General features: G+C 43.0%; 1 protein-coding gene and 1 non-coding gene across 4 annotated transcripts; both read right to left on the bottom strand.

Moving 5' to 3' along the window:
* Positions 1-11437: 11437 nt before the first annotated feature.
* On the bottom strand, positions 11438-39811 carry CLSPN (claspin). 3 transcript variants are annotated; one of them, XR_011256260.1, is made up of 25 exons: positions 39622-39811; positions 36812-36920; positions 35826-36274; positions 35060-35221; positions 33743-33820; positions 33343-33415; positions 32607-32715; positions 31839-32419; positions 26687-26878; positions 24746-24987; positions 23640-23818; positions 23466-23530; positions 22547-22746; positions 22062-22216; positions 20709-20935; positions 20021-20132; positions 18986-19061; positions 18660-18763; positions 15565-15729; positions 15336-15457; positions 14961-15088; positions 14513-14618; positions 13455-13732; positions 13148-13309; positions 11438-12815 (listed from the first exon to the last, which is right to left on the bottom strand). XR_011256260.1 is itself a non-coding variant. In XM_069586321.1 (25 exons), the coding sequence occupies exons 1-25, from the start codon at positions 39643-39645 to the stop codon at positions 12705-12707; spliced, it is 3975 nt and encodes a 1324-aa protein (XP_069442422.1). In that variant the 5' UTR covers positions 39646-39811; the 3' UTR covers positions 11438-12704. The 3 variants fall into 3 exon arrangements, 2 of the variants coding, with proteins under 2 accessions (XP_069442422.1, XP_069442417.1); XM_069586321.1 differs by having other exon boundaries at positions 13650-13732; positions 24785-24987; XM_069586316.1 differs by having other exon boundaries at positions 13650-13732.
* Positions 23216-23288, bottom strand: TRNAE-UUC (transfer RNA glutamic acid (anticodon UUC)). The gene has a single exon. It is a non-coding gene; the product is annotated as a tRNA-Glu (tRNA).
* Positions 39812-57489: the final 17678 nt, after the last annotated feature.

Below are 57489 nucleotides of genomic sequence, written 5' to 3' on the forward strand. Positions count from 1 at the left end.
AACATTCCTCCCTAGATGCTAAAACCTCCTGAACTGCAGGATGTAGAATGTCAAGAGACAGGAGGCAGACTCTGAGAAAGTCATTAGGTACAATCGCATAACACGCTACACCTGCCTCTACCCCTTCCTGTGTATTCTGGCTACAAAAAATAATAATAACTATAAATCGATTGTTTATTTAAAACCTCTATTACACTCGGTGTGCAATAACCTGACAGAGCTGAGTCATCGGTTGGTCACTCCACTGTTCTATAAAGTTGGTTATTTCTAAATAACAATACCTGACGAGTGAATTCCAAGGGCATCTCTTTCCTTAGCCAAGGATCATGTTGGGTGGGGTACTCTAACACCATATAATTAATGAAGTAAGTGCTCTGACAGTGGTCCTGGCAATTCCGGATTTTCAGACAGCTGGAAGCCTAGAGGATAAAAATCCCTCCAGGAGGGAAGGGGAGTCCATGACTACAGAAAAGCAGAAACGTAGATGTCTGATATGGGCTTCCCTGGTCGCTTAGTAGTAAAGAATCCGCCTGAAATGCAGGAGATGTGGGTTCAATCCCTGGGTGGGGAGGATGCCCCGGAGAAGGAAATGGCAACCCACTCCAGTATTCTTGCCTGGGAAATCCCATGGACAGAGGAGACTGGTGGGCTACAGTCCATTAAGTTGCAAGAGTCGGACACGACTGAGCGTCTGAACTACCACCACCAGTTGTCTGTTCTTCAGCCACCAGAGGCTTCCTTACTCAGGTTGCCAGGCAATCAGTCTCCCCAGGTGAAGGGGGGTCTGTGGCTGTGTCCACCCAGCTACAAAGGGACTTAACTGGCAAGGACACAGAAATCACCCGAGATGGACAGAACCAGCCTGAACAGGGCTCTATAGCAGGCCAGCCCATCATGTGGCAGTGAACTGATATCTTGGTGAGCAGACAGATATCAGAGCTAAGATTGGCTAGCAAGGAGTAACCAGATCCAGGTCCAACGGGCTGGGGATGTCAGACAAGGAGACAAGGGAACATGAGAGAAATTTCTACTTCAGGTAATAGAATCAACATGAGCTCCTCTCTAGGTGGATAATTTCTCAGTGTCAGTACTCCTGGGAGAAAGAGATGGGTAGGATCAAAGTGTTTCGGTCTCAAGGACCTTGCCCCTTCCCATCCATTCATTCACATTCAGCACCCGATTACCTGCTTTGTGCCAGGGAATGAATCAGCACAGAATCAGGACTGGTGGACAGTGCTGTGTTTAGAAAGGGAAATAGAAAAGAGTGGGCTATACAAGGTGACAGATTCTGCAACAGAGCTTGAAGACAAAATTAATGAGCCCAAAAGAGGGTAAGGAAAGGCTTCACAGAGGGAATATTTGAAGGCCTTGAAGAATGACTCAAAGCTCACCGAGAGAAAGCAAGTGAAGGCAGAGGAAACCGAATGCAGAGTGTGTGTTCAGATAACACAGAGGAGGCCAGTGTGGCTGGAGCTTGAGGGGCAAATGGAGATGGGAGACCAGGCTGCAGGATAAATCTGGCCCATTTGTGAAAGGCTTTGACCACCATTCCAGGGACCTTGGGCTTCATCTTGTGGATGGCAGGAAGGTAGATGAGGAAGCTCCCAAAGATTCCACAGCAAAGCAAAGCACTGGCATCTGATCTTGGGGGACAAGCTATTAGGCTGGCCAAAGAGTTTGTCCAGGGTTTTCTATTACACTATGTGGAAAAGCCTGAACGAACTTTTTGGCCAACGCAATATACTGTGACCTGTTTTCTTCTTTTTTCTGAGCTCATATTCTCTGTTAGCTTTCCATATGGCTTTGGGAACTTGGGCAAATCAAAGCATTTTAACCTTTTTAGGGTAAATAAAGATAAGATGCCTTGAACATTGTTAAATAACATTAAGGTTATGAACATTGTTACTTGGGCTCCTAAGGCCAGGCACAGTCCTGAAGGACCTCTGAAGTACGAAAGAGCACTTAAGGCAGGAAGAAAAACCGTTCCTCAGAATTAGCTCATCTCAGGAAAGAGAGGCCTAGGAAGCCGGTGACCTAGTTGTTTTATTCATTCATTTCTCCACCACCTCTTAAAGGCAAAGTGCCATTCTAGTCTAGCCAAAAACTGCTGTGTGATCACCTTAGGTAAGACATGTCCAGAGGCTTCCCTGGTGCCTCAGTCAGTAAAGAAGACACAGGAGACATGGGTTTGATCCCAGGTTTGGGAAGATCCCCTGAAGGAGGAAATGGCAACCCATTCCAGTATTGTTGCCTGGAGAATTCCACGCACAGAGGAGGTCCATGAGGTCCCTGGGGTCGCAAAGAGCTGGGCACGACTGAATAACTGAGCATACGGCACAAGGCAAGTCCAGTCTCCAGCCCCGCATGGCTGTTTTCTCAGCTGTAACATGAGGAGGTAGTACTTCAAATACGAAGTTTTGAGGCTTTTTAAAAAAAGTCTTAGAATCATCCTTTTCCAACAAAATCTTTGTTGTATACCCAGTTCCAGATCTCTCCTACCCTGAACCCTCTACCCTGCGCAGCTCCTGAGAGGCCTCCCAGGAAGCTTTTAAAGCTCAGCATTGTTGTTGTTGTTGTTGCTCAGTTGCCCAGTTGTATCCGGCTCTTTACAACCCCATGGACTGCAGCACGCCAGGCCTCCCTGTCCCCCACTGTCTCCCAGAGTCTGCCCAAGTTCATGTTCATTGCATTGGTGATGCCATCCAGCTGTCCTATCCTCTGAAGCCCTCTTCTTCTGCCCTTGATCTTTGCCAGTATCAGGGACTTTTCCAATGAGTTGTCTGTTCACATTAGATGACCAAAATACGGGAGTTTCAGCTTCAGCATCAGTCCTTCAAGTGAATATTCAGAGTTGATCTCAGCGGGGCAATTCCAAATCCAGCGCTCCCCAGAAAGGTAGCAGATGGATTTGTCGACCATCCCAACCACCCACATCCTCTCTTCTGACCCTGAAGGGACAAAGGAGAAACTTAGGGGTGTTTTGGAGGTGCTGGAAGCATGAAAGGTAGTATAGATGCTTTCTCCCCTATCCACCCAAGTGGTAAGTGGCCTCTTTTCCACCAGGAGCCCAGAGAGGCCAAACCCAAGGTCCCAGAGCCCACAGCAGAGAGAGCGAGGAAGAGAAGCTGATCTGAAGGGGGAATGAGAGACGGGAGTGTCTGTTCCACCTCCTTCCTAGCAGCTGCCTCCATAATCCCCAGCCCTCTCCCCCACCCCAGCCTCTGGCCGCCCACCTCTCCTCCACCCACCCATTCATCAGTAGGAGGGCAGAGTATCAGCACAGCCTTTCAGGGCCTGACAGGTCCTTTCTGGGTGTTCCCCACATGTAACCACTTAACCTCCAGCACAAAGGGCTAGGCTGAATGGGCCTGGAGCCGGTGGCTCGTGCAAAGGGGGGAGGCCTCAATAGGATTTGGGGAGCTGGGTGTATAAAGCGCTCTGCCCCAGCAGCCCTCAATGGAGAGGCTGGAGTCGGGGCATGTGCCGAGGGGAGGAGCCCGGCAGCTGCATCCCGCCCTTGAACAATGATTTATTCATTCTCCTGGCACACACAGAGAAAACAGGCTAGGGGAAACGTGGCCCCACAAATCGCCCTTGGCCTCAGCTGACTCCCGCAGCACTCAGGCAAGCACTGTGCCCCTCCCACTTGTAGTCTAAAGTCTGGAAGTAGCCTGGATGGGCCATTAGTAGCCTGAAGGTCAGGCAGATGTGTTTTTGGAATAGGTTCCACTCAAACTCACTCTCTGATAACTTCCTTGTCAGGTTTTCTTCATAGCTTGACCTGTCTCAGAACTGCCCCAGGGGAAGGGCTGAGAAAGAAGCAGGAAGTTGGGGAGCTCAGCCTGGGAAATAACTGCCCAATAATGGGAATGCAATAAAAGCTTGCTGGTATATAATGGCACCCTCTAGCCACATCTGGCTCCAATTCCTGGAAGAATCTTTGGAAGAACTTTGGGGAATAGGGAACTGAATGAAGGCAGGTAAGCAAAGATGCTAAAACTAGCAGATTTTTTTAAAAAATGTCAAGTGGGTGGTTTCAAGAAGCTAAATTGTGACGAGAATAAATTTGCTTTTGCCCTCTCACCTCCATAGCTCATGTCCCCAGAGCCAGTTCACACAGAAAAATCATCATAATAAATAAAACAAAAAAAATCAATAATGTTAGCAGAACAGGGAGAACCAGATTGAAGTGACCATCTTCAGACTGGCCCCTGGGCCCCCTGGCCCCAAGCTCATAATTACCTTGTCACACAGAAAATGAATCTATTGTGGATGGTGAGTGTGGAGAGGTGGGAAATCTTGGACAAGGCGGTTGTCAGCTGCAGGGGAGGGTCCACACTATGAAGACAAATTTGCCTTGGCACCGGGGTGGGAGGGGCTCGTGCTGAGACTGACAAAAGTAAGGCTTAGACAGTTTCCCAAAGTTGTCTTCCCTTAGCAAGGTGGGCATATGGAGGGAGGTCATCCTGCCTTATACTGAATGGGGGGTGGGGAGGGGGTGTAGTTGGAGGGAGATGGGGGGAAGACCCCAAGCCCACTTCACTGAGCCTCAGGAGGACAGGTTGCTATGCTGCTGCTGCCCTCTGGTGGATATATTCATAAAAAGGCTGCAGGGACACCTCCAACGGTGGAAATAGATGCTGGAAACTGCAATGGAGTCTGTCTTTTCCTGTCCTAAACCCTTGGCTTTAGATGGGGAAACAGTGGAAACAGTGTCAGACTTTATTTTGGGGGGCTCCAAAATCACTGTAGATGGTGATTGCAGCCATGAAATTAAAAGACGCTTACTCCTTGGAGGGAAGGTTAGGACCAACCTAGATAGCATATTCAAAAGCAGAGACATTACTTTGCCAACTAAGGTCCGTCTAGTCAAGGCTATTTTTCCAGTGGTCATGTATGGATGTGAGAGTTGGACTGTGAAGAAAGCTGAGCGCCAAAGAATTGATGCTTTTGAACTGTGGTGTTGGAGAAGACTCTTGAGAGTCCCTTGGACTGCAAGGAGATCCAACCAGTCCATTCTAAAGGAGATCAGTCCTGGGTGTTCTTTGGAAGGAATGATGCTAAAGCTGAAACTCCAGTACTTTGGCCACCTCATGCGAAGAGTTGACTCATTGGAAAAGACTCTGATGCTGGCAGGGATTGGGAGCAGGAGGAGAAGGGAACAGAGGATGAGATGGCTGGATGACATCACCAACTCAATGGACATGAATTTGAGTGAACTCCAGGAGTTGGTAATGGACAGGGAGGCCTGGCGTGCTGCGATTCATGGGGTTGCAAAGTCGGACACGACTGAGCGACTGAAATGAACTGAACTGAAAGCCTTGGCCACAGGACTAGCACAGTCATAGGCTGGATTCCTCAGAAGACGGACTTGGACAGTTTAGGATACAGATAGTTACTAAGAAGTGCCCTTGGGATCAAGGTCTGTGGAAGGGAGGGGCCAGCAGCTGAGCTACCATACAGGTGCATGATAGAGGCTCATGCACCTGAGGTAGACCCTTCAGGGAGCTCTGAAGCAAGAATGGGCCCTTTAGAATTGTCCTGAAATGAGCCAGCGTGGCCAGGGCTTTACACTTCTGTCATCGCTGGATGTGGGCTGTGCGGGAGAGGGATGTGAGTGTTGGGTGAGGTGTCCTCTGAAACTCTGAGGCGTTCTTCTGACTAAAGGCTGTCTGCAGCCAGGCCAGCAAGGCCTTCACTAAAGGGGATGGGATGGTACATCACGGGGTCTACTCCACATATTACAGAAACTCAGTAAATACGTGTTGAATGAATGGCAGGGTTAGATCATGCCTCAGGCTCCAGGCTCCACAGGACAGCCCCCCAAGCCTGTTATTCAAGCTCTTACACACTGACCTTTGGAAATGGTCAAGGGAGCCTTAATGCTCTGCTTCATGGATTCAAGCACTCATTGAGGATTCCTAGGTGCCGGGCTTGGAGGCAGACGCTTTATAAATTTCTCAAATTTTAATCCTCACAACTGCAGAGCTAGTATTAACTCAGATTATACAGATCAAGTTGTTAAGTGGCTTTCACAGTCCAGTGACGCTTTGAAAAATGACCCTCACAATGGGACAAGTGCTCTTGCTGCTGCCAAAGGTTCTTCAGGCCAGAAAGGATCTTGGCTGTTGTGTGTGCACGTGTGCATGCAGAGAGAGGACTCTGTGCTTTCAGACAGGACATTTCCTCTGTTGTAGCCTGGAGTCATGCCTCCAGAGCCTCCTACTTCAGCTCCTTCCTGATAATACTGCCCTATACTGTTGCTTGTAACAGAAAAAAGCTTTAAAAATTCCTAGCTGCAGCTACAGAACTAGTTCCATCCCGGGACATTTAATGGACAGACAAGCCTCAACTCCTAGTGTCCTTTATATATATATATATATATATATATATATATATATATATATATATATTGCTGAAGCAAGGAATACAACTTTATTTGGAAAGCTAGGTGTCCTAGAAGATGGCAGGCTAGTGCCCCAGCGTATCATCTTATCTAGGTCTGAATGCCAGTTTCTTTTATAGACAGAAGAGTAGGAAGTGAGGAAAGTGAAAGCGAAAGTGACATCACTCAGTCGTGTCCTACTCTGCGACTCCATGGACTGTAGCCTACCAGGCTCCTCTGTCCATGGGATTCTCCAGGCAAGGGTACTGGAGTGGGCTGCCATTTCCTTCTCCATATATTTTTTAAATATTTATTTATTTGGCTGCTTTGGGTCTTAGTTGTGGCACGCAGGGTCTTCATTGCGTCATGCAGGCTCTCTCGTTGCAGCCCATGGACTCTCTAATTTTGGCACTGGGCTCTTAGTTCCATGATCAGAGAGGAAACCCACATCCCCTGCATTGCAAGGCGGATTCTTTTTTAAAAAAATATTTATTTATTTGGCTGCACTGGGTCCTTAGTTGTGGCATGCTTTTAGTCTGGACATGTGGGATCTAGCTCCCTGAACAGGAATCAAACCCAGGCCCCCTGAATTGGGAGCGCCGAGTCTTAGCCACTGGACCATCAGGGAAGTCCCCCTCTAGTGTTCTTATCATCGTCAGAAAGTTATGAAAGGGTAAGCTCTTCCTCTAATGTCTAACTTCCATCCCTGCTATGATTGTTTTGGGATGCTAACACTGAAGGGACAAGAGGTAGACCAGGTTTCCGCTCCAGAAACCTCTCTGTACCTGAAACTCTGACTAACCCAGTGGATCTGTGGGAGGAGGCGAGGGCAGGAGAGCAGAAAGCTGTCAGCCGCTGTTCTGCTCCAAGCCCTGACATGTTCTCATCCTTGGCCAATTAAACCTTTCCACACTCCCAGCCACCAACGTCAAGATTTCAGTTTTCTCATTTAATTTGTAATCATAAAGAACTTGAAGAAAAAAGAGGGAGGAGGAGAGCTTGGATGTGATGGAGCAATTTCTAGGTCTGACTGCACAGACATAAAGTACTCTCAATACTCCTCACCCCCTCCCAAACACACACACACATACACACACATACATTCATACGCCTTTCCTCCTGGGCCCCCAGAACCTAATTTTTCACGTTTGGAAAACCCAGATGATTTTTGCCTGGGTCCATCTGGTTTTCCAAATAACCTGTCTTTTTGATAAATAACATAAGTTAAATTAGACAAGACAAAGAGAGGGGTGGGCAGTCAGTTATTTTCCTTCCTTCAGTCACTGAGGAAAAAAAGAGATGAGGACTGAAAAAGCCACAGGACTCTCTCAGTCCTGCTGCCGCACCTTCCACCCCTCGGACTGGGCCCAGTGACTCTCCAGCCAGGAGCTCAGAGCTGCCTCTTCACCCCCACCTCTACCCCACCAGCCATCAAGAATACCAGATTGTGGTTCCTTCTAAAGCGAAGGGAAAGAACCCCAGTGTCCAGCCCCACAGCTTCCTCCAATCACCCTTAGGCTGAAGCTGCTTCAAACCCCATTTTCCCATTATGTATCCCACCCCAGGGAAGAACTGGATCAATAAACTGAAAATGAAAAACCTTTCAGGTGAGAGAAGAGCAGAGAGAATGAGGGGATGGAAGGACATGGGTAGTACAGACCAGGATGATACAACCAGGTCTCAAAAGGCAGACCCTGAGGTGGCACGGGCTGTACACAAAGCTGCGCCTGTTTCCCCAGCTCACGGAGACTCCAGGCACACAAGCAGACCTCCAGCCCGACCCCTCTCAGGAGCCCCAGCGCAGAGCGAGGCACCACTGGGCCCCGGGCGAGGCCCGTGGGCTGGCAGCTACAGAGCTTTGGCAAGACTTGGCTTCTCCTTCCCACTCAGCTGGACGGTAATGAGCCCCACCTTCCCCTCAGCAGTGGGTCAGTCAGCATGAGCACAGCCTCTTAAACGTGCTCACTCATCTCACATTAATTGTACCTATGATCCCAACCATAACCCTGGGAGCTAAACCAGGCCAGTTCACTTTAGCTTCATTTTCCAGCTGAGGAAAATTCAGAATGACTTATTCCAGGGTCAGGCCATGTGTAAGCTGCAGAGGAAGGGCTTAAGATCTCACATAGCAACCACCTCTATCTGTTCTACCCCACATTAGAAAACAACCTTGCAGGCCATTCAGCTCCTGGCTCTTCACCACGAGCTCTTCCAGCCTTCAGATCATTCATTGCTCAATACATTTTTATGCTATGTGCCAGGCATGGTGCTACCTGAAACATACATTTTTTAAAAACACAATATATATGATCTCAGATTTCACAGAATTTAGTCTAATGCAGAAAGCAGATCTAAACAAACATTAAAGTGGTAAACTATGATAAAAGACCCAAAAGAAAAAAAACAAAACAGGAAACAGAGGTATTAAGAAAGAGGTGGTAATGGAAGCATCTCTGAAGAAGTTAGATTTAAGCTAACAGTGGACAAAGGAGGGTGGAAGCAAGGACCTATTGTACAGCACATGGACTTCTGCTCAATGCTATGTGGCAGCCTGGATGGGAAGGGGGTGTGGGGGAGAATGGATACATGTATGTTTGGCTGAGTCCCTTTGCATGCGTGCATGCTCAGTCACTTCAGTGATGTCCAGCTCTTTGCAACCCCATGGATCGTAGCTGCCAGGCTCCTCTGTCCATGGGGATTCTCCAGGCAAGAATACTGGAGTGGGTTGCCATGTCCTCCTTCCCAACCCAGGGATCGAACTGGTGTCTCAAGTCTCCTGCATTGGCAGGTGGGTTCTTTACTAGTGACACCTGAGTCCATTTGCTGTTCACCTGAAACTACCACATTGTTCATCAGCTATACCCCAATGCAAGATAAAAAGTAAAAAAAAAGACAGTGGAGAAAAGATCATTCCAGGAAAAGGGAAGGATACTTGGGAAGCCCCTGAAGCTGAGTGTAATGTGACTGGAGGGTGGGAGGCATGGTTATGTCATGGAGGGTCTTGTAGGCTATGGGGAACTTGAACTTAATTCTGAATGCATTGGAAGACACACGAAGGTTTTGAGTGAGGGATTGGCATCCTCTAATTTAATTATATATATGTTGCCCTTTGGCTGCTGTGCAGATTGGATGGAAAGGAGGCAAAAATATGAGTGGGGAGATCAGGAGGCTGCTGCCAACAGCTGGTAAGAAATTATGGAATCTTGGATCGGGGCATTGGCTATAGAGGTGACTCAAGATGTAGTGTGAAAGTAGAAATAACGGGACTTATAGTTTGATTATGGGAGTAAGGAAGCAGGGGTTGAGAATGACCTTCAGCCTGAGTGACTGGATATGTGGAGGTCTCCTTCACTGAAATGGAAAACATAGGAGGAAGAGCAGGTTTTTAGGAGATCACATTTTTAAAGATGTTAAGTTTGAGATGCTTATGAGACCACAGGCCTATGAGTGGTCCACAAAACATGATGCAGCTGATACTGGCAAATCTATATGCTTGAAGAGTAGCACCAGACACAATGCATCCACATACATCTTCCAACAAGCCTCACAGCAACTCTGAGACAGGCGTGAATGACTATTTTCATTTGACAGACATAAATGGCGGCTCTGGAAGGGGTAGTCTTTTTCATTCAACATTTACTGAGCAATACCGCATTCCAGGCCCCATGCCAGGCAGTGAGCAGGTAGAAGATATAGTCCGTCTCAGGAATGCTACAGTCAGAGTATCACAGTGAACTGAAAGTCGCTCAGTCGTGTCCAGCTCTTTGCGACACCATGGACTGTACAGTCCGTGGAATTCTCCAGGCCAGAATACTGGAGTGGGTAATCATTCCTTTCTCCTGGGGATCTTCCCAACTCAGGGATTGAACCCAGGTCTGCTGCATTGTAGGCGGATTTACCAGCTGAGCTGAGATCACAAAATTCCTCCCTCCCCAATATCCCCCCCCAAATACTTACCCTGTTCTTCAGTGTACAGACCTCAGGAGAGGAAGCCCCAAAAGTTATTAGATAGACCTCTGGGAGATAAAACCCTGAGACACCTGCTCTGAGCCATTAGAGATTCTTAAAGCAGGGTGAAGTTTGTAGAGAGGCAGTTGAGGATTTGCACAAAAAATTCTGAACACTTTGTCTCCACAGCACTCACGTGAGTATAACCTGATGCTTTATGGAAGAGACTCAAGAATGGTTTGTGCGGCTGTGGACTGAATTAATATTAGAATTAATGCTGTTTAAATCAAGTAAGTACCATGTGTTCCTACCCTAGTGTGTGGAACACGAAGTAAGACACTGAGCATCCCAATCTCCCAGACTCACAGGCTCTCATCTCTCCAAGCATGTAATCTCCAAGCTAGTGAAGCCGAGTCCTAGCAGGAGCACAGCACAGGCCCTGGGCTGTGCGGTTTCGTTAGAAGAGAGCTGAAGCTGATGGCTCAGTGCTCTGGGCACAGGGCATGTGGTCAGGTCACCACTCTCTACTTTACTCATACCAGGGTCAAAGCTTAGCTTGCCTTCTGACAGCTGTACTGGCAAGGAGAAAAGCAACGCAGAACTGAAGCTTCAACTTTCTGTCTCCAAAGAGTGCTTTCTTTTTGGAGCTTAGAATAGAAACCCTTTGCTCCCTAGATTTCTCAGGCACTGATTTTCTTATCCTTAGTGGTCAACTCCAAAATCCTCTTCTCCATCTCTCCCCCTCAAAAAAGGATATGGGAAAGGAAGAGGGGAGAAATATCCAGCCCTTTCCCCTAGTTCTGTGTTGCCCAGCAAGGGCTGCCAAGCCTTGGGCACTGTTTGGCGCACTCAAAGGGAGGGGCAATGATGATCACCTTGGACCCACAGTTGTCAATCAAAGGACTATAATATACATGTAAACTCTTCTCCCTGCACACCCAGACCACTTGGTAAGTTTACGTGATCAATCCACTGGAGTTGAGACGACACTGAGGGGACAACAGCAGTGCCTCTCACACCAGGCCCAGAGAGGCCTCCCCTGGGAGAGAGACACCCTAAAACACAATGCTCAACATTAGACAGGTTCTGACCCAAGCATGAGCGTTTAGTCTGGACACCAAATCGTGCCTTCAAGGCACTGGATTTATTGAAAAACTACATACATATTAAAACATCTTTATGTACATTTTCTGTTACAAGATTACAAATATACAAATGCAAATTCCATCAAAGTCAGCATCTTGTACATTAGAAACAACTGCAGAAAACCTATATCCTAATTCCATCAGTTAAGCTGGTATTCCTCAATCGCCAGTTAAAAAAAACTGGCATAGCTCACCCAGCTTCCCAAGTCCAGCTCACAACAGTGAAAGCAGAGTGTTTACATGGTACGCTTTTCCAAAGAAGCAGTGACGTTTGGTTCCGAGGGAGGAAAAAAATGTCTGTTTAAAATTCTGAGAGCCTCATGGTGGTTCAGCGAAAACTGGGACTGGTGGCAATCCTCTTAACAACATCTTGATGAAACTCCTCTCAAAATAATGACGATATTACTTCATTGTCCTCTGACAGGTCAGGGCAACATACTCAACCCAGCTGAATGCAATAAATAATGATTATATATAATTCTTCGGTCAGAATGAGAAGGAAGGTCCTTGAACGACAGTGTTTCAAATCGAAAATTGAAGTCCTAGAAGAGAGGTCTCTGCTCCACGGAATATCTAATGTGGGTGGCCACCGGGTGTAAACTTCTATCTTCATCCTCATACTCCAGAAAATTTGCTCTTTCTGACTTGGGTACCAGTTTGAGTCCTCATTATACAGGAAGCAAAGGTGATCTGGAGATTTGAGACTGTCTTGGGAAGGGCCAGAAAGGAAAACGGAAGGGGCATGACTTATGAAATAGCCCATCTGTTGATCCTTAGCTCCTCTAAGAAGTCTCTCTTTCATTGAGTCCTGGTCACCATCCTGCACATCGTAGGGGTGTGAAGGCATCATCTCAGTTTCAATATTCACTGCTTTCTGTAATTTTCTGTCCTGTCACACTTTTTCTTCCTCCAACTACCCCTTTCACCAAAAGGAATCAATCCAGGAAGTTGCTAGGGTAAAATGTCAAATATTTAATGGAGGACACCCAGGTATCCCATACGTTGCTGTTGTAAACACTACAGAATTGTTAGTGGCCAACCCAGGAAGTAATACTAAGAAAGAGATGTCCAGAGCCACACAGTGGAAAGAACTGGAATCTCCGTCCTCAATCTTAATGCACTGATCGTGAAGGAGGAGGGGATCATCCGCGTGAGCATCAATTCCAGCCTTCAGTGCCAGATACTCTCAACGGAGTCCCCACAGAAGGGCTGGCGCCCTCACAGAGCTAGCTTTCCAAGTAACGGAAGATGCTTTGCTTCGATTCTGAAGTGCTATCATCTGTTTTGAGGCGCTTAGGTGAAGTCGATGTCATTAAAGACGGACCCCTTCTTCGTACCTACAGAGCAGAGAAAAGAGACAAGAATCAACTCAAGACCTTTGTGCAGGCTGTGGTTCACTCATACTTAAGCTTCAATTAGCTCTTAAGCAGCTCATAGTTAAATCATGGATAATTAGGAAAAAAAGAAACTGAAAATTTCCAGGCAAGTCTCACAGCTGATTATACTTACTGGGGGTAGCAATCTCCTTGTACCTTACTGGGAATGCAAGATTAACACTATAGCATAAATCTTTAAGCCAGAAATACATATATATCTTCAATTCAATTCAATTCACTCATTCATTCACTCCGCTTTGGAGAGTCACCAAATCAGTTCTCAAGTTCCCTACCCGAGGCTTAGATGATTCCTTTGCTGCCTCAGCCTTGACAGGAGAAAGTGTATGGAAGACAAAGTTTCTAGAATTTCGGGGAGCACTGGGGTTGAGGTCAGAGAGGGCAGCCAGTTTCTGAAGCACAGCTTTGGGCTGGTTGAGCAGGGAGCCTGTCTTCAGCTGAGGAAAGAAAAGTCATCTGGTATCAAATTCCAAGTTCCAAGAAAGGAGAAGCCAGCTCCTCCCTGCACCCGCCAGGTATGGAGGGGACACATTTCCACCCTGCTCAAATACAAAAGAGATAGCAGGCTCCTTTGACACCTACTTCCATTTCCCACAGCCACCTCCCTCCCCGACGACGACGACGACGACGACGCGACGACGACGGGGACGGAGCATCCCCTTAGCCTGACTGAGACGACGACGATGCCGACGAGGACCACGGAGCATCCCCTCAGCCTGACTGAGGCCGGCTAACACTGCGAACCATGGCTTCAGGCAAACAAGGCCCCCAACCAACCTGGCTGTCGCTGCCCGGTCTGATGGCTTCGAAAGGGTTTCTGAATAGAGACTTTGATTCTTGAATGACCGCAGTGTGACTGACTGAAAAGAGAAGACAGAAAGAGGCCTGCTCTGGGCAAAACTGGGTAGAATTACTTTTAAATCTAGACAAACTAACAGGCCCTTAACTAAACTAATAAACTGAGGCCAGAGGAACTCTGATTATTTTATAATCATGATTTGAAAGTATAGTAAGTGGTTAAGACAGACAATTCAGCTAAACTTATTGTCTAATTATCAGTAATAATAAGAAAAAACAACAGTGGTAAGACAAATTCCAGCTGTAACACTTAGGTATGTAATCCTGAGCGACTAAACAAAGAAGCCAGAATTCACTCCTCTGAGCTGCCTTACAGGGCTTCCCAGGTGGTGCTAGTGGTAAAGAACCCGCCTGCCCATGCAGGAGACTTAAGAGATGCGGGTTTGATCCCTGCATTGGGAAGATCCTCTGGAGGAGGGTATGGGAACCCACTCCAGTATTCTTGCCTGGAGAATACCATGGACAGAGGAGCCTGGCAGGCTACAGTCAATGGGGTCACAAAGAGCTAGACACGAATGAAGCAACTTAGCATGCACACATGCACAAGCTGCCTTAGAACATAAAGCAAAACCAGCTATATACACTCTCTACTACAATATCTACTGTCCAATAGAATTAGATTGAAAGAACATTGTCTCTCCCCATCCAAGGGGCCCCTTTAAGATAATATTAGACACAGGTCCATGACTAAGCTGCAACAGCCTCTGAAGGCTGGAGTCACCTCCAAGGCTCCAGCACCAACAATCCAGGGGGACAGCCCCTGTGAAGGGCTAAGAGCTCACCATTCTTCTGCAGAGCTTTGGCTGTAACCTTCTTGGCCAGCATCATAAACTGACTGTCTTCCCCAATTTCTTCTTCATCTTCAGCTGCAATTTTCCCCTGCTGTGCCTGAAAATAAAAATCAGACAGCATTAACAGAAGCCCATGCTTCCACCAAAGACCCAAAGAATTAGCATAGCCTGGAAGCTAGAGTACTTGGGATAACATTTGTTTTCCTTTTTGCTACCCTCTGTTGCTTCAGACAAATAATTTAAAAAAAAAAGTATTTTGGACAAAAACATGAATACAACTGCCCGTGGTAATCTTTTCAAAGCACAAAAGAAAATTCAAGGATTAAAAGAGACAGCAATACACTGCCCAAGGTTTTGACAACTATCATGACAAGCTGGGTGACTGAGATGACCCTCCTATCTAGGGTTGGAATAGGCGAATCTCTTGCAGGCTTCCTACATGGTCCCGAAGCCACTGCTCTCGTTCAATTCGCTCCTTTCTCCATCTGGCTTCCGTCTCGTCAAGCTGTTCTTCAATCTGATCATCATCAGAGTCTCTGTGGAACAAGTCCATCTGGGAAGCATCATCTAAAGCAAAGAGTTAAGGCAATTAGCATTTTGCAATCCCCACAAGAGAGGGTGTCTGGACAGACACTAGTGAACCCTGTTCATTTACAGTATACTGACACAGCTTTTCCCATCCACTAATGGAAAATAAAGGTCAAGGCCAGGTCCTCCACAACTGTCTGCTATAGTTTTGACCTCCTCTTGCCGGCTTAAATTGGACAAACGTGGACCTTGTACCATTTGCTTCTAAAGGCAATGATCAAGATACCTATGTTTTTCCATCGGAATCTCCTCATTCGTCCAGGACCATCGCTGTGCAGGTCCCCATCAGCAAGGTACCTTTCTTGGTACAAACGTAGCTGGCGCTTATCATCATCTAACATTGTTTTCCTACGACAGGAGAAATATGGTGTTCAAAGCCAGGGCCACTCTGGCTGGTTATAGGGCCTGCCTTAAGATGCAGTCCACTGCTCAGAAGAGTTTGTTGGGATACTGACATGTGTATTTTCTTGACTTGACTCTGCAGTTCCTCATCAGAAGGAAGTACTTCATCAATCACATCCTCTTCATATTCATCAAGCTCTTCCCCATCATACTCGTCTTCGCTTCCCACGTCACTGCCTGACACCTCTGCCTCGTCCTCCAGGTATTTCTTTAATCTCCTGGAAAACAACAGTGAAAATTGGAAAATACAACAATGAATATATGCACAGTAATGACAAAAGCAGAACACACAGCCACCTCTAATAACAAGCATAAATTAATAATAATAATACATTTGTATAATACTTAAAAGCCTGTTATTTAATATCTACTTTGTGCCAATAACTGTGCTTTGGGGCATTACTGCATTATCTCAGGGAGGGGGTATTATTATTGTTCCTTTTGATTTACAGTTGAAGGAACTAAAACTCAGAGAGTAAACAACTTACTGATGGCTACACAGCTGCGAGGCAGCAGAGTCTGGATTCAACCTAGGCTGGTGACTCTAAAGCCAGAACTCTCAATCTCCTCTATATATTTGAGACATACCTGTCAGAAGGTTCATACTATTTTGTTTTGCATTTAAGCTTACCAGCTTCAGGAGATAGACTAGAGATAGTATGGTATGGAAAGGTAATAGACTGGGGTCTTCCTGCTGCCGCTGCTGCTAAGTCGCTTCAGTCGTGTCCGACTCTGTGCGACCCCATAGACGGCAGCCCACAGGCTCCCCCATCCCTGGGATTCTCCAGGCAAGAACACTGGAGTGGGCTGCCATTTCCTTCTCCAATGCATGAAAGTGGAAAGTGAAAGTGAAGTCGCTCAGTCATGCCTGACTCTTCGCAACCCCATGGACTGCAGCCCACCAGGCTCCTCCGTCCATGGGGGGTCTTCCTACAGCCTGCCAAATCTTGACCCACAAGTTACAGGTGTGACTGAGGCTCATTTGTTGCTGTTTAGTCACTCAGTTGTGTCCAACTCTTTGTGACCCCATGGACTGCAGTGCACCAGGCTTCCCTGTTCTTCACTGTCTCTGGGGGATTGCTCCGACTCATGTCCACTGAGTCAGTGATGTCATCCAACCATCTCATCCTGTCGCTCCCTCCTCTTCTTGCCCTCAATCTTTCCCAGGGTCAAGGTCTTTTCCAATGAGTCAGCTGCTCCCCTCAAGTGGCCAAAGTATTGGAGCTTCAGCTTTAGCATCAGTCCTTCCAGTGACTATTTAGGCTCAGTTCAGTCAGTTCAGTTCAGTCACTCAGTCGTGTCTGACTCTTTGCGACCCCATGAATCGCAGCACGCCAGGCCTCCCTGTCCATCACCAACTCTCGGAGTTCACTCAAACTCATGTCCATTGAGTCGGTGATGCCATCCAGCCATCTCATTCTCTGTCGTCCCCTTTTCCTCCTCCCCTCAATCCCTCCCAGCATTAGAGTCTTTTCCAATGAGTCAGCTCTTCGCATAAGGTGGCCAAAGTACTGGAGTTTCAGCTTTAGCATCAGTCCTTCCAAAGAACACCCAGGACTGATCGCCTTTGGAATGGACTGGTTGGATCTCCTTGCAGTCCAAGGGACTCTCAGGAGTCTTCTCCAACACCACAGTTCAAAAGCATCAATTCTTCGGCACTCAGCCTTCTTCACAGTCCAACTCTCACATCCATACAGGACCACTGGAAAAACCATAGCCTTGACTAGACGGACCTTAGTTGGCAAAGTAATGTCTCTGCTTTTGAATATGCTGTCTAGGTTGGTCATCACTTTCCTTCCAAGGAGTAAGCATCCTTTAGTTTCAGTTAGTGGTAATCAGAACCACCACAGGTTAGTTTTTCTGACTTCAGGTCATACTGAAAACAAATCTACTGTCACCTTGAGTTCAAATTGCTGTTATCTATGGTCGGGAATGGCAGAAGCTTGATGGCTTTCTGAAAGGTGACTTTTATCAAAGACTTGCATTATTATTTTAAAGCTGAGTTCCTCTAAATCCTAGGGTTCCTGAGGAATTCCTTCAGGGGCTAAAAGCCACCAAGCTCCTCAATCTTCCTATCTAACCCTCTTTGAGCAGCTCAACTTTTAGCTGCCATTCTTCATAAGACTTCATTTGAACAAAGGACACTATAGTTAAACCAGGTTTAAGAACCACTGCCTTAGAAAAAAATCTATAGATGACCCAAAGCTGTATGAGATGGTTAATTTGACAGGTGACAAATTAGAATCCAAAACTGATCTCAGCAGAATGGAATGATGGGCTAAACACAACAAAATAAATCTAATAAGGATCAATATGAAGCCCTATATTTGAAATCTAAAAGTCATCCACATACAATAAAACGTGAAATATCTATTAAAACGGTTTTTATACAATTTTCAATATCATGGAAAAATATTTACAGATATAGTAAGTGGTAAAAAAAGTAAGATGCAAAACTGTATATATAAAAAAAGCTTTACAGATCTCAACCATGTGAAAATATATGCCTAACAAAGGCAATAATAACCACTACCACTGCTTTCACAAATACTCTGAATGGTGGACATGGGTGCCTTATCTTTCTGTATTCTTTTAAATATTCTAAAATAAATGGCTTACTTTCATAATCAAAACAACAAAATATTAAAAAAAATTAACGGTGGGTCATTTGCCTGAAAATAGGATGAGGAAGACCTGGAATGCTGGTAATTCAAAGGAAAAAAGACATGCGGAATTTTAATCATCTACTGGATCCTCAGGCTCTCCAGTGACTTAGTTCTTATGCTTACTGGTTACTTTATAAGTAGTAGGCAACCAGAGCAAGGGATGTGGTTGCACCACCACACACGGCAGTAGTCAGACCACACCTGAAGATAAAGAGAGAATCCACATATGTGAAGAGTCTGGAAGCAACGTCATGTGAGAAACAGCTGAAGAACTAGGGATGTTTAGTACAGAAATCACTTGAAGAGGATGTGACTGTCTTTGAATACTCAAAAGATATCATGTAAATGGATGTTATTCAATCTGTGTTAACCACAAAAAGCAAAAATAGAACCAGTAAATGTAGGTAAAATGGTGGTGGCAAGCTACAGCTCAACTGTCAGGAGAACTTTCTTGCAACGAAAGGAAGGGCTGTAACACCTACATTTGCCGTTTTGACTTCTCCGACTGCTGCAGGAGGTCTTCCTCATCCTCATCTTCATGGTCTTCTGGGGTCAGATCCTCCTTGTCAGAATCACTGTGCTCATCCTGCAAAATCATACAGCATCACAGGCAAAGCTACACAGCATAAAATGCGTCCTCAACTAAGACAGGATTCAGAAACTTCTGCCCAAACATTTCAGTCTAGGAAATTGCTTTTGATAACATGCCAAACAGACTTCTCAAGAATTCAAACTACCAAACAAACAAAACTCCCCAGCAGCTATACACGGAGTTCAGTTATGATTACTTTGTTCCCTTCAAACTCACCTCATCACTATCAAACTCATTATCATTTGGGACAAGCCGAAAGTCTCCAAATTCCTCCTCTTCACCTTCTTCTTCCCTAAGACACAAATCAACAAATCCATACACAAGTTGTTGAAAGCCAACTATAAGCAGTCAGCCAACTTAGGGACCGAAAATATCTTATAGCCCCAAGAATCTCTTCAAAAACAGGAAACAAGATATCTTGCCTTTCAAAAAAAAATTTTTTTTTTCAAACTGTGATAAAATACATACAACATAAAGTTTGCTATCTTAACCATTTTAAGTGTACGGTTCATTAGTGTTAAGTACATTCACAGTGTTATCCAACCAACCTCTAGAACACTTTTCATCTTAAAAAACTAAAACTCTATACCCTTTCAATACCAACTCCTCATTCTTACTGCCGCACAGCCCCTGGCAACCACCTTCCTACTTCCTGTCTGTATGAATTTGACTACACTAAGACCTCATATAAATCATACAGTATCTGCATATTTGTGAATGGCTCACTTCACTTGGCATAATCTCCTCACAGTTCACCCATGTCTCAGCATGTATCAGAACCTCCTTCCCTTTTAAAGGCTGAATAATATTCCACTATGCATGCACCCACTTGGGATGCTTCCACCTTGTGACTATTATGAATAATGCTGCTAGGAACATGGGTGTGCAAATATCTACTAAGAAACCGTGTTCTCAGTTCTTTTGTGTATATACCCAAACGTGGAATAACTGCTGGGAGTGAGGAAGTATTTAAAAAATGGGGTTTTGGTTTGTATTTCCTTAATCACTGGTGATGTTGAGAGCTTCCATGTGCCTTTTCTTGCCTTTTTTATCCTGTTCACAATCAACTAAATGAAAGCATTATAATAAATAATTTCACTGTTCAAATATGAGACTCAAACCCATTGCAAGACTCTCAGACAGGATATGAAGCCCCTAAGATGACCATTTACTGCTAAGCCCAGAGAAGCTACCCCTGTACTTTATCAGAAGGTGGAACTTGCCAAATTCCCTCAGATCACTGGGACTCACCGGTCTGTTGGGAAAGAGCCTGAACAAAGAGCGAGTGCTTCTTCCATTGGATCACCCAGGCTGCTCTCCTTCTCCTGCTTATTTAACTCTGATGGATCCAGAGTAGAGACATCTACATTACAACAAAGAAAAAGATTTGTCACCGAGAACTGACAGCTTTATCTTCTTTCCCCAGCCATCTGAAGACATGCCAGCTCAACACAGTTCTAAGGTAAGCTTGCCAAAAAGAGCTCACCATCCACTCATTCAGCAAATCCCTATTTAGTGCTTACTATGTGCCAGGCACCAGGGAGACATCAGTGAATAAAACAAAGATCCCAGCTCCCAAAGAGCTTACATTCTAGCAGAGGTGTGAGAAGGAGAAAGGGGTGCACAGGTGGAAGTAATAACTTAGCATTTATATGAAGTTTACTCTGCAGCAGATGTCGCTCTAAGGTTTGCACATATTCTAGCCATAAATGACAAGTCATATGGCCAAAGTTAAAGCAGTCTTAAGGTGATACTTCACCATCCTAAAAAAGGAAGAGCTCTAAATGTTAGGAGCTAAGCAGTGAATTCAACCTAGGTTCAAGAATCCACCATGGCTGTTTTCTGTGAACATTTCACCTGAGATTAAGGGACTTCTTCACATGGACACTGACTTACAGTATTTGGGCGGGTGAGCCTTGCTGCTTTGTTGGATAATTACCCTGAGAAGTAAATTTTCCTGAACAAAGATCCAGAAGTTCCTCCATGTTCTCTTTCTTGTCACTCTTCCCAGGCAGAGGCTTTTCAGCCTGAGATGCAAACTTCCCAGTACACAAATCCAACAGTTCATCCATGTTGGCATCCATGGCGTTCTCATCCATACTGGCCAACGGCAACCGAGGCTTCAAATCTTGGTATTGATTCCTGTGGTTTCTAACATTTAAGAACCTACAAGCCCAATGAAGAGTGTAAGAAATGCTTCAGGAAAAAAAAAAAAAGTAGTGGGGGAAAAGCCTGAACTCATTTCCAAAAGAAAAGTTAGAAGCTGAATTCTGAACCAGAAGATAAGAGTGTCAGATTTTAGCCTGTGATAACCTTAAGAGGGAGGGGGATGTTTATGAAAGAAGGCTATTCAAAAGACAAAGGGTAAAGGCTAATTTGGGGCTTCAGATGGTGCTAGAGTAGGGCCTGGTGTTATGGCCATGTAATGTGCCACAGAGGTGTCAATTCTCAATGCCACCCAAAAATCCTACTGTAGTGGGACAAAAGTCAAAGTGTTAGTCACTCAGTCGTGTCCGACTCTCTGCGATGCCATGGACTGGGGCCCTCCAGGCTCCTCCATCCATGGAATTCTCCAGGCAAGAATACTGGAGCAGAGTATTGCTCCAGTATTTCCAGAGTTCAGGAAAGCTGTCTGAGCCTTCACTTCCCATAGAGGATTCCTGTGGTTTCTAACATTTAAGAACCTACAAGCCCAATGAAGAGTGTAAGAAATGCTTCAGGAAAAAAAAAAAGTAGTGGGGGAAAAGCCTGAACTCATTTCCAAAAGAAAAGTTAGAAGCTGAATTCTGAACCAGAAGATAAGAGTGTCAGATTTTAGCCCGTGATAACCTTAAGAGGGAGGGGGATGTTTATGAAAGAAGGCTATTCAAAAGACAAAGGGTAAAGGCTAATTTGGGGCTTCAGATGGTGCTAGAGTAGGAGCAGGTTGCCGTTTCTTTCTCCAGGGGATCTTCCCGACCCAGGGATCAAACCCAGGTCTCCCGCACTGCAGGCAGATTCTTTACCACTTGAGCCCCCAGGGATATGGATACAGGGAAATTTCATGACCTTATAAGAGTTATGCAGGTCTAATAAGGTAGAAATTGAAGGATCAGAACGCTAGCAAGGCTATTTACTTTTTATTTTCTAGACAGACTTTGTTCAGACTTGTAGAATATAATACTAATGGTCTGCACACCTCTCTTTCTCAGAAGAGAAAGCACAGATGGAGTGACAGAAGCTCGCTTTATTTTTAAACAAAATTAAGCAGTACCCAGCACAATCCCACCCACAGAAACATAAAGCTACCTACCCATCTGCATCCAACAGTTGGCTCTGAGTGTCATCTTCTAAGCAGAACTGGAAGTCTCCTGCTCCTAGGAAAAGCGTCTTAGGTTCTGGGGAGGCGTTATACAGATCTTGGGAATCCTCTATGGGAAGTGAAGGCTCAGACAGCTTTCCTGAACTCTGGCACCAAAACAAAACCAAACAAAAACAAAACATTTTACAAATGTCATTCACTGTCATGACAACAACAGAAGCTGCTATTTGTAAAATCTAATCTACTCTCAGGCAATTGCAGTTGGGGAGGACAATGCATAGCCAAGGGAAGCATAAAAAAAAAACATCCTCAAGAAAGAAAGAACCCTGGATGAGGCTTGTTTTTAATACACAAAGGGGGTGGATTTTTAAAACTGAACATACATAATGTGGTGGGAGTTTTTGGCTTGGACACACTTTATTTAGCAATGTGGGAAGCAAAAGGGGGAGGAGATTAGAAAACCATTACCATCTCACCTTAGAGGCTGAACTGACCAAACTGGCTCGAAATAGCCCTGGGGAAGGAGATCTGAATCCTCCTGCTGTAGGGAAAAGACTGGTCCCGCGGCCTGTTTGTCTGTTACAAGGCTGATAGGATGGAAGTGTGGAGCCTATCAGCTCAAAGCTGCTATTGTGGCTGCTCTCCTTTGTCAGTAATGAGCATGAATCATCTTCATCTAAAGAAAGACAAATTTTAAGTGTATGATTCCCAGAAATAAGTCAGATTTGTTTAGGAAAAAGAGTTGAGAATGAAACTGTCTGGTAAGATCCACTGGTAAACCTCTCAAGTTCCATGTTCCAAAACATTACATTAAAGGTCAATTATGGTACTAAGATAGCATCATACAATCAGGGTTTATCACTCTGAGCTAAGTGACACCTCAAAGTTCCTATCTTTCTCTCATCTTCCCTAATGCCTATGATTACCCTTTGCATTATCTAATTACTTATACATCTTCCTTTGATCTACATGGATAGAAATGTTTCATGTTTCACTCAATCAACACATATTCACTAATGACCTATTAAATGCTCAGGGTCAACTGGAAAGAAGCTGCATGTAAGATTTCAAAAACTGGACCAAGAAAAATATTTGGGATTTTTTGTTTGTTTATTGGCTGCACCATGCAACTTGCAAGATCTTAGTTCCCCAACCAGGAATTGAACCTGGGCCCTCAACCGTGAAAGCATGGAGTCCTTACCACTGGACCACAAGGGAATTCCCAAGAAAAACAATACAGTTCATAAATTCCTATCACTGTCACAGGTAAGACTGGGAAAAGTTTACCAAGGTTCAGAAAAATGGAACCTTAAGGAACTGTAGTCCTTAAATGTTAAAGCTGGAGGATCAGAGAAAAATCAAGTGTCAAGTTCTACATTAAGAGTCACTACTTACCTAATTTGCTAGGTCTTTTGCCTGAGTTTTCATCTATTTCTGATTTTTCTTCACTAGGAGAGTAACTACAAAATAAGTAGGTAAATTGAATATCTGTTTCTACTTCTTCCAAGAGGGGCAAATTCCCTGGTATTTACCAGGGAATCTTATCTTTCCTTAGAGAGAATTACTTACCCCATCTTGGAAGAGCTGTCCTTGAATAGAAGGAAGGTAGAATCAGATGAGAGAGGCTTGGGGACAGAGAGGCCAACTGACTTGCCAATTTCACCACTGCCATCATCATTGTTTTCTTTATCTATTTCTTTCTCATCTTTGGTTTCTACTTCTTCACCACCGAGAAGGAATTCTGCAGTCTTTACCAATCACGCCACCCAAAAACAAAATAGTACAAGTCAAAAATTTTTAAAGCAAACATACTAGCCTGAAATCTGGCTGCTTAGTTACAAGTCACGTCTTAAATCTGAACAGGTAAACCCGAAGGAAGCTCAGTCCAGCCACCATCATTAATACAACTTATTAGTTGTAGACACTTCTAGAGCTCTTTTACACTTTGTTACTTTACCTTTTACCCTTTCAAAACTGCTACGAGATTCTGAATGAACTGGATTATCATTTAACTGAGTCAATGAGAGACTGCATGATTAGCCTGAGATTGCAGGACAACTCCTGGCCTTCAACCAGACTGTGACACCCTGCTCAGTTCAGCCACGGCTTTCCTCTTCCTTTACCCAGGGCTAAACATTAACCAGCTCTTTCAAATGACTCCACTGTTCAAACAAGGACACTTTTCTTTTCCCTAATACCAAAAATCCTATCATCACCTGTCTTCTCTAGGTGGAAAATAATACCTTAGAACGAGGGCAAGAGGCCCATCTACAAATACCTTCTTCAACAATTAACTTGGGAAGGTCTTGGCCTGAGAATTTATTCCAGACCTCAACTTGGCCAAGGTTAAAAGCTCTTTTTTTTTTTCCTAAATAGAGAAATCTAAATGAACAACAAAGATAAAAGTCTTTAATAGAAAGCCATTTCGATATCAGCATTATAGTACAATATGTAAACCAACAGGTAGAAGCCAGGGCATGACTGTGAACTGCAGGTGTTCCATGGGGCTGAAGGGATTGAATGCACTAAGATTTAGCACACATGAGCTACCTTCATCTCTGACCCTGAAATCTCTTCTACAGTCGAAAATGCTCATCATCCTCTTACTCAGATCTGATTTTCTCTTTCCCGTATTCATTGCGACCTAGTAACAAAACCACGTAATTGCCAGCAACCTCCTCATTGCCTTCTTCCTCCTCTCCCTCTTCTTTCACCTCTTCTTCCTCCAAGGCTTCCTCTCCCTCCTCTTCTCCATCTTCCTCAGACTCATCTGTCATTTCTTCCTCCTCCTCCTCCTCTTCCTCAAATCCATCCTCATTATCTAACTTGAGTAATGCTTGGCATTTCTGACGCTCCTCCAACCTTCGGAGTTTCATTGCTTCTTGAAGTTTAGCTTTCAGCACCTGAAGCTTTTCCCCTGAGCAAAAGTATGAAGAGATGTTTTAGATGCAATGACCAACTACACACAACAACACAAGCGTCCATTTTAGGCAACTCCAGAGGTGTTCTAGGCACATCACAAAAGGAAAATCAGAGACCTTCGTATTTTAGGCTTTTGTTATCTTAACAAAGGGGGGTGATATTAGGAATTGAGTGTAGGAGATAACTCCCATAATTGGGATATTACAGATATTATAAAATTATTATTTAAAAAAGCAAAAAAAAAAAAAAGAGGAACAGGGGCAAGTGGACCTTCGAAAATCTCTGGTTCAGAAGCCATGAAGGAAAATATTGATAACTGTACCCACATTGAAGAAAAAGAGAAACAACTCAAGAGTAAATATAAGCAAAAGATATCAACTGGTATTAAAAATAATGCTTAACCTCACTTCTTACTAGCAATACAAATCAAAATAATGATACCATTTTTTATATATTTGGCAAACATTTGTTATATCCATTATTAACAGGAAGAAACAGGAACTCTTACACACTGTCAATCAGAGTGAAAATTGGTACAACTTATTGTGATGGAAACTGTGACTAGGACTCAGTGATTCCACTGTAAGTAATTTTGCACCAGCATTTACTAACATATATGTGATATTAGGATGCAGTATTGTGTGAAATACTAAAACGGAAACAAACACGATGTCCCTTAACAGAAGTATGCTTGAACAAACTGTGTTGTACCTGCACAGTGGAATGTCACGTGATGTTAAAAAAAACCTCAAAAGCAGTATGTATACCTGAACTCTTGAGTTAGATGGTCTGGATTAGGCTACTAATTCTCTTACTTACTAGTTATATAAATTTGAGCAAGTTGTTTAAATGCTCTGTTTATCAGTTTCTTCACATATAAAATAAGGACGCTGATGTTATTTACTGTAAAGCACCTAGAGCCGAGTCTGGCAGAGAGGAAGTGTTCAGTGTCTCTCTCTCACACACTTACACAATAGTAAATGCATATGAATTTTCCTAGGACACACAAGAAATTGCTAAGCTGCCTCTGGGAAGACTAATTTTTTTTTTTTAATTTGTCTTTTAATTGAAGGATAATCGCTTTACAAAATTTTATTGCTTTCTGCCAAACATCAACATGAATCAGCCATAGGTATACATATGACCCCTCCTTAATTTTTCATTTTATACCTTTTCCTAAGTGTTTAATTTTTTTCTATGTGATAAATTGCTCGTATTTTCAAAGTGGGAGTGGGAACAACAGACCTGTCCCTAATACAGATTACAAAGCAGATTGTATGATGTATGACTGCATTATTATTTTATTTTTCAAACAGACATGTACCTGCATGCAAAAACTTTAAAGGGCCATACAACATGGTTACAGAAGATGTCTCTGACAGAAAAATCTTTTTGTTTACTCCAGAAATTTTGTTTACTGCAGAAATTTGTTGTTTATTCCATTTATTTTCTACAATGGGTATTTTTTTAAACAATAAGACAAAAACTATTTTAAGAAATAAAGTCATCTTACCCACCTCATACAACTAGGCCATATCCAATCTCCGGAGTCTCCAGGGAAAAAGATTCTATAATGTCTCACTATAGGGTCTTCAGCAGCCATAAAGACCAGCCTGAGTTCAACAGTCAGGCACCCCACCCGACTCATGGCCAGTAAAAACATACAAATAAAACAGCTCCATGAACTCACATACCTGGTTTTGTGTGGCTTGCCCCATCCAGCTTCTCAGCTGCCAAAGTCACGGGCACCACGTCTGCCTTGAGCTCTTCCTTCCCGTCAGTGCCCACATCTTTCACTATGATGTTCACGTTCACCTTCTGACCAGCCCTGGCTTTGGCTGCTGGATTAGCATGCTTCCAGAAACGCTGCTTCAAGGCTTCCAGTTCTAAACCAAGCACCAACCAGTATGTCAGTTTGCCTTTTAGAGTCCAGTTAAGAAATACAAGCTAGGTTCAACAAACTTGTAAGGAAAAAAAAGTACAGAGAGACACCAAAAACTCCTTTGCTACCAACACCTGTGTTCAATTCATGTAACTTAACCCAAACTAAAGGACTACTGTAACTGTTCTTCCTCAATGAGTTCCTTAAAACTCCATTTAGGGTAGATATTTACAACTGAAGTTTCTAAATATGTGCAATTCTTTTTAAAAAAGCATTAAGCCGGTAGAAAAATACCATACTCCTTAATTATGCAAGGGCTTAATTTGTCACAGGTTTCAGTCTCCTTTTAAAATATTCCCTATTTTGAACATCTCACTGTTTATTAGCATCTCTCCAAATACAAGCAAAGTCTATTTTAAAAATGGAAAAAGAGGGAATTCCCGGTAAGCCAGTGGTTAAGACTCTGAGCTTTCATTGCTGAGGGCCCAGGTTCAATCTCTGGGTGGGGGGAACTAAGATCCCAAAGCCATGCGGTGCGGCCAAAAAAAGGAAAATAATAATCAATGCAATTAGGGATGTAACTTGGTGGCAGGGCTGGAAGCTTCTTCATGAAACTTTTACACGGATATAAATCAGTACACTGAGAAAGGAAATCCCATTGAGAGGTGGTGCCTGGGCTTCCCTGGTGGCTCAGATGGTAAAGAATCCAACTGCAGTGTGGGAGCCCTGGGTTCGATCCCTGGGTTGGGAAGATCTGGAGAAGGGAATGGCTACCCACTCCAATATTCTTGCCTGGAGAATTCCACGGACCAAGGAGCCTGGTGGGCTACAGTTCATGTGGCTGTAAAGAGTCAGACACGACTGAGCGACTTTCCCCACACATCAACTTATATACAAGTGGGAACACACACAGGTAGTGAGTGCAGTGGTCTAACCGCAATATGGCCTTTCCCTTTCCCCACCGCTTTTGCTCAGAACTTTCTTTTCATTCTCCCTCAGCCAGCTGTCACCTGGTACCATCCCCTACTCACTGTATAACAAGCCAATCATACCATAATGGGATCTGTTGTAAGAGAGCTGACAGTTATAAAGAGAAAAGAAAGGAAAAGAAGAACAGTTTCTTTGGGTTCGGGCTATTCTCATATGCCTTCTCTTCCATGATAATGTGTCCAGGGTACTCCAAGTTTGGTTCTTTTTCCTAAAATTCACTCAACTCATACTTCGGTAGTTTTGTGGTTAGCATCCAGATGTGGTTTCTCCCTCCCTAAAGGGTCTTAGTAGAAAAAGAGAACTGGAAAGAAACCTTTTTTAATGAGTCCCTGACATTATTTACTGGGCTTCCCAAGTGGCACAGTGGTAAAGAATCCACCTGTAATGGAGGAGATGCAGAAGTGAGTTCAACCCCTGCGTCAGGAAGATCCCCTGGATAAATGAAATGGCAACCCACTCCAGGACTCTTGCCTGGGAAATTCCATGGACAGAGGAGCCTGGTGGGCTACAGTCCATGGCGTCACAAAGAGTCAGACACGACTTAGTGACTAAACAACAACAACATCATTTATTTAGTTGCAAAAATCCAACTCCAAAGGGGTGGCATGTCTACACTACAAACCAAAGAGTAGGGAGAGAAGCTATAAGTCTGCATCCCATTTCTTATTAGTTCAGTAAGTTGGAAACAGCAGGCAGTAGCAGTGGGAAGGGAAGAGAAGTAGGAAGGCCATCACTGGAGCCAAGAGAATAAAACAAATGGAAGGGGAGGAAGATTACTCAGGACCTAAAATAAGAGTGAGGCAGGAGTAGCTTTCATTCTTCTGGAGAAAGCCAGGCTCCTCAAAACCCTTCATCCCCCAACCCACTGGAGCACCCACTTCCCTTATCCTTTGCTACGCAACTCTACCACCACCCTCCTCATCACAGAGCCCCTGTTCAAGCTCCTCTACCTCCTTCAGTCTTCTCCTAGCTTTCATCTCCTCTTTAAGTGAAACATCTCCGCTCCAGCTCATGTCTCTACCTAAAATCTCTGCACCCTCTGGCCTCTGGTCACCAACCACCTTGTAATCTTCACTTCAGCTAACCAGAGCATCCTCTGCTTTCTCTTGTCTCTGTGTCTTTTGCAGGTCTGTCCCCTTCACCAAGAAAGCCCTCTCTCACCTCTCTGCCTTGTATCTCCTACTCAGACTTTGGGACTCAGCTCAGGTATCAACTCCTTCTAGAAATTTCCCTGACTCCATGTGAGGAACTCTTTCTAGGCTCAAAGTATGCATAGCACTTAATATCCAATTTTCCTGCCTCTAACTCCTATTAGATTTAAAATTCTTTGAGAGCAGGGACTGCATCTTACTGGTACATACAGCAAGCAACACCAAACACCATGCTAAGTAAAAGTGAATGAATGCTGACCCTAACTTCATATATATTATGAAACAGAGTGATCTGGAAACCCAACATTCATGTCAAATATTAGTTCTGAAGGAAAACATATCCTGAGTTAAAAATAAGTGCCTATTATGAGCCAGGCATTGTGCTGGCTCCCTGTATAAGCAATTGCAATGTTGGAAAAATTACCCAATCTCTCCAAACCTCATTTTCTTCATTTGCAAAGTAATACCTGGGGTTATGAGAATTAAAGATAACTACTAAAAAAAAAAAATCAATCAGTATCTAATACATTCAGTTCAGTTCAGTCGCTCAGTCGTGTTCGACTCTTTGCGACCCCATGAATCGCAGCACGCCAGGCCTCCCTGTCCATCACCAACTCCGGAGTTTACCCAAACTCATGTCCATCGAGTCGGTGATGCCATCCAGCCATCTCATCCTCTGTCGTCCCCTTCTCCTCCTGCCCCCAATCCCTCCCAGCATCAGGGTCTTTTCCAGTGAGTCAACTCTTCGCATCAGGTGGCCAAAGTATTGGAGTTTCAGCTTTAGCATCAGTCCTTCAAATGAATACCCAGGGCTGATCTCCTTTAGAATGGCCTGGTTGGATCTCCTTGCAGTCCAAGGCACTCTCAAGAGTCTTCTCCAACACCACAGTTCAAAAGCATCAATTCTTTGGCGCTCAGCTTTCTTCACACTCCAACTCTCACATCCATACATGACCACTGGAAAAACCATAGCCTTGACTAGACGGACCTTTGTTGGCAAAGTAATGTCTCTGCTTTTGAATATGCTATCTAGGTTGGTCATAACTTTCCTTCCAAGGAGAAAGTGTCTTTTAATTTCATGGCTGCAATCACCATTGGCAGTGATTTTGGAGGCCCCCAAAATAAAGTCTGACACTGCTTCCACAGTTGCAAAAAGGAGGTTTCTTCCCTTTCCTGTTTCTCAGTCTGAGATGATAAAGAAAACTTCTACTCCCATGTAACAAAATTTCATAGTGTCTAGTATAAGTTTCTTTCTCATGTTAGTCTGAGGCTATTTAGATAACATCTAGTCCCACACAACAAAACTTTCTCTCCCTGCTCTGGGCACCAGCTTATTCCCAGGCTTCTTTGCTAATAGAGCTATGCTAGTTCTATTACACAGCTCTTCCATCCCACCACCTGCTCTGGTTAAACCGACTTACACGTCCTCCCAATATGTACCACATAGAGCTCTTTCTGTCCCTCCCAAGAATATCCTTCTCTCCACTTCCACAAAATCCACCCATTCAATCAATGACTTAACTGATACTGTGGCTGACCTAGCACCTGCCAACCATATGCTATTTAACGAAGCAGCATCTCGATGTAAATAATTTCACTAATAATAAAAAGAACAGCTACCATTCAAGTGTTTCTTTATGCTTTCCATTTGTATGCATTATTAACAGATTTACTATAGTGCTGCACTGTGAACCAGAAGTGTTATTTCTTTTTTTTTAAAGTTGCCTTGGAGAGGTCAAATAGCATACTCAAGTTTAAACAGTGAGTAATGTCCAGATTCAAATTCTGATCTTGCTACCAAGCCTAAGCTCTTAATTATCAAACGACACTGCCTTGAAGTAGAGGAGGGAAACCCAATTTTACCTACAAATCAGGAAATCTACCCAAAGTAGGGAATATTTCTGGCCGCACCACGCAGCATGCGGGATTTCAGTTCCCTGACTAGGAATAGAACCCATGCCCCCTGAGGTGGAAGTGTGGAATCTTAAGCACTGGACCTCCAGGTAAGTCCCTTGGGCTCTCTCTTGAAGAATCATTCATTCACTCCTTAATTCATTCAGTAAACATGGCTGCCCAACGTGTCATCGACTATGGAAGCACAGGGGATAGAGGAGGAACAAGCCAGAAGATCCTCACTGAAGTATGAAGGGGAAGAAGTGAACAATTACATATGATTATTCTTCAAGCCTTCCTTTAACCACCTATTGTAAGAAACATCCCTTCTCTGAACTTCCATGCTTTATTCTAAATATTTCTTTCAGCAAAGAATACACTACCTTTTTTCCCATGTTAATTTTTTCCAATTATTAGTGACACATGTTCCTGATAGAAGATGCCACTTTCCTGTATTACTGCTATTTGCCTACTTATCTCCCCTGCTAGAGTCTAAGCAGCTTAAGCGTAGGATAAATGTCAGATTTCTCAAGTATGCCCTACAGCATCTTACATGAAGTGGGTAGTTTAATATTTGTTGAATAAGTGAAAAAAAAAGAAAGAAAAGAAATTCAGTTTTGCAGGCAATTTGCTGATGTTTCTGTGAAAAACTGAATTGAATAATGCTTTTATCAATGTCATACCACAAAACAGCAATGTACCCTCCTCTGTACATTAACTAGCAACAGGTTTCCCTTCTAAACGAGGTTCAGAATGTCCTGATACCTTGCCAAATGTACATGATGATTTTTATCCATATCCGGTACATCAGTATTAAGACCACGTGTGGTTGTTTGTTTCCCCTGTGCTCCCTGTCCTCCACACTGGCAAATAACAGAAGCTGCCAGAACAAATCATTCTAGAGAAGCTCCCCACAATTCAAAGAATTACCTCTGTTGGTTTCAGCTTCTTCAAGTATCACAAAGGAATCTCTGTCAGCACCCAGCTGAGGTTTACCGAAAACATCTACTCCCAGTTGCTTAAGTCTATCCACAGTGAACCTCCTTGCCTTTTCAGGTGGCACCGCTGCTGTTGATTCATTTTGCTGGCTGGGCTCTTCCACCTTCTCATCTGCTGCTTCTGTTTTTCTCAGGCCTTTTTCTTCCTCAAGGGCATGAGGTTCAGGTGCCACAAGCCCTTCAGTCTGATGCTCTTCATTGTCCTTGTTCCCCAGGACACTGCATTCTCGACGTGCCACCGAGACGCCCCCAGGTGAAGGTCTAGCATCACTTTGCTCCTGTTTCTCGGGAACTTCTAGCTCTTCGCTTCCTGTCAAATCTTTCCCGCAAGGCTCATCGGATCCAGCAGTGATCTGGGGCTCCTTTGAAACTGCAGGAAGCGCATTAATTTCCGCTGCACATCCTGCACCTGTTGTCTGCGCAGAGTCTTTGCTGTGGTGGTCGCCATTCATCTCAGTCGTGTTTTCAGTGACTATGGTTTCTTCGTGATGGCTTGCCTGATACTTAGTGGACCTAGAGAAGAGAAAACAAGCTGGAGTTAAACATTCTCCTAAATGAGAAACATTCCCAACCCTTTGCACATAATGAATTGGTTAGATCAGTTTTACAGGACCGAGGAATCTGAACTTTTTACACCAGGCGTTTGCCTCAAAACTGAATGTTTATGAAAATTATAATCACAAGGAAAGAAGGTTCTTACTTCAGGAGCGCCATGGCATTTCCCTGGCAAGTGGGCCGGGGTTTACGTTTGAAGAACTCATGAACGGTTTTATTCTTAGGCATGTGATATGGAAGATTAAGTGCAGACTCTATAAAATGGAACAGAACAAGCAAATGCATATACTATATAGTCTGAAATGTTGCTTTACATTCAGTTAATTAAACAATACAACCAAAGCCATCACCAGAAATAGAAAACAATCCTGCCTTTAACATAAAATAGGATCTAAATACAAAAGAATTCCATAAAGACCAGTGGCTTTTAAAACTAGCTGTGAAATCAACTGATCCAAGAAGTTTTTTAAAAATACAAATTCTCGAACCCCATTTCAAGTCTATTGCGTCAGAATTTCCGTGGGCCTAAGAATTTATAAATTTGGTTTGTAAAAGAGATCCTGATGCAACCAGACTATAGACAACCCTTTAAAATATTCCCTCCCAGGACTTCCCTGGTGGTCCATTGGTTAAAACTCTGCACTGCTAAAGCAGGGGGGTTGGATCCGATTCCTGGTTGAGGAACTAAGATCCCACGTGCTACGTGGCCAAAACATTTTTTTAAAGTTTTAAATAAATTTTTTAAATGAAAAATTCCCTTCTTACCACCACTAGTTCTGTAAATTTTCTTAGTTTATATTAATGTTTCAGAGGCTTTAGAACAAAGGCCATTCATCAAGATCAATTCTAAACTTCAATGTTTACCGTATAGGCTTCTTTACCTCGAATAAGGCGCTGAGTCTCACTATGCAATTTTTTTAATGCTTCCTTACTTAACTTGGCTGCCTTTCTTTCCTTAAAGAAAACAAAATGTGAGACTATATTAATGCTTTTACCAAGAAAGACAGACATCCCTTAAGAGTCTGCTCTTCCCAAGAAAAGATAGAGAAGAAACAATCATCTCTAATAAACTCAATACAATATACACGTCAAGAGCTCACTTATTTGCAAGTCTCTTAAAACTGATTCAACCTAATTCATATCTGTGTTCCTACTATGTACAAAGCAATATCCTGGGAATCAGGAAAATACAACAGACACAATAAAATTCCTGAGAAATCCACAATCTCCTGGGAAAAGAGCTCAGCATGACAAATATTAATATATAGGGCTCTACCTCACCTTCCTCGTGGTGCCTTTTGACAACTCAGTTTCTTCTTCAAATGAATAGACCCTACTCTCCAAAGACAGTTCTTTTTTCTAAAAGAGAAGGTTGCAAATGGATTAAGAGACAAAAATTAAACCGACACAAGAGGATGTGGCTTATGCAAAGACTTTTTTGCACTCCAATATCACATCATGCTACATTAATAATAAATCAATAATTATTAAACACAAAATGTTAGACACACAACATCCTATAATGCCTAGAAAATAAATTAGATGTCTCCAGTGGAGCTTGGGGCCTCATTTCTTACACCTCTGTATTTCCCTAAAGAGGGACAATGACCCCTCGGGGAGCTAAAAAGATAATCTTAGGAAGAACAATTATGCTTTCAAACACTCAGGACAAGGAGGCTTTGACTGATGCTTCTCTTTCATAGCCTTCTGGAAACCCTATAGGTTCATTTCCTAGAGGCCATTAAATTATAAAATTTACATCTCTTCCCCTTTTTCATCCGTTTCTTATACAACATAAAGTATCTTATGGGACTTCCCTGGTGGTCTGGTGTTAAGAATCCACCTGCCAACGCAGCTGACATGGGTTTGATCCCTGGTCTGGGGCCACAGAGCAACTAACCCTCGCAGTACAACTACTGAGCCAGTGCTCCAGAGCCCGCGAGCAGCAGCTCCCAAGCCCACAGGCCTAGAGCCTGTGCACTGCAACGAGAGACGCCACCACAATGAGAAGCCACGCACTGCAGCCAGAGGCGCCCCCGGCCAGCGCAGTCAGCAAAAATGCACGCGCAGCAACGGAGACCCAGCGCGGCCCACTAAGTAAATGAACCAAAGCACCTTACTTTTTGCCTCAAAAAGTAATGAGAATACTAGTTTGGGATAAATAAGGGATTGGAGGAAGAGCAGAAGTAAAATCAAAGCGAAAACATGAGAAAGAAGAGCGAAAGATGGAAAAAATTAGGCAGCTGAAAAAGAAGGAAACAAAAAATGAGGTACATTTGAAAGAATAATTTGCTGTTTCCAGGGCAGATTAACGTTTTAGGAAAAGAGAGCTGCTTTTGGTTCTTGGAGGTTGTTTTTGCACTCAGAATATAGCTTTGAGTTGGTCAGGACAATGAAAACACTAGTTTCCAAACAAGTTAGCATGTCTATTACTTGTACTGCATGGTTCCAAAATTAACAGCTGAAAAATTTATATCATGTGTTGACATGTGTTTTTCTTCAGTTAAAAAAAAAATTAAGGTTCCATCAGTAAATCAGAGCACAAAGCAAAGGTTTGAAGCCGTGGGTTCACTCTTACTGGAATCATTGTTTACTTGCCTTGTGCTTTTTTACTTTGCTTTTCACAGCCGCCCTTATTGATTCTAATGACTCTTCATCTTCTAATGGAGAGTGATTTTCCTCCTCCAACCCAGTTTCAAAAAGGTCTTTATCCACAAGTAGACAGCCACTGTCATTAAATGGCTGTTTCACATCATCTTCCTGGATAACACATAAGGAAAAAACAAGATGCAATCATTTTAAATCCAGTATTTTACTACATCAAATACAGCAATTTGCATCAGGACAGAAAAGTTCACATTTCATGAGCAGACAAGTATATGGCATCCTAGAACATTATCACTGGTTCCTTTGTCATCCTTTGAAATCCATGCTGTGATCCAAAGCAATCGTCCAAAACTAACTTAATCAATAGTACCTTTGTTTTTGAAAAGTCAGTTAACAGTTCATTAAGCAACTAGTTTATAAAATTTGAGGACAGTTCTAGTTAGCAAAGACTTCCGATTGATGGATGCATGAAAATTCCTCCTATGAAAGCTAATTTTCATCAGATCAGAAACAGCAAAGAGTAACTCTGTGTGCTCACAAAGAAAATCAGACACCTATTTTTAGAAATGTCCTATTGTATCCAAAATGGAGAATGAGACCAACAAATAATAGATTTGAAATTACATACCTCACTGCAAAACAATCAACTCAAAGCTATATTCTGAGTGCAAAAACAACCTCCAAGAACTAAAAGCAACTCTCTTTTCCTAAAACGTGAATCTGCCCTGGAAACAGCAAATTATTCTTTCAAATGTACCTCATTTTTTGTTTCCTTCTTTTTCAGCTGCCTAATTTTTTCCATCTTTCGCTCTTCTTTCTCAAGTCTTCGCTTTGATTTTACTTTTGCTTTTCCTCCAATTCCTTCTTTATCACAAATGGGCTTTTTGGAAATCTTTCTGTCAACTGTAAAGTCCATAGAGTTTTCAGACTGGAGACTCATCGCTAAGCAAGGTGTCACTTGGGTTTCAGAATTCTCCTGACATAAAGACTCCTCAATGTCACTTTCGTCACTGTCTGCCAGAGTTTTATAGATCCTTCTGGCTTCTCCATTCTTTCCAGCACACAGGTTCTCTTTATCCTCCTCTTCAGCATCGTCATAGGTAGTTTTCTCTGGAGACACATTTGGGTCTTCTCTTTCAGAATCACTCTCTTGCAGCACCTTCCTACTTTTCAATTTCCTGCTGACAAATATCTCTTCATCTGAATCTGGAGGAAACACAGTTTTTTTTTTTAGAGGTCTACTGTCATTTGGCCTTTCTCCTAGTCCCACCACTCCTAAAAATCATATCCAATTATCCAAGTGGTATATCACCTTGTGAAATTATGTAACTAAGAACTAACTGTAGCAAAGCAAATCTAAACATACATTTTGAAAAACATTTTCCCTGGAAAAATATCTCTTACTGAGAAATGTAATTATATATATTTACAAAGTGTAAAGCTGTTCTGATCCTTCTGGCAGGTGTTAAAAATCCTTTTATTACAGAATGAATACATTTAACCAGGCAATGTGCTAGCTTTCAGATACTTTATACATTCAATAATATAATAGAAGTGGTTATTTTCAAAAGAGTACATGCACTATTATTTTGCTTTTATAATAAACAGAACAAACAACAAGGTGAGGCATTAATAATTTTAAAAATCAAGAGAATACTTTAATTAATCCAGTCCACTTACAACCCACGCTCCCACATTCTATTCCTAAAAATAAAAGTAATAAAAGTACTGACTGTTACAAACCTTGTTCACTCAAGGGCCCAATTGTTTCACAGCTGCCCTGTCCACTGTCTGAAGGACTGTCTGTTTCCTCTTGTGAAATGAGTTTTGAATCATTGATTTCTAGGTGAACCTAGAAAATGAGAATATACTTTGTATTAACCAGCAAGTGACAGAACACTCTAAGTACATAAAGATACATAAATCATCATGGGATCATCAGACTGAAATAAAGGGAAAAAAACAATACAATGGTTTAACAAAAGGATGACATTAAACATTACTGGCTAGAAAAAACAAACTAAAACTCATTGTTCATCTTTGAAGGATATTACACGAGGCAACACTTTGAGTTATGGTAAATGAGAATCAAGCATTATTGTGTTTTTCTGTGTGAACTATTTCTCAGTGTATCCACATGACATGTCAAATATCATCACACAGAGGCAATCCAGATATGGGACGCTCTATAGGACAAACTATGTCGTTTCTTTAACAATAAATTGCAAGAATAAAAAGAGGGAGGGGGACTTATAAAGAGAGTTAAGATATTCACACATACATACAGAGATACAGCAATACCTGCAATATGCAGGCTTTGTCTTAATCCTAATTCAAACAAACTGAAAGTATATGTAAGAGTCAAAGAAATCTGAACTCTGATCATTTAATATCAAGTAATAATTCTAAATTTTTTAGGTATGGTAATAATATTATAGTTATCTTTTTTGGAATGCATTTACCTTTTAGATATGTATAATGACATATTTGGGGATGAAGTATGTGTGGAAATTTGCTGTCAAGTAATCCAGTAAGGGGTGGGGGGAGTGCATGGGGGTGTAAATGAAACAAGATTGGCATGACTTGATAACTGTAGAAGTTAGATGATGGGTTCATTATAACAGCTTTTCTGTTTGTTTATGTCTAAAATTCAGCCCCAAACTACCCCCCTCCAATTTTTTAAGTCACAAGTGAAAAATCTAAGGAGAAGGGAGTTAGTTTGATGACTTGACTAGTTAATGATCAAGCTAACCCTAGATGCCAGTTCCCCCACAACCTTGGTGTTCGCAGGACTCTGAATCAACTTATTAATAAGGGGGAAAATACATATGTAATGTAATGGGGCACAAGACCACACTCGAACAGTTTGAGACAACTGCTAAGTTGATCTGAATATTTAGTGCAATTATTAAAATAATAAAAAATAATACAAACAGAGGAATCATTGAGGATCATGATGTATGCTGTTGATTCTCCCAACAACTCAAAGCAGTAATAGTACTTGTGGCTATGGAAACTGAGTTTAGACAACCACATGGCTCACTCCAAGGTGATGCTCCTAATCACTCTACTCTAGGCAATTTGGAGCAGAACCAGCAATAATCAGGGCCAGGAACACGGGGAGGTTAGGAGGTCTCAAACACTTAGTAATCAAAAGGATTTTTGTGCAAAATTAAAATTTTAAAAAGCAATGGGTAAATTATGGCCCATGAGGTCAGCTGCCTGCTTTTATAAAGTTTTTTGGAATGTGGGCCAGGCTGAGTCAGGTGAGTAAGGCAGTGTAGTCTAGATACAGGGTTGGATTGTGTCTTCATTTCAGTTTGATATCCTGTTCAAAACCAAATTATGGAATTTTTTTGCATTAATTTTTATTTTTAAAAAACTACATAAAATATTATCTTGAACAACAAAGTCCTACTGTATAGCACAGGGAACTCTGTTTAATATCCTGTGATAAACTATAGTGGAAAAGGATATGAAAGAGAATGTGTATATAAGTGTAACTGAGTCACTTTGCTGTACAGTAGTAATTAACAAAACATGGTAATTCAACTATACTTCAATAAAAAAAGTTTAAAAAATTATCTTGATTATTGAGTATTTTAGCGCCCCGTTAAATTTTGCCCCATACTGTCTCACTCCAGCCCCAGCTCCAAAAAAGAACACAGATTTGGAAAGATGCCTCTATGCCAGTTCCGAGAACGATCAGCGAGTCACCGCCCGGAAGTCTTCCAAGACTGGTACCTTCCCTTCTCGGGACCCAGGGCGATGACTTCAGAGGCCTCTTCCAGACCCAGTTTGGAACTCCCTCAGACTCCCGCCGTCCATTTACAGAGAATTATGCTGCCGCGACTTCCCTGGTGGCTCAGACGGTAAAGCGTCTGCCTTCAATACGGGAGACCCGGGTTCAATCCCTGGGTCGGGAAGGTCTCCTGGAGAAGGAAATGGCACCCCACTCCAGTATCTTGCCTGGAAAATCCCAGGGACGGAGGAGTCTGGTGGTCTACAGTCCATGGGGTCGCAAAGAGTAGGACACGACTGAGCGACTTCACTTTCCCTTCCTTATGCTGCCCTGACAGAGGAGCCTGGCGGGTTACGGTCCATGGGGTCGCAGAGTCGGACACGACTTAGCGATTACGCATGCACAGCACCCTAGCGGTCCGGTTCGGCTGGGTCCTTCCTCTTTGGGGGGCGCTGTTGTAGGAAGCGCTCCCGCCACCGGAAACGCGCCAAAGGGGCGGGCGGAGCAGGCTGAGCTGGGGCCGGCTGCCGGCTGAGCGCGACGCAAAGACCGGGTACAACCCGGCCGAGGGACTGAGGCGAGAAGGACCCAGAGCCGGGGCGGACCGCTGGCTCCCGTGCGCGCGGGGCCCGCGGATTTGTCTCCGCGCGAGTACAGAAGCCGAGCCGCCGCGGTGCGGGCCGGGAACTGTAGTCCTCCCGCCTCCGCGACCCGCTCGGCCGGCTCGACCCCTGCTACCCCACCCCCCCGCCCCCAATCCCTCGGCGCCGGGCCCCCGCAGCTACGGATGCAGGCAAGGGCACGAACTCACCTCGGAAACCACTTCACCCGTCATGACCAGGGCCTCCTCAGCGCGCCACTCGGGAGGAAACAGGTCCCCAGTTCCCCTACCCGTCGGGACTCAGCCGCTCCCGCCGTCTCCAGTCAGGCAGCGGCGTTCGAGCTTTCGCGCCCAGCCGGAGTGGAGGCCTCGCCCTCGATGATTTGCACCAATCCGGAGGAGACTTTCTACGTGAGACCACGCCCCCATGCTGTCCTGCCAATCACGGAACGCCTTCGGCCAGCCCGTTGAATGTAATTTGGGTGAGGTTGGCGGTTTGCGGCTCCTCTTGTCAATTCAGGCTGGGGGAGGCTGGAGGTGTCCTGCCTTACTTGCGGCCAGATCCTTTGGCCTTGCAAGAAGGTACTGTGCGAGTGGTGGTCTTTTACATTTGACCTTTACCGTAGCGAGACAGTTCCCATCAAGCGCAATTTGAGGAGTGAGCCCTGCCGGCAGGATGTGAGCCGGAAGCAGATACCTGGGCATCTGAGGTCGTCCTCAGTGGCGATTTCCTCCAGGACTTCCTTTCTTGGAGCAGCTGGATCCTACCTGCTCCTTCTTGTACTTGGCACTCACTCCACTGGACATCAGAAAAGTTTTGTGGCTGCTCAGATACCAAAGAATATCCTTGGATAAGGTTTGTAATTTTATTTAAGTTTAATCCGAGTATGCAGAAAACACCCACCCATCCCACTCCCATACTCGTTGAACAAGGCAGGTTAAAAAAAAAAAAAAAATGTCTGGAGTCAGACTAATCCCAGACAGTTCTAATTCCTTGTCATTGTGCTGGTTACTATTTGCCCCTTCAGGTCCATTCTGTCTCTTTTGTTATCCTGCCCTATCCAGGCAAGACTGACTTCTCCCCACTGCATTATTCGAGCTTCCTTTCTCTCCAGATTCTTGTTGAGTCTCGCTACTACAAGATATTTACAAGATTACTGTAAGGAAGAGATCAGTGCACCAAAAAAGAAAGGTCACAGTTACCCCCCTGACTTCGCCAATGATGGTCCTATCCACTGACAGGATGAACAACTTGTTTCTATTTTCCCAGGACTATCACAGTTTTAGCATTGAAAGTACCACCTCCTCAGTCTCAGGCAAACCAGGATAGTTACTCACCGTATCCACTGGCCTTCTCCTCCAAATTTCCAGCTGTAGCTGGGTTCAGATAAATGTTCATCCTATTTCATCACCTCCTCACCAGTTTCCAGCCCATTTCTGCTCCCACCAATAAGATCCCATCATCCATTCTCTTTTCTGACATCTCAGTCTAGCCACCTTTTCATGCACCTTACTATTAACATTTACACTGATGATTCCCAAATATACCTCTGGCTTTCCTGGTGCTCAGTGTTAAAGAATCGCCTACCAAGCAGGAGATGCAGGTTCAATCCCTGGGTTTGGAAGACACCCTGGAGAAGGAAATAGCAACTCCGCCCAGTGTTCTTGCCTGGCAAATCCCATGGACAAAGGAACAGAGTGGACTCCAGTCTGTGGGGTCTCAAGGAGTTGGATACAACTTAGCAATTAAACAACAAATACATATCTACACACTCTTTCCTCATATATGGAGGGCTAACATTTATTGGGGGTTTACTTGAGACAGAAAGTTACAAGAATTTTGCAAATATTATCTTACTTAATCTTTAGAGTAATGTGAGATAATAATATATTTCCATTTTAGCAGATGAGGAAACTAAACCTTTGAAAGGTTAGTAACTGCTGAAATCAACATTCACATCCTGCTCAGTCTGGCTGCAGAGCTCATACTCCTCAGAAGGACCTTGCTTGCACACCCTCTAGGTTCTCCCACCATCCGCTGTACTGGCTTCCTGGACAGCACTTACCTCTGCCTGAAGTTTTCTTTTTGTCTGTTTGTATATTGTCACTTCAAGGGGACAAGCACTTTTTTCTTAACACCGCACTCTCTGTTCTAAAATAGTCATTCTCAAACTTGAGCATGTGTCAAAACGACCTGAAGGGCCCCTAAAAGCAGACTTTTGGACTCCAGTCCCAGAATTTCTGATTTAGGATGTCTGATGTGAGGCCCAAGAATTTGCATTTCTAACAAGTTCCCAGGTAATGCTAATTCAGCTGGTATGGCGACCATACTTTGAGAACCAATGGCTTAGAACATACCTGAATCATGGTAGAGAAATCAATCAATATTTATTAAACTAATTAACTCAGTCCCTTGACAACTATATTCTTTTTTTTTTTTTTGGCTGCACTGGATCTTTGCTGCTGCTCAAGGACTTACTTTTAGTTGCCGTGAGCAGGGGCTACTCTAGTTATGGAGTGCCATCTTCTCACTGCAGCGGTTTCTCTTGTTGCAGAGCATGGGCTCTGGGGCTCAAGTTCGGTAGTTGCGGTGCATGGGCTTAGTTGCCCTGTGGCATGTGGAATCTTCTTGGACCAGGGACTGAGCCTGTGTCCCCTGCCTTGGCAGGCAGATTCTTAACGGCTGGACCACCAGGGAAGTGTTGTATTATTCTTGAACTCCCTCTGGGGAGTGAATAAATGGGATGATACTCCTGATATTACCATTTTCAGAACAAATTAGCATTTTTCCTTTCTTTGGGGAACACATCATCAGTCACCTGGAAACTAAGAGAGCTCTGGTTTGGAAAAGAGGTGGAAGGATTGAGGTAGCTAGGGGAAAGTTTTTATTCTGTATATTAACTTGTGCCAAGCTAAAGCTCTGTATTTGAAATTAGCATCTATATTCCCAATTTTGGTGGGACTGTACCACCATAATCCAAGTCACCAATTCAGAAATCTGAAAGTCACCTAGACTCTTCTCTGTCTCTTGAGTCTCAGGGTTAACCATCCAACAGGCTCTGTGTTAACTTTGCAGGGATTAGACTGAACCTATCCCAGAAATTTGTCACCCTGCTTATTTAACTTATATGCAGAGTACATCATGCAAAATGCCAGGCTGGATGAAGCACAAGCTGGAATTAAGATTGCCAGGAGAAATATCAATAACCTCAGATATACAGATGACACCACCCTTATGGCAGAAAGCGAGGAGGAACAAAAAAGCCTCTTGATGAAAGTGAAAGAGGACAGTGAAAAAACTGGCTTAAAACTCAACATTCGAAAAACTAAGATCATGGCATCCATCCCATCACTTTACAGAAAATAGATGGGGAAACAATGTAAACAGTGACAGACTTTATTTTCTTGGGCTCCCAAATCACTGTGCACGGTGACTGCAGCCATGAAATTAAAAGATGCTTGCTCCTTGGAAGAAAAGCAATGACAAACCTAGACAGTGTATTAAAAATCAGAGACATTACTTTGCCAACAAAGGTCTATATAGTCAAAGCTATGGCTTTTCCAGTAGTCATGTACGGATGTGAGAGCTGGACAATAAAAAACACTGAGCGCCAAAGAATCGATGCTTTTGAACTGTGGTGCTGGAGAGGACACTTGAGAGTCTCTTGGACTGAAGGAGATCAAACCAGTCAATCCTAAAGGAAATCAAGCCTGAATATTCACTGGAAGGACTAACGCTGAAGCTGCAGTTCCAATACTTTGGCCATGTGATGTGAAGAGCCGACTCATTGGAAAAGACCCTGATGCTGGGGAAGATTGAAGGCAGGAGGAGAAGGGGATAACAGAGGATGAGATAGTTGGATAGCATCACTGACTCAATGGACATAATTGAGGAATATCTGGGAGATGATGATGGAGAGAGAAGCCTGGCAGTCCATGGGGTTGTAGAGAGTCTGACACGACTGAGCAACTGAACAACAACAAATCCTATAAATGGCTTTGTGATCTTAGGTAATTCATTTAGCTTCTTGGAGCCTTGTTTTCCTTATTTGTAATTATAAAACATTGGATTAGATCATTATTCTTAAATGAGTTTCATTGGTAGGGCACCTAGAAGTAAGGTACTCTACAGGAAATACTTTGCTATACTGACACTTATTTTGGTTGTATAAATTGGGAAATTTTTCACTAGTAGGATCTATAATTATATCACACAAAATCAATATAAACAGTAATTATGAAAAAATAAGCCATGTAATTTACCACTGTTCAGTTCAGTTCAGTCGCTCAGTTGTGTCCGACTCTTTGCGACCCCGTGAATCGCAGCACGCCAGGCCTGCCTGTCCATCACCAACTCCTGGAGTTCACTCAGACTCACGTCCATCGAGTCAGTGATGCAGCCTATTCCAAAGTTCCATTTATGTACGGGCTTCCTAGGTGGCGCTAGTTGTAAAGAACCTGCTTGCCAATGCAGGAGACATAAGGGAATGCTACTTCGATCCCTGGGTCAGGAAGATCCCTGGAGTAGGAAATGGCAACCCACAAAACCAAGTATCCCATGGACAGAGGTACCTAGTGGGCTACAATCCATAGGATCACAAAGAGTTGGATACAACTGAAGTGACTTGGCATGCACTCAGACAAACAAAAGCAGATTCCAAAGACTCACAGAAGTTTGGAGGAGAAAGTTAATTAAATTATATCTTTACTTCATCTTTTCTGCAAATTGAGTCTACCATGCTAAGTTTTTAGTACTCTTGCTTTGGAGTTAAAAGTGTGAGAACCGCTTTTCTGAAGTCCTAGGGCTCTAGAAAATCTTCATCCCTGGAGATGTACTGCCACCATGTGGCAGGGATTGGTCATGACCGCCCATCTATGACCTGTAGGCACTTTATCCTAACCATGCCATTGTTTTCATTTTATAATTATTCAACGTATAATTATTATACTTTCCTTTGGAATAGTGAAATAATTAGAACTCCAAAAATCTGCTTTAAAAAATAATTTTGTACTATAATTCCATATAGTTAAAAGCTTCTCTTGGAGAGTACCTGCTTGAAGGCCAAGGCTGTTTTTCTTGCTTAACGTCGTGTACCTTGACCTTTACAAATGGCACAAGACCTAACACATAGTGAATGCTTAATAAATCATTGTTGATTGAATGATTAAAATACATCTAAATAAACAAAAACTGAAAAATACCAGGGCCTCTTTCCAAAGCATAACAGCATACACAACATCAGCTATTTTATATGTGGACGTTTCTTTACTGTAACTTTTGGCGAGCTAAAATACCTATCAAATATTCATCCACTCCTTCAACAAATCTTAAGCCCCTATTTAAGCCTATGCTAGATACAGAAAATATAAAGATAAATAAAATACAGTCTTGTTCTCAGAGAGCTTCCCATTGCTGATGGAAGACAAGCAAAAAAAAAAAAATAGGTATGTGTAATAAAATAATAATAGAAGTAAATAGGGATGTGTAAGACAAGTAGCTATGGGGGCCCGATTTTGTCTGGGGCAATTCAGGGGGAGATGACTCCTGAACTGAGTTTCAAAGATGGATTGGAATTCTCCTGGCTGGCACAGGGAGGAGAAGGCATTCCAGGTATGTGTAGGGGCTTGATAAAGCATGTTGTGTTGGGGAACTGAAAGTAGGTCAGTGCAACTAGAGCACAGGGTGTGTGTTTGAGGGAGGGGGAGGGATGGCTGGAAAGGAAGGCAGAAAGTTAAACGGGGAATAAAAAGGCTGGAGTGCTGTGCTTAGAGTTCAGCTTTTAGACTGTATGAACTGGGCAGCTGGTGAGGGTGGGGATTGTTAAGAAAGAGTGCAACATGGTTAGATACATGCTTGAGAAAGATTATTCTGGCAGCATATGAAGGATGGATTGGAAGAGGATTAAACTGTAGGCGGGAAGACCAGTTGTCTAGGTGGGAGATTATAGGGACCTGAACTAGGTCAATGGTAGTAACAATTGAGAGGAGGAGATGGATTGAGAGAAAAAGGCAAATTTGACAGGGCTTGTTGATGATTAACACTGAGGGGCGAGGGACGGTAGAGTCAGTTTAAAACTAGTGACTCAGGTTTCCGGATTGCTGAGTGACGGAATAGGGTGCCAGTCGCCAGAGCTGAGAATGTAGGTCACTGACTGCAAGAGGACATTCACTTTAGCTTGGCACAAGTTAACATATAGAAGAAAAGACTCCCCCTTCCTAGCTCACCCCGGCCTACCGTTTGTTCAAACTGGGCCTCCGTCTCGGCTCTTCTGGTGCCTTAAGAGGTATTCCCCTGGCATAGGTCCTTATCTCCTTTCTGGTTTTAAACTCCTATCTGTGCAGCTTCCGAAACCTTAACTCAGTAGCTTTTAGTATTCCATTCATATATTTCTCCTCTTCAGTTTCCTTTTCCTTTCTAGCTGCTGAACCAGGAAAAATATATGAGAAATTCCTCCACCCTGTTTTGTTCAACTCCATCCACACCCCCGCCCCCACTGCTTTTATGCTTCAGTTTTTGTAAAAACCCAAGCATTTTTACAACCCAACCCTCCTATAAGCTTTAGAGAGACTCAATGGCCTGTGGTGTGAGTAGTGCTTGTTTAGATACTAGCATCCTCAGCACTTAGTCAACCCATCAACGTAGATTTGGAGGAAGAGGATTCCATCAAAGAAGGACAAAAGGGGTCTGCTCCACTGCTGCTTCCTATTAAATTTCAGCACTAGCTTATGGGCAGGATAGTGCCTGACCTTCTTCCAACATTCCAGATAATTCAAGGGTACCTAGAAGGGCACAGTCTTATAGGAATATAGTAACTTCTTCAAGAACAACATAGTTGGAGTGGGGAAGAACACTTCCTAAGACAAGAGGTTGTACTGGACAGACAAAACAATATTGGCCCACTGTAGACCCAAAGGATGGTTTTACTATTGATATTCAACCAGAGGATTGATCATGGTTGTCATAAGGACCCTGCCTTTACTGGAATTCAGTGAGTAGGGCCAAAGTTGCTGAATGTCAGTAAGAAACATTGAAACAAGCCAAGAAGAAGAAGGAGAGCATTTTAGGTGGGGAAAATGAAATAGATAAAGGCATGGAGACAGAAGTGATGATAGGATTTTCAGAGAATGATTCCACTAGTGACTTCATGATGATGGAATGGAAGGTGGGGAATAAAATGTCAAGGTTGTTAAATTCATTAAAGAGTTACAGAGCATCTCTTTGGAGCTTGGGTATCTACTAGATACATGGGATATTCAGAGAGAACAAGATAAGGTTCATTCTTTGAGGATAAAACACATACATGAATAAATAAATAATAGAGCAGATTGTGATGAGTTTTTCCTATCTCAGGAAAGATATGATATTTGTGCTCTGGAAGCAAGATCACAGCAGACCTTGAATATGAAGCATGGAACTTTAGACATGATATAATACATTCTTCGCTCCACAAACTTACTGAACTCTGTGAGACTGTTAGAATAACCACAGTTCTTTGTGCTTTCTCTTTTTCAGTGTGATTTTCCTGAACCTTTCTTCTAATTCTTGATCTCTTGAACCTGAGATGTCCTTATTACCTGCTTTGATCAAAAGAATCTAGTGAAAGTAACATTATATAGATAGCGTCTGAGGCTAAACCTTGAGAAACTTTACAGTTTTCACTTCTATAATATTAGGACAGTGGTCTCCAACCTTTTTGGCACCAGGGAATGGTTTTGTGGAAGACATTTTTCCACAGATGGAGGGCAGGGGATGGTTTCGAGATGATTCAAGTGTAGTACATTTATTGTGTACTTTATTTTAATTATTATTGTTCAGTTGGTCAGCCATGTCCAGCTCTTCGCGACCCCATGGACTGCAGCATGCTAAGCTTCCTTGTCCTTCACCATCTTCCAGAGTTTCCTCAGACTCATGTCCATCGAGTCAGTGATGCCATCCAACTGTCTTATCTCTGTCGCCTGCTTCCCCTGCCTTTAATCTTTTCCAGCATCAGAGTCTTTTCCAATGAGTCAGCTCTTCACATCAGCTGGCCAAAGTGTTGGAGCTTCAGCTTCAGCGTCAGTCCTTCCAATGAATATTCAGAGTTGATTTCCTTTAGGATTGACCCGTTGGATCTCCTTACTGTCCAACATTACATTGTGATATATGATGAAATAATTATACAACTCACCATAATGCAGAGTCAGTGGGACCTGATGATAACCTGCATTTGCAGCTGCTCCGAATGCTAGCATCACTGTCTCAGCTTCGCTTCAGATCATCAGGCATTAGCTTCTTATAAGGAGCATGCAACCTAGATCCTGCACAGGTGCAGTTCACAGTAGGGTTTGCATTCCGATGAGAATCTATCGCCACCACTAATCCGACTGGAGGTGGAGCTCACATAATGTGAGTGAGGGGGAGCAGCGGTAAATACAGATAAATCTTCATACACTGGGCCTCCATTTACCTCCTGCTGTGTGGCTTACTTCCTAACAGGCCACAAACCAGTACCAGTCTGTGGCCTGGGGCTTTGGGGACCCCTGTCTTAGAACACTGCTGCCACCATTTAAGAAACACACGATATCTTGTTATGTGCCACATAGAGGAGAATCAAGGAACTTCAGCAAACAGCTAACCACTAGATTTGCCATCTTGGGCCACCCAGTACCATGGAACTTCCAGATGAAGGCAACCATGTGAGTGACCAAAGGTTAGATGAACAGAAGAACTGGCCAACTAAAGTCCAGCGAAATTACAGAATAATAGGCAAATAAACAAGTCACTACATTTTAGTATGGTTTGCTACGCAGCAGAAGATAAAACAAGCTTTTACCATAGGTCAGGCATAGAGAGTATCAGTTCAGTCGCTTAGTCATGTCTGACTCTGCAACCCCATGGACTGCAGCATGCCAGGCTTCCCTGTCCATCACCAACTCCCAGAGCTTATTCAAACTCATGTCCATCATGTCAGTGATGCCATCCAACCATCTCATCTTCTGTCATCCCCTTCTCCCACCTATCTTTCCCAGCATCAGGGTCTTTTCCAATGAGTCAGTTCTTTGCATCAGGTGGCCAAAGTATTGCAGTTTCAGCCTCAGTATCAGTCCTTCCAATGAATATTCAGGACTGATTTCCTTTAGGATTGACTAGTTGGATTTCCTTGCAGTCCAAGGGACTCTCAAGAGTCTTCTCCAACACCACAGTTCAAAAGCATCAATTCTTCATTGCTCAGGTTTCATTATAGACCAACTCTCACATCCATACATGACTACTGGAAACACCATACCTTTGACTCAATGGACCTTTGTTGGTAAACTAATCTCTTTGCTTTTTAATACACTGTCTAGGTTGGTCATAGCTTTTCTTCCAAGGAGCAAGCATCTTTTAATTTCATGGCTGTGGTTTCTTGTCTTACAGAGATTATATTCTTATAGATAAAGATAGACACTAGCAAATAAGTAAATACATATATAATGCCAGAAAGTGATAAGGTTTTGGAAAAAATAAAGACATAAGAAATTACAGTTCAGTTCAGTCACTCAGTTGTGTTTGACTCTTTGCGACCCCATGAATCGCAGCACACCAGGCCTCCCAGTCCGTCACCAACCCCCGGAGTTCACCCAAACTCATGTCCATCGAGTCAGTGATGCCATCCAGCCATCTCATCCTCTGTCGTCCCCTTCTCCTCCTGCCCCCAATCCCTCCCAGCATCAGAGTCTTTTCCAATGAGGCAACTCTTCACATGAGGTGGCCAAAGTATTGGAGTTTCAGCTTTAGCATCAGTCCTTCCAATGAACACCCAGGACTGATCCCCTTTAGGATGGACTGGTTGGATCTCCTTGCAGTCCAAGGGACCCTCAAGAGTCTTCTCCAACACCACAGTTCAAAAGCATCAATTCTTTGGCACTCAGCTTTCTTCACAGTCCAACTTTCACATCCATACATGTGAATGTATGGAAAACCATACATTTATACACTGGAAAACCATAGCCTTGACTAGATGGACCTTTGGTGGCAAAGTAATGTCTCTGCTTTTGAATATGCTATCTAGGTTGGTCATAACTTTCCTTCCAAGGAGTAAGCGTCTTTTAATTTCATGGCTGCAATCACCATCTGCAGTGATTTTGGAGCCCCCCAGAATAAAGTCTGATACCGTTCCCACTGTTTCCCCATCTATTTCTCATGAAGTGGTGGGACCAGATGCCATGATCTTAATTTTCTGAATGTTGAACTTTAAGCCAACTATTTTGGATCCCAAATAGCCAAAGCACTCTTGAGAAAGAAGGAAAAAGCTTAAAACATCACACTTTCGGATTTAAAACTATAATACAAAGCTATGACAATCAAAACTGTATGTTATTGCCATAAAAACAGACATTTAGATCATTGAAACAGAATGGTAAGCCCAGAAATAAACCCACACATATATGGTCAATTAATTTACAACAAAAGATCTGCAAATACCCAATGTGGAAAGGACAGTCTCTTCAATAAATGGTGCTGGTAAAACTAGACACACACGAAAAGGAACAAAACTGGTCCACTATCTTACACCATACATTAAAAGTTAATTCAAAATGAATCAAAAACTTGATCATAAGACATGAAACCTTAAACTTCCTAGAAGAAAACATTGGAATGGTTAATTAGTATCTGAAATTCTAATCAATAGTCCATATTCCAGTAGCAGTTAACAATAAGAACTTCAACTATCTTTATCTTTAATCAACATTAGAAGGCTGTTAAATAGGGTTAACTGTTAAATGTGGTTTTTTATGGGTGAAATAAATGGTGTCAAGTGATTTGGCTAGAAGCATTGTATTATATGCACTTTCCAGGTGGGACAGGAGGTAAAGAATCCACCTGCAATACAGGTGACAGGTTTGATCCCTGGATCAGGGAGGTCCCCTGGAGGAGGGCATGGCAACCCACCCCAGGATTCTTGCCTGGGAAATCCCATGGACAGAGGAGCCTGGCAGGGTACAGTCCATAGGGCTGCAAAGAATCAGACAGGACTGAAGTGACTGAGCATGCAGGCATGTATTGTGTTACATAGGCACCTCCACCCTTGCTTGACCAACATATAAGAATCTAGTAATCCCAGCAACTAGCTTCTGCAGAGTGATGTTATGGGCTAGGACCTAGTTTGTCTTTTTCTCCCCATTAGTGAAGGATCCTGTTACCTGCATCTGACTAGCAGTCTAGATGAATCCTGCTTTTAAAATGTTGTCTTATTTACTTACAGTTAACCTTTCATACAAGGTACTCGGCAAAATGTATAAAAAGATCAAGAGCTGGGACCTCACTGAGCTTGCAAGTTGTATGACTGGTTTTGCCTGCCTGTTAAGAAATATTTTGAGCGTGTGGCAGATTTCCATCTGAGACTTGATTTCACTGTAACACACCACTTGGTAGTAAGGTTTTGAGAAAGAGCATGTGGCCCATCTCTCACTGTTGGAGGCTATTGATATCTGCCCCTCACCCCTGCAATAACAACAATCCAAAATGCCACTCAATAATTAATAAAGAAATGTTCATTGATATAATAAAATTAATAAATGAGCATGTTGGCTTGGATCAGTTTGTGACAGATGATTTACCTAAGGTCACATAGCAAATTGATTCTTCCACCATGAAATGCCAAACAAAACCGCACAGTACCAAAGAGAAGCCAACACATGTTGAGTCAAGGAAGACCATGCAGGGTTTTTAGGAAGTTCAGCTTGTTGCCATCGGGAGAATAGACTGGGGAGAGAAACAACAGCACCAGTGAGACTGTTGTTATCGCCCAGGTGAGGCAGGAGCCAGAGGTGCAACAAGGGGCCATGGAACAAGCCCAGACTCTGGCATCAGAGAGATCTTTGTTCACAAGGCTGGCCCTGCCACTTATTGGCCGTGTAACTGTGCGGAAGTCACTTCTTTTTTCTCAGGTTCAATTTTGCCCAAACAAACTCCATTAAAATGAGATAGTATATCGTAAGACCCCTAACTCACAGACTGGCACGTAGTAGGAATTAAATAAACACTAATTCCTTTCACCATCAGTAAACCATGGAGTGGAATGATAGAATAACTGCAGAAAGACTAGTCTAAGCCTAAAACAAGTGCTTAACCGCTTGCCTGTCACCAAACATTAGATGTAAAATTGGGACTAGAAATTCCTGAGAAAGAAAGATTTTACTTCCTAAAAAAATAAAGAAGATGTCTGCTTTCAGACTGCAGACTTAGATAACAAATTTATGGTTGCCAGGGAAAAGGATAGCGGGACGGTATAGTTAGGGAGTTTGGGATGGACATGTACACACTGCTGTATTTAAATGGGTAATCAATGAGGACCGACTGTAGAGCACGTGGAACTCTGCTCAATGTTCTGTGGCAGTCTGGAGGGGAGTTAGGGGAGAATGGATACGTGTATGGCTGGGTTTCTTCGTCATTCACCTGAAACTACCACAACACAACATTGTTAGTAGGCTATACCCCAGTACAAAATAAAAACTAAAAAAAAAAAAGATGTCTGCTTTCAAAGAGTCAGTATTCTCTTTCTGTCTATTAATGCTTTAGCTTCTCCCCTTTCAACTACCACTAGCTCTCCAAATATTGTGATACTAGATTCAACTACTATTTTTTTAGGAAGAACTGATGTGCCAGGCACTAGTCTAGACCCTTCCTGTGCACTGTTTAATCAACAAACAAACCTACAATGCTGGTATTATTATCATCCCTATTTTTATAGATGGAAACGAAGACCCAGAGAAGGAAAGAGGGCTTATGCAGGATCACATAGTTCCTTAACAGCATTGCTAGAATTTGACTCTAGTCCCTCTAATTCCAAGTCCATTGCTTTCCTCACAGCTCCAGGATGTTTCTTTCTTGTATTTACACAGGCTTGATCTTGATATCTTATTAAAAGTCAGATATCAACTCTGTTAGAAATGCCAAGTTTTTAAGAGCCTGTTAGATATGTTTCTAATATAAGGATATGTATTTGATTAATAAACGCAGATATTACCAGTAACACTTAACTAAATCACCAAATGAGATGTCCAGCACAGCAATGCTATAAGTTTTTCTTCATGTGGAAACAAATGAGACTTACACATTATGATCATTAATCAGGATTTGGCTATCACACCCCCTCTGCCTTTACTTACAAGAAAGTTGCAGGTTTGAATTAAGAGAAGAAGATGAACAAATGCAAATGCCCTTCTTAAAGCGCCTTTATTTAGACATCCTTGCTTTGTTGTTGTTCACTGGCCATGCCGAGTGGCTTGCAGAAACTTAGTGTCCACCAGGGACTGAACCCAAGCCCTCTGCAGTGAGAGGGCTAAGTCTTAACCGCTGGACCACCAGGGAATTCCCTGCTTGCTAATTTTTTTTTTTGTCAGTATGGCAAATTTTTTAAATTGGAGTGCTTGATCCATTCATATTTAATATAATTATTATGTGCTGGGGTTTAAGTCTATCATGTTGGTATTTGTTTCCTCTCGGTCTCATTTGTTCCTCATGTCCTGCTTTTTCTTGGGTGAATTATCCCATGTATTTCCTCTACTGTTTGCTATACTTCTCTAAACACCCTTAAAAATTTTTTTTAATAGTTTTATTTATTTATTCTTGGCTGTGCTGAGCCTCCCTTGCTGCGTGGGCTTTTCCCTAGTTGAGGTAAGCAGGGGATAACTCTCTAGTTGGGGTGCTCGGGCTTCTCGTTGCTGTGGCTTCTCTTTTTGCAGAGCATGGGCTCTGGGGTGTGCAGGCTTCAGTGGCTGTGACACACGGGCTCAGTGGCTGCAGCTCCTGGGCTCTAGAGTCGCTAGACTTAGTTGCTCTGTGGCATGTGTGATCTTCTCGGATCAGGAATTGAACTCGTGACTCTTGCATTGGCAGGCGGATTCTTTACCTCGGAGTCACCAGTGAAGCCCTAATATGCATTTTTAACTTAACACTGCTGCTGCTGCTGCTGCTAAGTCACTTCAGTCATGCCTGACTCTCTGCGACCCCAGAGACGGCAGCCCACCAGACTCCCCTGTCCCTGGGATTCTCCAGGCAAGAACACTGGAGTGGGTTGCCATTTCCTTCTCGAATGATGCATGAAAGTGAAAAGTGAAAGGGAAGTCGCTCAGTCGTGTCCGACTCTTGGTGACCCCGTGGACTGCAGCCTTCCAGGCTCCTCCATCCATGGGATTTTCCAGGCAAGAGTACACAATCTACCTTCAAATGATATTGTACTATTTTACGAATAGCATAAGAAATCTTACAGTAGTATACTTTGAATCATTGCATATTTATAAATCCCACAATATATATTATACCCACATTATATACCTATATAAATACTATATATGTGTGTGTGTGTGTATATATATATATATATATATATATATGTATAAACACACCTAAAAGCCTTAAGGTGTTCCAAGCCCAAATAGCATGAAGAAAGGACATCAAGGCATATTAAAACCAAAGTGCTGAAAACTTTCCAAGAAAAGGTTCATAGGCTTTACCAGAGTCCCAAAGGAATCCTTAGCACACAAAATACAAGATTAAGAATTTCTGCTTTAGACAGACGAAAAAGCTAACTCAGACTCTTTAGGAAGCAAACAATAGAGATGTTTTCTCCCCACGCCCTTTTTTTAAACATCCAACAAACAAACCAAAACCTAGTCATCTTCTTAGATCACAGAAAGAAGTAGTTACAAAAGAAAACCTTGAAAATTACATTTCATCAAAAATTAAAACTCTGCTCAAGAGACACTTATTAAACAATGAATTAGGCAAGTCAGAGAGCCAGCAAAAAATATTCCTCCAATGCACTTTGCATGTATATGACAAAAGATTTGAATGCAGAATATATATACAGAACTACAAATCAGTAATTAAACCCAAAAAAAAGATTTAAAACTAGGCAAATATTTAACATAAACTTCACAAAGGTAGATATATTAATTGTCAATAATCACATGAAAAAGTTCAAAATAATTGATCAGGGAAGTGCAAATTAAAACCACAGTGATCTACCATAACATATCAACCAGAATGGCAAAAATGAAAAAGGACTAACAACCAACAAGCATTGGCAAGGACATGAAGCAACTGCAACTCTCATACACTGTTGATGAGAATGTAAAATGACACAACCACTCTGGAAAAAAAGCCAAGTAGTTTCTTTAAAAAAAAAAATTATGTAACAGTTCCACTCTTAGGTATTTACCCAAGAGAAAGAATAGCACAGGTCTGTAAGAGACTTGCAAAAGAATGTCTAGGGCAGCTTTATTTATATTAACCCACAACTCTTGCGAGTCCCTTGGACTGCAAGGAGATCAAACCAGTCAATCCTATTCATCGGAAGGACTTACGCTGAAGTTGAAGCTCCAATACTTTGGCCACCTGATGCGAAGAACTGACTCATTTGAAAAGACCCTGATGCTGGGCAAGATTGAAGGCAGGAGGAGAAGGAGACAACAGAGGATGAAATGGTTGGATGGCATCACCGATGTGATGGACATGAATTTGAGCAAGCTCCAGGAGTTGGTGATGGACAGAGAAGCCTGGCGTGCTGCAGTCCATGGGGTTGCAAAGAGTCTGACATGACTGGGTGACTGAACTGAACTGAAACTTGAAATAGCTCAAGTATTCATCAACAGAGGAATAGCTAAATAAACTGTTATGTTCATATTGTGAATTCATACAATGAATTCATGCAATTCATACAATGTATTGTACCTAGCAATAAAAAGGAAAGAAATGCTGATACACACAACAATACAGATGAATCCAAAATACTGATATTATGATTTTCAGTTCAGTTCAGTCGCTCAGTCATGTCCGACTCTTTGTGACCCCATGAACCGAAGCACGCCAGGCCTCCCTGTCCATCACCAACTCCTGGAGTTTACCCAAACTCATGTCCATTGAGTCAGTGATGCCATCCAACCATCCCACCTTCTGTCGTCCCCTTCTCCTGCCCTCAATCCTCCCCAGCATCAAGGTCTTTCCAAATGAGTCAGCTCTTTGCATCAGGTGGCCAAAGTATTGGAGTTTCAGCTTCAACATCAGTCCTTCCAATGAACACCCAGGACTAATCCCCTTTAGGATGGACTGGTTGGATCTCCTTGCAGCCCAAGGGACTCTCAAGAGTCTTCTCCAACACCATACTTCGAAAGCATCAATTCTTTAGCACTCAGCTTTCTTTATAGTCCAACTCTCACATCCATACATGACTACTGGTAAAACCATAACCTTGACTAGAGCAATAAATATATCAGTCCAGTGAAAATGTATGTTTTTAGAGCCATGAAAATATGTGATACCATAATGATTGATACTTTTGTCCAAACCCATAAAATATACAACAGCAAGAGTGAACTTTAACTAAACCAGGGACTCTGAGCAATAATGATGTAGGTTCATCAGTTGTGACAGATGTATCACTCTGGAGACGGATAATGGGGGAGGCCATGTATGTATGAGAGCAGGGGAACATGGGAAATCTCTGTTCTTCGCTTCCAGCTTTTGCAAAATGACTGTAGTATCTTTGGTTGAGTCTGTAGTACCCCTGGCTCATCCTTCCTCCTCCCCTAGTGGGTGCATCCATAAATAGATGAAGAAAATATTTTTTTCTTTTATATCTCAAATAAGAAAAAAGGGAATTGAAACTGAATTTTAGTATGAGCTCACCTAATCTGACCCTAGGAAAATAATGAAAATGATCAGAATGACTCCTCATTCTTGCTGGAACTGCAACCCAAACCAAGTGCTTAAGTACTCAGAGACTCTGTTGTCCATGCCATCACTGGCCCCAACTACAGGGAAGCAATACCAACTTTGGGGGCCAGGCTTATTCAGATAGTTAAAGAATCCCAGTTGAAACAGAAGGCTAAATCAGTGAGGATATCATTAAGATGTGATCTCTGTCTTAAATATAATAATAAATAAGTACTGTGGGAAATTGTTGATTGGTTTCTGAGACTTGGTATCTTAAAACAAGATTATTCGCTCAGTCGTGTCCAGCTCTTTGCGATCCCGTGGACTGTAGCCCACCAGGCTCCTCCATCCATGGGATTCTCCAGGCAAGAACACTGGAGTGGGTTGCCATTTCCATCTCCAGGGGATCTTCCTGACCCAGGGATAGAACCCAGGTCTCCTGCATTGCAGGCAGATGCTTTAACTTCTGAGCCACCAGGGAATTTCTGGTATCTTAAAATTTTCATCTAATGAGTTAAAGAAAGCAAAATGTGATCTAGTCCTAAGATAAGAGGCAGCCTAGGCTAGTGGTTAAACATCTGAGCTCTGGAGTTTGAATGCGTAGATTCAATTTCTTCACCTTAGCCTTTTATTTAACATTTGTGTGCTTTAGTTTCTTTAGTGGTGAACTGGAGATAATGGTAGTACCTACCTCATTGGGTTGCTGAGAATCATGTAGTTAATACATGATGGTTTTTTATAAGTTAATAAATCAGCATTTAACAAGCATATAGAAATTTTCCAGTTATTACTAGTACTAACTTCAGCAGATTCAGAAACACAAGGATGTGCGGATAATGATATAAAATTTAAGGACCAAATTACCCCTACCCACTCATTCCATATAATACCCTCAGCCTGAAGTTTCCAAATATTTTCCCCATATAACTTAGAGATTCCCTTTCATTACTTACTATCATTTTCCAGACTTAGCAGAGTTGCACATATGTACTCCTCCTGTGTGAAAATCATGGACATAAAAGAATGGAGAAAGGGGAAGAGGCAACCTGAGTTGGCTCCTTGGCAAGCAGTATATGCCTCCACGGTCAGTTAACTGGAAAACCGATGAATTGACCAGGCAAAAATACTTCTGGCCCAGTTCTAGCCTCTTGGAAAAAGAAAACAAGAGATACTCTGGAACAGCAGAGGCACTACAAATTCAAGGAATGTGGCTTCTCCAGGGAAGAACTCATGAAATTCTGGCCCCAGATCCTAGAAAATTGCTGTACATTTGGTGACCTCAAAATACTGTTGTTGAGAAGGAAAAATGGTGGTTTGAACACATGTGCCTGTCTTGTCTTCTTCTTGGAGCTCCACAAAAAAAAAATGAAAGCAAGTGAATAAGACCAAAATAAACACAC

Source organism: Ovis canadensis, chromosome 1 (genome assembly GCF_042477335.2).
Source record: "Ovis canadensis isolate MfBH-ARS-UI-01 breed Bighorn chromosome 1, ARS-UI_OviCan_v2, whole genome shotgun sequence".
Lineage (NCBI taxonomy): Eukaryota > Metazoa > Chordata > Mammalia > Artiodactyla > Bovidae > Ovis > Ovis canadensis.

What these genes read in the sequence shown, in the direction of transcription:
- CLSPN (XM_069586316.1), bottom strand. Translation starts at nt 39,645, where the DNA reads ATGACGGGTGAAGTGGTTTCCGAG. An exon ending in ATTCCGATGGAAAAACATAG is followed by an intron (nt 15,089 to 15,335) that starts GTATCTTGATCA and finishes TCTTTGCTTTAG; the next exon opens with ATGATGCTTCCCAGATGGAC. An exon ending in AGGAATCATCTAAGCCTCGG is followed by an intron (nt 12,816 to 13,147) that starts GTAGGGAACTTG and finishes TCTGCTCTGTAG; the next exon opens with GTACGAAGAAGGGGTCCGTC.